General features: G+C 45.5%; 1 protein-coding gene across 5 annotated transcripts; it reads right to left on the bottom strand.

Annotated features, from left to right (window-relative positions):
* Positions 1-3,709: 3,709 nt before the first annotated feature.
* On the bottom strand, positions 3,710-40,511 carry MAT1A (methionine adenosyltransferase 1A). 5 transcript variants are annotated; one of them, XM_027129731.1, is made up of 11 exons: positions 21,317-24,616; positions 20,881-21,222; positions 20,581-20,702; positions 17,108-17,185; positions 16,146-16,268; positions 13,266-13,378; positions 12,767-12,910; positions 8,272-8,490; positions 6,941-7,123; positions 6,471-6,604; positions 3,710-5,802 (listed from the first exon to the last, which is right to left on the bottom strand). In XM_027129731.1, the coding sequence occupies exons 5-11, from the start codon at positions 16,246-16,248 to the stop codon at positions 5,700-5,702; spliced, it is 999 nt and encodes a 332-aa protein (XP_026985532.1). In that variant the 5' UTR covers positions 16,249-16,268; positions 17,108-17,185; positions 20,581-20,702; positions 20,881-21,222; positions 21,317-24,616; the 3' UTR covers positions 3,710-5,699. The 5 variants fall into 5 exon arrangements, with proteins under 5 accessions (XP_026985532.1, XP_026985533.1, XP_026985531.1 ...); XM_027129732.1 differs by lacking the exons at positions 20,581-20,702; positions 20,881-21,222; positions 21,317-24,616 and adding exons at positions 39,907-40,046; positions 40,378-40,511; XM_027129730.1 differs by lacking the exon at positions 20,581-20,702 and having other exon boundaries at positions 20,881-21,246; positions 21,317-24,618.
* Between the last annotated feature and the right edge of the window lie 20,437 nt (positions 40,512-60,948).

Below are 60,948 nucleotides of genomic sequence, written 5' to 3'. Positions count from 1 at the left end.
CAGATTTTGGGGGTTGTAATCTCCCCTGTTCCCCCTGGTTGGTTTCCTCTTCCAATGAATTATTTTCCTACCCACATTATTTTGCATCTAGGGCTGATACGAACTGAACTCAGAACACAGCCCCTCTTCCTTATTTCTCCAAAACCTCTTTCATGAAGATGCCAAGGCAGTAGACCTCAGAGCCCAGGAACCAGGTGTCTGTCTCAATTTTTTCCCCCACAGACTTATTGAGATATAATTGACATATAACATTGTGTAAGTTTAAGGTGTGCAAAGTGCTGATTTGATACACTTGATACACTGCACAATGATTACCACCAGCGCACTAGCTCACACCTCCAACATGTCACATAGTTACCATTTCTGTTTTGTGGTGGGAACATTTAAGATCTACTCTTAGATCTTTTTAAGTATATAATACAGTGCTATTAGCTATAATCACCATGCTATACATTAGATCCCCAGAACTTATCTTTAAACTGGAAGTGTGTACCCTTTAACCAACATTTCCCCACTCCCCCATCCACTCACCCTCCCACCCCCTTGAGCCCCTGGTAACCACCATTCTACTCACTTCTGTGAGTTCGGCTTTTGTAGATCCCACACGTAAGTGACGTCATACGGTGTGTGCCTTTCCCCGACTTACCTCACTCAGCACATTGCCCTCCAGGTTCATCCATGTTGTTGCAAACGGCAGGATTTCCTCCTTGCTCATGAGTGATATTCCACTGTACATCTACGACACATCTTCTCTATTTATTCTTCCATTGGTGGACACTTAGGTTGCTTCCATATCTTGGCTATCGTGTCACTGCTTCTTACACTGTGCCTGGGTCACATCTGCTCTGGGGAATTTGTCCCAGGCCAAAATTTCTCCTGAAGTTTCAATTTCCAAGCCTTTCACCCCAGCCACCCACTGCTGTTTCTCCCATTCGCCTCTCATTCCCCCACCCCTCCATCCACCACCACCTCTCAGACCAAACTCCCAACTCCCCTTCCTCGATACCCGCCTCCAAGTGCCTCCCTATCTGATGTCACCTTCCTCTGGACCCTCTGTGGGAAATGGGCTTTGTCATATCGTGTCATTCATTCCCTGTTCACTTCCAGTGTTGAAACATTAAGCTGCCAAGTGATGGCTGTATAACTACTCACGGTTACAGTGCTACTTCTCAACAAGTGCTAAAACACACACACACACATACAAAAAACCAAAACAACCCCCAAAAAACCCCCACACAACCCTGATGAAGGATGGTAATCTACATCTACATCTCTGGGCACCTGAGCCTGGCACAGAACCCACCGGAGGGCAAGCAGGATTCTCAGCGCCTGCAGAACCTCTTTGATGAGGGGAGCTCAGGGAGCAGGAGAGATGAGCACACCTAGGATTCATCCTGATATGACTACATCGAGCACCTTCTCTGTGCCAGGCCCTGCACTGGAGCCACGTATGAAATGGCAAACAAAGCAGCCAAGGCAAGACCTCAAGAATTCTGAGTCTGGGGCTTCCCTGATGGTGCAGTGGCTAAGAATCCGCCTGCCAATGCAGGGGACACGGGTTCGAGCCCTGGTCCGGGAAGATCCCACATGCTGCGGAGCAACTAAACCTGTGCGCCACAACTACTGAGCCTGCGCTCCAGAGCCTGCGAGCCACAACTCCTGAAGCCCATGTGCCTAAAGCCCGTGCTCTGCAACAAGCCACTGCCGCGCCCCGCAACGAATAGCCCCTGCTCACCAGAACTAGAGAAAGCCCGCACACAGCAACAAAGACCCAATGCAGCCATACATACATACATACATACATACATACATACATAAATGAATAAATGAATAAAAGAATTCTGAGTCCCATGGATGCGACAGGCATGAACAAGCAAGCACTGCCACCCACAAGGAGTTACAGCTTTTGATGGCTCAGGACCAGAGTAAGATGGCCATCATTTATGGAGGATGTTTGGGAGAGTCTTTCTGGAGGGTGATTAGTAAACGGAGACTGGAAGGGTTCGGAGGAACCACCTGTGAAGAGACGAGAGGGTGGGTGGGTAGAGAAGGAGACACGAGGGGTTTGGGCCCCAAGGTTAAACGAGGAAATCACATATTTACACATTATACACACTGAACAAGAAACAAAACATGGGAGTAGAAAGGGGAGGTGACCAAGGAAGGGGTTTTTCAGAAAGAGAAATTTCATCTGAAACCTACAGGATGAGACAGAGCATCCCTCCAAAGACAGAAGTGTATCACAGAAAGAACGGCATTTGCAAAGGTCCTGGGGCAGGAGTGAGTGGGGCCTGTTTGGTGAAGCCAGAGAAGCCAGGGAGTCTGGAGTGGGGTGGTGGGAGAGCCCAGAATGAGGGCAGACAGATGGGTAGTGGGCAGGCACATGGGACACTGACAGCTAATACCTGGTGTATTAGAGGTACTCAAGGATTACAACTGGGGTGCGAAACACGGCCACATTATTTTAAGGAGTCTCCTTTCCCCAGGTCACCGACAACCTCCATGTGGCTGAAGTCCCTGGGCACTCGGAGGCCTCATGTCACGTAAGCCACTGGTGTCATTCCACGTGGGCGACCCGCACTCATCTTCGCTTAGCTCCGAAGGACGCTCCCCACTCCCACAACTCTCCTGGCTTCCCCTCCCTCATCTCCCCGCCCCCCGCGGCTCCCTTCCTGTCTCCTTTGCTATTTCATTTCCCTGACACCTTGACACTTGGGAACTTCATGGCTCAGAAAGGGCTTCCCCTCCATGCTCTCACTAATTATTCGGCCTTTGATCCTACAGAGCCGTTCTTCTACCACCTTCCCTCCCGGGCACATATCCTAACACGGCTCACGTGCATCTTTTTACTTATGTGTTCTCATGTGTATTATTTTCTAGGAAATGTAGTCATTGCACAGCCCAGGCAATAGCCTCTAGAGCACAGGTCTCCTCTCTCTGCCGCACTCCCAGGTCTGTCCTTCCTGGCGCCCTGGTCAGCCTGTCTTGCGCCGGTGTGTCACCAGAAACCTCTTTCCGCAGTCTCCCCCTCCTCCGGACGTTTCCCCAGAGCTGACCCCCTCCCCACCGCCTGCTCTGACCATGCCCCAGGACGACCTCTCCGGGGGCTCCTGCGGGGACAATCTCTCATCCAAACGATGGTCTGTTAACTCTCCTCACGAGACGTGTGAAGGGAAACGTGCACCCACTGAAGGCCTGGCTCGTCTCTCTGCCAACCAACCCCCTTCATCACTCACCTCACTTCAGTCACTGAACCGGCTGACAAATACTGCATGAGCGCCCGCCTCGTGCCAGGCTTACTGCAGACAACACGCAGGGAGGGGCAGCAGAAGGAACCAGGTGAGGACAAGGGGCACAAATGTCAGATGATGGGGGGGCACACTCTGAAGCCACCTGCCAGCCTCGTGCCCTCGGCCACACTCCCATCCCACTTCGGGTCTCAGGGTCTCCACGTGTGACGTGGGTTTGCTAGGAATGCCTACCTCTGGGCGGCGTGCTGCAGAATGAATACGGTAATGCAGTGATGCCGCAGGAGGTGGCACGAAACGCCTTAACCTGTGCTGGCTGGACCCCGCACGCACGGGATCGGAGGGACCCTGGCTGGCAAACCCTGAGGGCAGGACACCTGCTTCGCTGCGGGACGGGGATCAGGTAATGTTACTTGGAGGGGAGGTTTCTAGGGGGTTGCAGACAAAAACTAAGCATAGAGTAGTTGCTCCTTGTGTTCTTTATTCACCGGTTTAGCAGGAACTATTAACAAATAGACTCTAGTTTCATATAAACAGTGTTGACCCAAAAAAACCTTGTTTCTCCAGCGGGTGGGAAAAGTATAAAATTCTGAATTTTCACTTCGAATATGGCCCAAGTTAGAGGAACTCAGCCACCTGCAAGGCTGAGCCTCCCTCTCCCGAAAGGAACTCAAGACTTCCTGGGTGACCTGGAGCCCTGAGAGAGACCTGAGCTTCCGTATCACACACACCAGCTCTAGGCTTTTATGGAGATCTGGGCTTCTTTCTCTGCCCTGAACAAGCTGCCTTTTCCCTGAGGGGAAGAGAAAGCCGAGGGTCTTCGTGCTTCAGGCCTAGAGCCCAGCTGCTGGCCGCCTGCCACCCAGATGAGGCTTCCCGGGCTGTGTCTCCCAGCCAGATCCAGCACCGTGTGCCCCAGAAAGAAGGCCAGTCCCCAGTGCTCTCCAGAAGCCCATGGAGGCCCCTACCTGAGCCTGTGGTCTGGGGAGCTGGGGAGAACGTAGAGGTGCAGCTGTCAGAGGCCCAGGCTGAGGAAGGGGGATGGGGGGAGTGGCTACCAGCCACAGATGGAAAGGCTGGGGAATGTGCAGCTTCCAAGACCCCGGTGCGCAAAGGAGCACCAGGACCTCAGGGGTAGAGCTGCCCCCAGAGGCTGCCTGGTAAAGGCAGAAGCCGCCTCTTGACATCCTGACTTATCTCCCATTAGGAGTCAAGCCCTGCCACTTTGAGTCACCATTTAACATTTGATATTCAGGCCTTAGGGCTGTCCTCTCTGGAAGTGGGGTCTGAGGGGCTCACCCACTGATCCTACAGCAGTCAGACTGCAGGGGTTACAGAGGGGCCAGAGAGAGAGCGAGCCGTGGAGGACACAGGGTTCCACCCCCTGTTTAAGGGCCAAGCAGGAGGAACACGGCTCCTGCTCTAGGAAGCCCGATGGGACAGGACTGGCCTTGGACCCTTTCCCCAGGGGTCCACAGGCCCAGCCCTGCATGTCCCTGAGTGGTCAGGGCTGGGATTATACCGCTGCCTCTTAATTCCCAACTCCAGCCCAGCCCCGTGGGCCAGGATAGCCAGCGCACCCCGAACTGTCTTCTGAAATGAAAGAGGCAAAGGAAACACCCCTCTGGGTCTGTCCTGACTCTGCCGATCATGGCCCAGGGCTCACCAAGGGCTTAATCCCCTAATTCCCAGAGACCTCAAGTCTTCAGGACAGAGGTCACAGCCTCATCTCAATGCACTTGGTCATCGCTCAGACCTGTCTCTGGCATGAGATGGGGGTGCTGGCAGGGGGAGACACGGTGTATGGGCTCCCACTCTCACATCTAGCCTTGTGAAAGCTACTTCGGCTTCCCCATCTATACATGCAGGTAACACAGGGGGTCACCTCACTGTGTTGCAGTGAAGAAGAAATGAGATCAGTGAGTAGTTCAGTCCCTTACACACTAGACGCTCTCACCCCTGCCACAAACCCAGCCTGGGAGGGCCTCTGGAAGGCCTGGGCTCAGGACGCTGACCGCATGGCCGCAGACGTGAGGGGCAGCCCCGGCACACCCAGGCCCACACGGAGCCCTGAGATCTGTGCCGTGTGCTGCCCTCGGCACACGCCAGGGAGGCAGGGGCTGGTCAGCGTCCAGGCCGTGGCGGAAGGTGAGCGAGGGGATTTACTGCCGACCATGGGTGGGATTTCCACTAAATTCGCATCGTCTTGGCCTGAGGGAGAGGCAGGGGAACCTCGTGACTGTCCTCACGAGGAGATCTGAGCCCGGTACCAGGAGGCCCCCTCCTCCTGCTAAATCAGAGGGGCCTGGCTTTGCCAAGGAGGCGGCAGTAGGTGGGCAAGGCCCAGCCCGGGGTCCGGGAGATCTGAGAGTTGGGGTCCTAGAAAAGAGGAACACGGCTCTGTTCCACCCAGATGCCTCCACGGTGCGGCCAGGCCTGGTCCCACCAGCACTAAAACACAAGCTTTTTCGGAACTTCCCAGGGGAACTCGCTTCTTCCGAAATGGCCGTAGCATGCCGTCTTCTGGTAGATGGGCTTCTTCAAATCCAAGTCCCTGTGTGTTCAGCAGAAAAAAGGTCATTTCTAATGGAAAAGGAGCAGAGTTTCTTCCTGTGAATTTGGGCACAGGAGCAATTAAGAGACGACGACAGTCTGTGTGGTGGTGTTACCCACCCGAGAACAACTAACTCCCTCTAAGTGTTCTGTCTCCGCCATGACACGTCTTACGAGGTGACTGCCACTGGTGCTTAGCAAACAGGCTCAGAGTTCAGGGACAGCCCGACTGACCACACAAATGCAGCAGGAACCAGGGATGTGAACTCTGGCCTACTCTCCACTCCACTCACTTGGCCCAGACCGACATCAACACCGCCAAGCTCCAGGCAGCAGGGGTGGCATCAGAAACGAGAGCAGGTGGGGCTGGACTTGCCGACTAAATTCCCAGCCAACGGCCTTGTGATTATTTTCCTAAGATCCCCCACCTGCTCAAAGATGGCCCCCCTGGGGTCAGGGTCTGCTGGGCCAGCAGGGACCCGACCCAGCCGCCTTCAACCTGAAAACCAGACATCCTGCATTTGGGGTTTGCACTGTGCTGGACCAAGAGCCAGAAGCCCCTCCTGCTTCTGGGAGGCTGAACATCCTCCCTTCTGCTGCCCTTTCCAGTGAGCTGAGCACCGGGTGAGGGAAGAGGGTCCTGCCCAACAGAGGGGGCGGTCCTTTTACCTGACGATGACGCCAGGCCGAAGGTCGAAGTTCTTGTTGACCACATCCAGCAGCTCTCTCTCTGTCTTCTGGGACGTTCCGTAGGTGAAGATGGAAATGGACAGTGGCTCGGCCACACCAATGGCATAGGACACCTTCCAGAAGAGTCCAGGGTCAAGGACGGGCCCCTTGCAGAGACCCTGACATCCTCAGGGAGGGGATGCTGAAACCACACACGCCCTGCCCAACACGTTCCCCCAGCCCCCCATCTGCCTAGAAATCCCTGCCATCTTCACGGTGGGCAGTTTCTGTACGTGCCCCGCTGCCTGAAGACTTGTTTTCCCGCTCCCAGGTTTGCAGGGCACCGGCCACAGAGCCCAACACGACACACACAGAGTCGTATCCTCCGGCAAAGTGTGGGCCTTCCCCTAGGCCAGGGTGCCCTTACTCAGGGTAGACCTGGGGGTCCGAGCCGGGGGGCTCCGACCCACCTGCACAAGCACTCTCCGGCAGAGCCCCGCCTTCACCAGGGACTTGGCCACCCAGCGGGCAGCATACGCGGCCGAGCGGTCCACCTTGGTGTAGTCCTTCCCGGAGAAGGCGCCCCCGCCGTGCGCCCCCCAGCCGCCATAGGTGTCCACAATGATCTTACGGCCAGTGACTCCTGCATCCCCCTGTGGAGGGAAAGGAAGACACAGAGGGAGGATGTGGGAGGAGGGGGCGGCCAAAGCACTGCAGTGGCCGCTGGACCACAACTTGGAGGTGGTCCCCGAAGCTTCTGGGGGCACACGTTCCAAAGACCCCTTGGCTGGAGTCAGCCAGAAACCCTGGGCTCTAATCCCAGTTCAATCACTGACTAGTCACAGAAGTCAGGTCACCTGTCAGAGCCTCGTCAGAAAGGGCAAAAGGTGGGCCAGCTGGGGTCACAGCCCGCTCGTAAAGCCTTTGTTTGTAGGAGTCGATCATAACGGAGAAATCTAAGTGCAGGAGGAAACCGCGCTGTGGCAAATACACCCCGGGCTGTGCCCCGGCTGGTGCCACCCGGCAAACGTTAAGTTGCCCGTTTCCTCAAGTGTCTGCTCTGTGCATCTCTGTCAACAAAGACGTTTGGGGGCGGGGGGGGTCTCTATGTTTCTCTGTTAAATGATGTGGGGGAAGTCTGCGTACTATACCATCCCCCCCTGCCCCGCTTAGAGATCCACAGTTCACAGCAGCATGCCGAGGCCCTGAGAAGTCCTGCAGGAAAACACAGTGAGCTGTGCCTTCCTTTCACCCTGGGTTTCTGCGCTACTTTGGCTAGAGCACCCAACCCAGGGACTCCGCTTTGCGGCAACACGTCCACAGGGAGGTGCCCCGGCGGTGGTCAGCAGCCTCTCGGAGGGTCTAGGGCACTCTCCGACTGCTCACGCCGGCTGCACAGGAGAAAGGGCCCCCCCCCCCACGTCCCCATCTAAAACACAGCCCCACCTTGGTGCCCACAAGAGCTGCAGGTCACGCGTGGCCGAGACCCAGGAAGCGCCACCCGGGCAAGCTCAGCGCCCATGATGGTGAGTTAGCCCCGGGCAGGGTCAGGCGGCAGCTGGACACGTGTGAGACGTCTCGAGAGGGAGGGCCAGGCAGCACTGAGGGGGAGCCTCCTGGGGACATGTCCCCATCCTCCTGTACTCAAGGGCGCACAGCAGGCTTCACAGAACAAGCTGACTTCACATTCCGTCAGGGCCAGACCCACCTGGCCGAGCCACACAAAGCCAGCACCCTCCCGTGGCCTTTGCACTCAGGGAGGTGAGCAACGGCAGGGCCTCACGCAGAGCCGAGGACGCACCTGGGGGCCTCCGATGACAAACCGCCCGCTGGGCTGCAGGTGGTAGATGGTGTCCTTGTCCAGGTACTGGGCCGGCACCACGGCCCTGATCACCTGCTCCTTCAGCGCCCTGCGCATGTCCTCCAGCGTGACGTCTTCGTTGTGCTGCACGGAGATGACGATGGTGTGGATGCGCACGGGGATGACCGCGCCGCGCTCCTGCGTGTACTGCACTGTCACCTGGCGGGGGGCAGGGAGGGAGGAAACGTCGTGAGGCCCTGCCCTGAGCTGAGGACACGCTGCTGCCAGGCGCAGGTGCCCAGGAGGCAGGCAGGGCTCCCAGGAGCCAGAGGGACCCCCTGTACCCAAAGGGCCTTCAGGCAAGTTCATCTGCCACATTCTTAAACTGGATAACTGCCTGGCGCTGTGAGATGACTGGGCACGAGGCACAAGCTATTCCCACCTGTGACCACAATCAGTGCCACCTGGAGACTCGGGTGTCACAGAGTTTCCGCTCTGTGACCCACTAGACTCCACTCCTCCTACCTCAGAGGGCTCTGGGTGCCAGAAAATGTCCCTCTGCCAAAGCCCTGTCTTGACCCTCCGTGGCCCAGGCCCAAGACACCCCGGCTCCCACCAAGGAACACAGGAGTCCACAGGCCACACGCCCACTGCCCCGGGCCCCTCGGTGGAGGAGCTCTGGAAGCATATGGGGCCAGAGGCCTTGCCTGCTGGGGGGACAGGGTGACAGGGACTCGAGCCAGGAGGACTGAAGTGGAGGGAGCAGCAAGCTCTGGGTCACCAGCCTCTGTGTGTCTGCACAAAAGGAAAAGCAGAGCACGTGGAGGGAAGGATCCTGCCTGCAGCTCCCGCGCAGGGCAGGCCACAGGGACAGAGCGGGGGTTCACTCCCTCCAGCGCGGGTCAGTTCTGTGCCCACTCTATGTATTACCGATGAACATTTAAACCATCCCAGCAAGATCGGCATTACTGTCTCCACTTTACAAATGAGGAAGACCAGGCTCTGAGAAGTGAAACAACTTCCCTGAAGTCACACACCAGTCGGTGAAAAGCCCAGGAGCCAACACTGCTCTGCCTGCCCCCAACGCTGTGTCCCGCCCAGAGCAGCACAGAGAAATTGCCTCCGCACTCTGTCCTCTACCGACACATCAGGAGGGCGCGAGAGCCCGACATCACAGCCTGATCTGTCCGGTGACGAAGGAGAGCAGCCTGGGCACCCTGGGCTTACAGAGTGAGAGGGAAAGGGATGGTGAGGATGGCAGATGAGGCTGGGAAAAGAAAAGAGAAGCCAGCAAAACACACTCAGCCAGACCGAGTGTGTACCGTACGCGACAAGCCATGCCACAAGCTGTGAGAAGCTGTCACCAGCCCCACTTTAAAGACAAGAAAGCTGAGCTTCCAGAACATAAACACTCTAGAGCTCAAGATCGCACAGCCAGCAGAGGTGGGCTGTGACCGTGCGCCGTGCGGCCTGGTGCCTGCAGCTCTGCCCAGCACAAGGTCGTCACCCGAGACCCTCAAGGCTGGAGCCACAGGCCCCGTCACTACCCGAGGCAGCATGGACCCACAAGGGCAGTGCCCAGAGGGGCTGTGCGCCTGCAGGAGTGCAGCTATGCTGCATGGTCTGGCAGGGACACTGGCCGGCAGGCACATGACTGCTCCCCACCCAAGGGCCTTGACAGGACCCCAGGGCAGCAAACAGTGGCCCCTGGGGCTATGCCTGAGGCGAGGTCCCGGCCTGCCCAAAGGCCCCTCAGATATCCATCAAACATGGGACGTGTATCAAACTCTACTCTATGTCCTGCCTGGTCCAAAGAGCCAAAGGGTGGGATCCAGAAGAAGGAAGGGAAAGAGCCCTGACCCCACGATGCCTGATCCTAGTGAGATGGGCAGACGCACACCGCCTGTGCTCTGAGAGCAGCCCTTTAATGCTGGGCCGCGTGCACACAGGGCCCTGTGAGAGGGAGCTGGAGGTGGGGGCTTGGCGGGCTCCAGAGGGGAGGCCCTGTGGCGGCTCTGGGACCAGACCTGCTGCACCTGGCCTCAGGAGAAGGCTCCTATCCTGCGCAGCTGCTGAGGCCCATCTCCACTGCTACTGACTCCCCTGCCCTGCCACAAACCCCAAGCAGAGCTGTGGCAGAGCAAAGGGCCCCAAGCATCGCTCTTATCTCATCACGTCAGCAAGATGTGGGGAAAAGTACACCGTGGAAAACACAACTCTGGCCAGGTACAAAAACAGCCATCCGTGCTGCCACTCAATTCTCAGTATCAGCAGCAAGAATTTGCTCAGGTGGAAAGGCTCCTCCTGTTCACAGTCGACACTCTGGGTAGATGATGAAAATCCTTTACCAGTAAGGTATAGAGGAGAAGGCCCAGACACTGTTCCTGGCAGGGTGCCCGTCCCAGCGCAGCAGCCGCGTGGAGGCCGGCCGAGGGCCTCAGGGAGAGGCTCCGTCAGCAGACCCCCGCACCCTCTCTGATGCCCGCTGGCTCAGGGCCTGCCTGCGGCAGGGGAGTGAGGCCGACTGGTATCCAAAGTAGCATTTGTAAGAGAATTCAGTGTCTCCTTGCAAGAAGGGAATGCCTGGAAGAGCCCATCCTCCCCTCCCTCCCTCACTGCCTTCTGAACTCAGAAACGTTCTATTACTAAGCAAATACAGGAGGCCTTTCCTATTTCAGCGGGTCCAGTAGGTGGACCCTCTAGTCCTTACCCTCAGGCGGGGAGAAGGAAACCCGAGTCACCCCACTTACTTCCTCCCATCCCTGTTCTAGGATTTCCTTTTCTGTGAATCTCCAACCTGCTTCCCATCACAGCACAGCTCTGCCACAGGACGGGGAGGGCTCTTTTCTTTCGGTACCATCACAGTCTACATGTTTTAGCTCTCCTGCCCACAACCTCAAAGAACACCTGAGGGATGCTCATGGTTCCACTTCTCACCTTGGGGGTCATGTGGATAACACCAGAAGTCCCAAGGGTGGGTTTCTTTTAGGCCACAGAGGTACTCCCTTGCCCCAGGTACGGCCGATATGCAACTTCTGCCTTGTGTGGCCTTACACTTGCGGTGAGAAGGATGTACCTCTGTGAAGCTGGAGGAACGGGACAGAGTTGCGTGCACCGCACTGAGCTATAAAACCACGTGAGCCAAATTCCAAGTGCGGGGTCAAGAGGAGGTCCCACCTGAGGGCGGCCAGAGAAGACCATGAGGAGGTGGGAACCACGCTGGCCACTGACGGACAGGTGGAGGCCAGAGAAAGCTTCCAAGGAAGACGAAGTGTGGGAGCGCAGGTGCAAAGCACCGAGAAAAAAGGGGAGCGTGAGTGAAACGATATGGTTTAAGCAAAGACTGGGGGTGGGGACAGAAGAAGGTAAAGCTGGAAGACCATACAAGGTGTTAAATACCAGAATAACGAGTAGGAGGGAAGCAGAAAGTTGTAGACAATTCTGAGCAGATACAAGGAAATTAAAAGTGAAGCCCAAAGCGAATTAACTGAAGTTTCCAGGCAGGGAGAACCTCTGGGAGGACACAGCACTGTTCCTGGGCCTGGCCTGGGAAATGGGGCCGGAGCGGAAGGGATGCACTAGAGGGAAAACGGGAGCCCAGGTAGAGTGGAGACAGACAGGGCCGGGAAGGGTGGGCTCCATCACACTCCTTCAGCTGAGGAGAGCTCCCGGGGCCCGGGTGTTTGCTGGGTGAATGAGAAATGGGGCTGGTGATTCAGTTAGACCTGCAGGGGGAAGATCTGGAAGCGGAGCGTGCAGAGGTGAAGGCTGGATTCACAAGCGTGGGCAGGAGGAAAGAGCGTGGAAGAGGAAGTGCCAGGACCCCGCTGGAGTGTGGAAGAGGAGCTGGGGAAGGAAGCCTTGAGGAGAGGGGCCATCGAGGCCGTCAGGGTGCGGGGAGAGGAGGCGGACAGGAGGCCTCTGCGTGTGCCAACACATGCATCACCACCGGCCTTCAAACAATACAGACGTCGGTGCGGATTTCTTCACTGCAGGGAGCACAGGGGTCAGGGCGGCTTTGCCACAGAGAGTCAGAATCGGCAAAGCCTTTTTATGAGAAACAAAGCGAAAGGGCCACAGCGAGCTGCAGACAGTACTTGTTCACGGCGTGTTCAAGGTTTGCTCAAGACGTGGAGACCTGATAGGCAGCGACCGAAAGTCTGAAACCTGTTACAGAGGAGGTTTGTGGCAGGAATTGGGGAATCATATTACTAGAGTCAACTTATGCTAAGAAAGCCCCCGCACTAAAAACCTAGAACTGCTCTTTTCATTTTTCTGTGTCTTCTGAAATTTTTCATAATAAAGTGTTGGGGTCAGGGGAGAAAAGATCTGGAGCTGAAGATTTTTGAAACAAATAGTTCTTTTCAGAATCAACAATTCTTTGAATGCCCAGATGGAACATTTGGATCTAACAACGATCAGTATCAAGAGGAAGGGGGGTGGTGTTTGAGGCACGCGTCTGGAGCCCCACAGGGGGCGGAGGGCAGGGGCTCACCTGCGTCTTGGAGTCAGGCCGCAGCCAGGGGAGCTGCCCCGAGCGCCGCAGTTCCGCCATGCGGGCGTTGAGTCTGTGCGCCAGGATGATGGTGAGGGGCATGCACTCCTCCGTCTCGTCTGTGGCGTAGCCGAACATCAGGCCCTGCAGCAGACACCTGCTTCAGACCACAGGCAACAACCCTCCTCAAATCTAAAGCCCCAATGGCCCTCCATCCTCGCGGGTATGTAACTTTAGCACTGGGCACTTGTGGAGGGGAAGACGTGGTCCCCGAACTCAACACTCTAGAAGGGGAGACAAGCCCACACCGGGTGTCCCCAACCCTCCCTGCCCTCAAGTCACTACCCTGAAGAAGGGGTGACTCACTCCAGGCATGGGGACGGGGGTCTACCCCATAGTGCATTCAGTCCATTACGCATGAACTTCCCCGGCTAGCCCCTCACACAGAGCACACTGCACTACCGTCCTGACGCAGGGCCAACGCTCAGCGTTTAGTGACCTGATCTCCGGCACCGACATCCTCTTCGTTTCTGTCCAGATGGACACACTGGGCAATATCCGGGGACTGCTGCTCCAAAGCCACCAGCACGTTGCAGGTCTTGAAGTCAAAGCCTAGGCACAAGGAGAGCAGGCCTGAGCAGAGGGAGGCTGGAGCTCCTGGGGGACTGCTTGGCACACGACAGGGCATTTAGCGGCGTGGGTGGTCTCTCTACCATCCGTCTGGGCCCAGAGCTGAGGCCCAGGACGGGGAACATCAGTATCCTTCCCATCCTATCACGTGCAACTCTTCAGTCAAAAAAAATCCTCCACAGAGTATTAAATTACACCTCGATTAAAAATATATATCCTACACAGAGCGGCAGTATGAAGACCAAATAGCAGCTACAGCTGCCCTGGCTGAAGGGCAGGTGGGTGACTCACAGCCCTGCCCCCTTTGCCTCTCCCAGAGGCACCTCCCAGGACCCAGGTGGAAAATCACTGCACTGAATGAACATCAAGGGCCCTTTCAAAAGCCCAGGCACACGCCAAACCCAAGCATCAAATACACTGAACAATACGGTGCATGTGAACCATCCAGAGACACTCCCAGAGCCAGAGTCCCCTGAGCCCAAGACGGGCCCGCGGCCTGGAGCAAAATGGAAAAACCACACCTCTGGAGGCCGAGGCCCCTTCAGGCCATCCCCAAAGCTCAAGCACAGAGATGGAGGCCAGTCCCCCGCAGGTGGGCACAGCGGGCTGGGGCCTGGGACGTGGAGTCCTGGGTAGCAGCAGCCCAGGCCAAGGAGCCCTGCGAGGGAGCCGCCGGGCAGACAGCACAACCTCTCCGACACTGGTCCTCACTGGGCTCAGCTACAGGACGGACACAAATGAGGAGCTAAAACGCACAGAGGCCTCACCACAGGGACACGTATCAGTGACGAGATGACTGTCACCCTCTTTCCAGTCTGTCCTACCCATGTGGCCAGAATGGGCTTATTAAAACAAACAAAACCACAAAAAAGCCTAGGTTCGAGCTATCGTTTATGCTCATGCTTCAAGCGGGGACCTGCCGCCAAAGGAAGTAAACCGGAAACCGTTCAGCTGCAGCCAGGCCTTCCAGGCTGAGAGCTCTCAGCCCACGGGATCTCGGGCTTAGCCTTAAACACAACCTCCTCTGCCACCTCCACTAGGGCTCTCTGCCTAGAATGCTCCTCCTCTGCCTCCCATCCCCCTCCACAAGTCCATCTAGCTCTCTGAAAATGTCCTTGGACGGTCCCCCCCGCAGCTCTTCACTGCACACTCTGCCTCCGACTGTCCGCCGGGCACCCTGTACTGTATCACTAATGCTAGGCAGTGCTCCCGCTCAGGAGCCATCAGGCCACCTCTGTCCTCTGCAGCCCCTGTTCGCAGTGCACGTTTCTGAATGTACAAACCAAGGAACAACCTTCACGGAACAATCTTTAGCTGCCGAGGACTCACCTCCTCGCTCCGGGTCTAAATAATAAATCTTCTTAGCGCTGAAAATTAAAGGCTCCAAGTGACTCAGGAGAACAGAGTTCAGGGGACTAAGGGGAGAGGAGGAGGGCTTGGAAGGGGCAGGGGGAGCCACTAGCCTAGGGCCTTGTGGCTGCAGGCCAGCCCGCAGCCTGCTGGCCGCTTGGTGCAGGCGCACTGACAGGCACAGGTGGGCGCGCTCCCACGCCTCCCTTTCCGGGGGACGTTGTACCTCCGGGAAACGTTCCTGCTGCCTAACGCAGAGCAAGGTTCGCTCTTGAACAAGGTCTAAGTGTACATAAACAAGTCGGCTCTTCCTGGTAGAACAGGGCGAAGGCTCTGCGTGGTAACGCGTCAGGAGGCTGCTGCTCTGGGACGACGCGTCTCCTCCGCGGACACCCCACGTGCTGGCTGGGAGAACCGACCTGTACTCACGGGCTTCCTCCCAGCGATTCTTGATATACTTTCGTGTGCTCAAGCGAGTCCTCGGAGCGAGCCAGAAGGTGGCTGCACCGAGCTTCTGTGTGTCTGCGCCCTCACGCAGAGAGCGCCTCTCTCACTTATGGAGATGCGTGCACGTCACCCCAGCCTGCCCTGACCCACAAAGATGCCACACGTCAGCCCAAACAACCCATAAGTACAACGTAGTGTACACTGGCCCTAGCATCTGGCCCTCGCACCCTGTCTTTTCACGCCCTCCAGGCTGGGCCCCTTCCCAGCCTGCCCGGTCCCCGGTGTGGGAGTCTGCTTCAGGGCCCTCAGTTCTCTCCAGCTCTCACCCCCACCCCATCACAGAGCTCTTCCTCAGCTCCCGCCAGGGCCTGGGCCCCTTTGCTGGGTCGTAGGCTCCCACACTGCCTGGCACCGGAGCTACCCTGGGCCAGCCTGTCTCCTCTGCCTGCTTTCGGCACCCGTTCTGGACTGAGTCACCTTCTTCTTTGTCTATGTGGGGAAGCAGCATAACTTAGTAGAAAGTGCAGGAGTCCCAACCGGGGCGGGGGGGCAGCCACTTACTGATCGTGTCACCTTACACAAGTTACCGACATATGGAAGCTTCAACTTCCTCATCTGCATAAGGAGCAGAGCAGCTCCTTGAACAGTTAGGTAGGAAGATGCACACAGAGACCAGCCCCAGAGCCCGGCAGAGAACACGGCCCCAGCAGAGGGCAGCTCCTTGTACTGGGAGCTTCCTCCTCTTCCAAGATGGCAGGACCATAAACAAGCCCAGAGGCAGCCATGGCTGGACAGGGGCTGATCCCCCTGGGCTGCCACACTGTCGTGCCAGAGGCTGGGAGCCCTGGACCCTGGCAGGCAGGCCTAGGAGCGTTCTTCCCCTGGGAGGTATCTGCTCCTCCAGGAGACGGAGAGCCTCAGGTGGGACTCAGCCCTGGGGCCCTGGCCTCACCCTTGGCCGAGTCGTCGTAGCCGATGTGCTTGATGGTGTCCCGTACCACCCGCTGGTAGTCCACCATGGCCATGGAGGTGATCTCCCCGCACAGCAGCACCATGCCCGTCTTACACACCGTCTCTGAAGGGAAGGAGACATGTTAGTGGCCATGTGCTGGCGAAGGGGGCTCCACACCTGGACCTCTCACAGTGCTGAGACAGAGACACGCAAGGAGCCGCACAAGGAATGGACTCCAGAAGGAAAACTCATGACGCTAATAAGGAGAGTAAATCCCGGCACAAGTGCTGACCATCTTCACAGGCCACCCGGAGAACTGCGACTCGCAGAGAATTGGTCACACCCGAGTTTTCATACCTCACACTTACTGTTGCACACTTGCCTGACCCTGAACTACTTATTCAGCCTCAGCTGTTGGGTGAAGATAATCATAAGACTGCTTTGGGGATTAGAATGAGACGCTGGCTGTATGCGGTCATAGAGAATGCAGAATGCAGCCAACATACGTGAGGCCTCTCCCGCCCCCTTATTGCTAAAACTCCACTGCAGGCTTTAGGCATGGGGTCCTGAGCAGAGAATCAAGGCACGTTATTTGTAAAGATGTCAGGGTGAAGTCCACCCTCAGAGGGGCACGGGTCCCTACAGTGCTCATTCTGGGGGCTAGGGTGGCCCTGGAGAGGGAAGGGCGGGTCTGTACAGCAAAAAGGACAGGGTGCTGACCGTGAGGAGATCGGGGCTCTGATCTCCACGCCGGGACCCCTACCCCATGACCTTGGCCAAGGCCCTGATTAAGCTGCACCCAAGATCTCCTCAGTAAAGTGAGGGGGCTAGACCTACCACCCCTGGAGCCCTCCAGGCTCTGAAGCCCCCGGCTCTCTGCTGTGCTGAAGACTTCAACACAGGCAAAGGTTTCAAGCTCAGCCCACTCAGGTCTCCAGCAGGAGGGATTAGGCGTTTCTTACCGCAGGCCACCTTGGCACTGGGGTCCTGCTTGAGGTGCGCATCCAGCACTGCATCGCTGATCTGGTCACAGATCTTATCTGGAAGAGAATGAACATGTGTAAGAATCACAGGAATATTAAGCCTAGCAAACTGAAATGTTAAAATAATTAGATACTTCGTCAGTTTACATATCGAATCTACCTAAGAGGACACTTTTTAAATATAAGAAATTATAAATTTTTTGGAATTTTAATTTCTTCCCATTTCTGCCTTAATATTGGATGATGTATATTATATAAAGTCATAAAATTCCCTAAAAAGAGAAATATATTCCAAAACCAGTTACAAGAGCCTAAAGCAATTCACACACACACACGCATATTCTTCTAACTAAAAAGTATCTCATCCCTCAGCATATTCCCTTTAATTCTAACATCTAGAAAAGTCCTAGAAACAGAAGTTAAAATACTAACTGATGACATCAGTAAGATTAGGTGCCAAGAGGCGGACTAGGATGGGACAGACACATGGTACCGCTGGTCCCGCAAGATGCAGTGCGCTGTGTAGAAAATACCACACCCGGTTCTGGGACTACACCTGTAAGAATCGCGTAAGAGAACCTCTGCACATTACTGCCACTGCTGTTTTGCAGAATACTTCCACAAGCAGCTCTCAGATCCTTCCCGCCGTCACTCAGCCTCCTGAAAGCCGGATATCCTAACAGCTGGGTTTGACCTCCTCAATCAAGGTGGGATTGACAAAGAGTCCAACATGAACTGGCATTTCATCTTATTCTACGATTTGCCTTAAAGACTCCCCATGGCCTGGGGCTTCCCTGGTGGCGCAGTGGTTAAGAATCCGCCTGCCAATGCAGGGGACACGGGTTCGAGCCCTGGCCCGGGAAGATCCCACATGCCGCGGAGCAACTAAGCCCGTGCGTCACAACCACTAAGCCTGCGCTCTAGACCCCGCGAGCCACAACGACTGAAGACCATGTGCCTAGAGCCCGTGCTCTGCAACAAGAGAAGCCACAACAATGAGAAGCCCGCGCAACGCAACAAAGAGTAGCCCCCGCTCGCCGCAGCTAGAGAAAGCCTGCATGTAGCAACAAACACCCAACACAGCCAAAAATAAAACAAGTAAATCAATAAATTTTTTAAAAAAGACTCCCCATGGTCGAGTATGTAGACACTGTGGAAAAATCCACTCTTGCTTTGGCGTTATGTTCACAAATTCAGAAAAAAAAGTGACATCTATTTACACATATTACATCTCGTTTAGTGTTCAAAAATACCCATAGAGTCTGCTCTTAGTAAATTAATAAGTTTTTTTCCAGCTTTATTTGGGTATAATTGGTATATAAAAATCTGCATATAATTAATGTATGTAATTTGCTAAGCTTGGTCACATGTACATACTTGTATTACCATCACCACCATCAGGGTTTAATAAACATCCGTCACCTCCAAAATCTCCTTGTGTCCCTCCTGTCGTTTTTTAAGTTTTTAAATTAAGAACGCAGGTCCAGAATCAAGCATTTCTGCTTTTGAAAGTGCCTATTAAGTTCTGTAGTTAAAATGTTAGTTAATCTGAAGGTGAATTCTCTAATCTTTCCTTCAGAAACTGCTACTAAACATATATTTGAGTTTTTCTGTCTTCCTGCAGATCCTGGTCATAAATCTAGGTTTGCCTGAGTCCATGCCTCTGCAACCCCCTACCAATCATGGCCTCCTGCTGCCCAAATGTCCACTTTAGACCCAGCCATCAGGCCTCCTAGGAGCCACTCACACAACGACCACGGATGACTCTGCTCGTTTAGACGACACAGGTCACATGTTTCCAGTGCACACAGGGAAATAGGATAAGGGATATTAGGGATAAAGCTGGAGTTGAGCAAGGGTATTAAGACAGCTTCACAGACTAAGATAATGCCTTAGGAGGTCCTTTCTGAACTCTTTCTTGAGGCTTTCGAAATTTCTATCAATATCACTTAGTAGTCTTAAGACAGCCAATAGTTGGTTTTCTTGGAAGTTGAAAAAGAAGCATTAATTTTATCTTTCTGATGGAGAGGAATTCAGCACTGGAATGACAAGCAGAAAGCCACCAAGGAAACTGTCTTAACATGAATGGCTAATTTATAGTGGCAAGCGCAAGGAGAATCAGACAAATTGAAGGGCTGCCATTAAGTAGACAGAACAGCCAACTGATTGGCTGGAATTTTCATTCTCTGTCCATTGAGCACATTGTTGTGTGTACAATGGGACCACTGGCCACTGCGTGACAAAGCACCCACTTCCGCCGCACGGAGCAAATCCTATCTATGGCCATCTCCTAACCTGTATATGGCTTTCATACGTACGTCATGGAGCTGTCCAGAATATGTTAGACATAGCAATGGATCTGAGATTATGAGTACAGTAAACCTAGAAACTTCATAAAGTCATGCAGAATTAAAGATGCTATTTACATTGAACTGAGCTAAGTCACATACAACTGAGCTAAGTCACATGTAAATTAAAGATGCTATTTACATTGAACTGAGCTAAGTCACTCAGTTTAAGCCAAGATTTCTCAATGGCAATACTGACCTTTGGGGCTGGAAAATTTCTTCTTTGTGGGGGATGGTCTTGTGCACGCAGGGTGTTTAGAAGCACACCTGGCCTCTCTCCACTAAATGCCAGTCTCACCCCACGCCCACCCCGCCCCCCGACAGCTGTGACAGCCAAAACGTTCCAGACACCACAAAATGCCCTTGCGGGAAAAGGGCACACCCTCCCCAGCTGAGAACCAGCGGCTGAAGCATCTGGAAGGAGCAGCGCGCTGAGGTATCTCAAGCTGGGCTACGAGGTATGAAAGTTAAAGCTCTTTGAGAAAGAACAAGGATGAGGAAGATGAAAAGAAGTTAGACTTGGTGATGATTAGTGACCAAGAACTTCAAATACTCCAGCGAATTGTGAAGAGGTGCTTAAATACATAAATCAGTGTGTCTGGCCCCCAAGGTTCTCCTAGACCAGTGGTTCTGAAAGTGCGGCTCCCTCATCAGCAGCAGCATCATCGCCTGGGAACTTCTTAAGAATGCAAATTCTTGAGCCTCACCCAAGATCTACTAAATCAGAAACTCTGGGGGTGGAGCCCAGTACGTTGTGTTCTAACAAGCCCGTGGGGTGACGCTGATGCGCCCTGAAGCCTGGGAACCACTGTCCCAGAAAGTTGAGGCTCCCACTGTGGTCTTCACGGAAGCCTCTCTCGTTTCCCCACATCACAGTCCTCCTACCTTTCAGAGACCCAATAAAATGCTGGAATTTTCTTCCAGAGATCTGTCTCAGCCCCTGTTTAGAACGCACCGCTGTTCACTTCTAAACCGCACATGCTTTACATGCAAAACTTAGTGACCCGTGGTCTTGCTTGCGGGAACTTTCTCTGTTGACTTAAGCTGCTCATTGATAATAAAGCTTTACTCAAAAAAAAGAATCTCTCTATATAGCGTTAATACCTGATGATACATTTTACACACATGTTTATCCAACCATCCGTGTGTTCTCCGTCGCAGTCCCACTGTGAGGAGATGCTGGTGGTGGGCTGCGGCACAGATCCTCGGCTTCGTTAACTTACAACCTATTATTTGCAATAACAAGTGACTGTTTTACAAGACTGCAAACTAACAGAATAAAAAATTACTGCATATTGTTCTTGCCAAGATCCCTTACAGTTACTGACCCACACCGTTTTCCAGGCCTTCAGTAACAGCGACCCCCCGGTGCAGGTCACCATCCAACCAGGACCACCTACTCACCCGGGTGCCCCTCTCCTACAGATTCCGAGGTGAACATGAAGGCCCCTTCCTCGCTTAGAGAATGGTCACACAAGCCATCCACCGGTCCATTCATCTCTTCAAACTGTCCACTCGGCTTCTTCAAGGTAACAATTTTAATGCTGGGACTTGGCCTGAGGGTTCTGTTTGTTTGTTTCCTTCTTTAAACCCAACAGGCTCGTCTCCGCAGAGCCACAGGGCTCACTTCTGCCTAAGTGCCTGCAAGCGCACGTGAGAGTAAAGGTGCGGAGGGATGAGAAGGGAGGGACTGGAGAAGGATGTGTCACTCCCTCCAACTGGCCAGAGCTTGCTCCTGAGTGACTCCTATATATGGAAAAGTGAAAGTGCCTGAATAATCATGTGAGAAAATTGGAGGAGTCCACTTCCGGGGTGTGTGTGTGTGTGTGTGTCTTCTCACCTTGAGGAATTTCAGCCCTTAGCTCTCATCTCCCAAGTCCTAAGCATGTGGCCAATGTATGGCAAAGAAGGTTGTACAGATTCTGCATAAGTGAAGCTCCTCTCGGACTCTGCTTTAGCTCTGCAGCTCATCTCCTCAGTGCACCAAGGTTAACATCCCACGTTGGAGGCGAGGGTCTGTGGTTACTCAGGGATACAAATAAATAGGAAGCAAAAAACTCCTGCCCAGAGATATGGTTTAGGCTGAGATTACAGCACAGGACGCCTTTGCTCTGGGGTGCCCTGCCTCCTCGCCCACACCTTGTCTGAATTGGGCTCTTCCCCTTCTTCTACCTTCTCAGAGCAAGAGTATGCACCTATATTCTGAGTCAGCTTGGATGTTACACAACAGATTCATTTAGAGGAAAAGCTTTTGAGCCCACATTTTTCTGCTCATAGAAATCACAGAAACTGTCAACTTCTCTAGGACGCTGGCAATCACATTGACAAGCAAGATGTTAAAAAAGTATCCACACGGGCTACAGAGAACAATGATTTTTGGAAAAGGATTCCTGAGAGGCAGATTCATTATGGGGAAATCATCAGAGTCCAGTTTCCCAAAGCTTCTTATGATAAATTGGTCCTACACACTTGAGAAACATCCTGCTCACGTGACTCCTGCATTATTTTTGCTTTGACCAAGAAAAGAAGTGGACAGGATTATATCCTGAACCAATTCCTACACTAAATGACAGCATCTTTCACTTCACTCCCTCCCACTCTCAGATCTAGCTGCATCCTCAGGCCCAAGGAACAATAGGGAATTGAGATCACAGAGAGTGAGAATGGGTGGAGAAACTGGTTCCCACTAGAATGCAATACAAAGTAATCAACCAAAACCTTGTGCATCAAGCACCGGACTGTGGGAAGCAAAAGGGAGGACACAATTGCCCCAACGAACAGTTCTGGCAACCAAATCCCCTCTGTACTTATGAGCATTTAAAATTTTTTTTTTCCAAATCTTGAGTTTTCCAACTGGTCAACAGTGGGAGTACTATCCCTCCAGGGAATTAAAACCATATTAAAGCAATGTCTTCTGGGATAAAGTAAGAGATTTTACATATACACATTTAATCAGAGGCATTTTACAAAGAGGGAGCTAGAATGCTCAGTCACAAGACTGCAGAAGGTCCAAAGAGGAAGAGGCCACTGGGAAGGGATGGAAAATGAGGAATCAAACAGGGACTTTAGACAACATAGCCTTGTCCCTGTCAACACACAGGAATCCTGCTGTTTGCACTTAAAATATTTCAACATCACTGTCCTTTTGTAAATTTCTTCTGGGTACACTGGTTTCAAACCTGGAGGCAATGTGAGCTAATGTTTAATGTGAACTGTAGACCTAGGTTACCCGAGCATTTACGACGACAGCCATTATGTTCTAAATGTGCTTTAAGAGAAAGATGAAGTTTCAAGTACTCGTGCAGATTCCTAGAGCTTGCAAGAAGCCAGAAAACAAAGCAGCCTAACTGCCCTCTGAAGTCCAAAATGAATAACAGCATCATGGGGCGAAGAGGCATGGGGCGGGGGTGGGGGAGTGGGTGGGATGGAGGGGACAATGTCGGGTCCGGAGAAGCGGCACTTTCAGAAACGTATGCAGGAGGCTTCTGCAGCCTGGACATAAATGCAGAGTGAGGGAAGGATCTGGAAGGCACCTAGTTGAGTATCCATCTTATGAGTCTCATATGACATCCCTACTAACTACTAGGCCACCGTACGCTCTTTCAGCAGATAAATGTTAACAAGAAGTGCACAAAACACGGTGGCTGGGAGTGCAGGCTTCAGGGCTGGAGTCCTGTTTTGCCTCTAACCCACTATGCACCCTGGGGTAGGCTTCCTACACTCTCTAGGCTGCTGTTTCCTCATCTTTAAAGCAGGTTAAATAATTATCTACCTCAGAGCATTGCTGTCAGATCTACAAGAGATCACACGGGTATGCTGAGTGTTGAGCATAGTGCTAGCACACAATAAGGGTTTAATAAAATATTACCTAAGCACCTTCTATGTACATATACATGATTTTCTTCTGAAAAAAAAAATAGCTCACCATATACATGTTTTTGCATCTTGCTTTTCACAATATACTGTGGTTCTCTTTTTACATCTCAACATATAAGCAGACCTCATTTTTAGCACTTGACTAACATCCCACAATGAGGATATACCGTAAATTATTTAACCACTCATTCCCCAATGGCTGGATATTTTCAACTTCTAATTATTTAGTGTTACCATAATGCTGCAGAGAAGATACTAATCATTGGCATCCTTTTATAAAAAGACAAAATGCAAGGGCCTGGCAATGCTGAACTAGACCAAAGATTTCCCTTTTGTAATAAATTTTACCCAGTTAGTGAAAAGAAACAGCACTTCAACAATGAGTTAAAACAGCAGCATCAATCTGCCCCCTTCAGATATAACTGGCAGACCTTGGCAATGACATAATTACTTAGAGAGCTGAACCTACGAGAACTACATAGCCCTAATCTGCTATCATAAACTCAAATTAAAGCCTCCCTTACGCAAAGACTGTCCCGTTCTCCCTTACGCATGAATTGTCCTAATGTCCCCCGACCCAGCCCCACTGATTACCTAAGTCCAATACGTGTCAAAGGCCCAGAGTTGATCTCACTTCCATGTAGCAACCTTCAACTCTAAACCTCTGCTGACTAATCTCTGAAGAAACCTGCCTTTGAAAATATCACTTTCAATTAGATTTACCCCTGAGGAATCTCTAAATGTAAAATATCAAGTGGAAAACCATGTTTCCGATGAACAGTATATGTAAGCCACACTGACCAGTTTCAGGAATAAGCTTAAGGGCACCTTATCCCACATAACACCATGAGGCAGCAGAACTAGTGGAAAGCAGCTGGCCAATGGTGCCCTTTGCTTGCCCCTGCACTGCCATGTATGATGGCTATGCCACAGGCAGAAGAAAGGTCAGTTTGATGACCTAAAACTCTGATGCAGAAGTGGAGTTTGCATCCACCTCTTAAATGCTGTTTAAGTGCAAACATTTCTAAACTTTGGTGAGAAACTCCCCTAACTTAAATGGCATAATAACCACATGGAATATTTGCTTCTTTTGCCCTCATTAAACACAAACTTTTATCACATATGTCATCCTGGAACACAAATAACTTATTCATGAAAAAAGGTAAAACTGACTCAACACCACTTATTGAAGAGGCTGTCTTTTCCACATTGTATATTTTTGCCTCCTTTGTCATAGCTTAATTGACCATATGTGTGTGGGTTTATTTCTGAGCTCTCTATTCTGTTCCACTGATCTATGTGTCTATTTTTGTGCCATAACCATACTGTTTTGATTACTATAGCTTTGTAGTATAGTCTGAAGTCAGGGAGCATGACACCTCTAGCTTTGTTCTTTTTTCTCAAGATTGCCTTTGTTATTTGGGGTCTTTTGTGGTTCCATACAAATTTTAGGATTATTTGTTCTAGTTGTGTGAAAAACATCATAGGTATTTTGATAGGGATTGCATAACACAGCTACATGTAAAAGAATGAAATCAGAACATTTTCTCACATCATATACAAAAATAAACTCAAAATGAACTAAAGACCTAAATGTAAGACTGAAAACCATAAAAATCCTAGAAGAAAACATAGGCAGTACACTCTCTGACATAAGTCTTAACAATATATTTTTGGATCTGTCTCCTCAGGCAAGGGAAACAAAAGCAAAAATAAACAAATGGAACCTAATTAAATTCAAAAGTTTTTGCACATCAAAGGAAGCCATCAACAAAACGAAAGGACAAGCTACTGAATGGGAGAAGATATTTGCAAATGATATGCTTGATAAAGGGTTAATATCCAAACTATATAAAGAGCTCTTATAACTCAATATCCAAAAAACAAACAACCTGATTTAAAAATGGGCAGAAGACCTGAATAGACATTCTTCCAAAGAAGACATACAGATGTCCAACAGGCACTTGAGAAGATGATTAACATTTCTGATTATTAGAAAAGTGCAAATCAAAACTACAATGAGGTACCACCTCACACCAGTCAGAAAGGTCATCATTAAAAAGTCTACAAATAAGAAATGCTGGAGAGGGTGTGGAGAAAAGGGAGCCCTCCTACACTGTTGGTGGGAATGTAAATTGGTACAGCCACTAGGGAAAACAGTATGGAGGCTCCTCAAAAAAAAGAAAGAAAGAAAGAAAGAAAGAAAGGAAGAAAAAAAGAAAGAAAACAGAACTACCATATGATCCAGCAATTCTACTCCTGGGTATGTATCCAAAGAAAACAAAAACACTAATGCAAAAAGATATATGCACCTTAATGTTTATAGCAGCATTATTTACAATAGCCAAGATGTGGAAGCAACCTACGTGTCCATCAACAGATGAATAGAAAAGATGTGGGGACTTCCCTGGTGGCGCAGTGGTTAAGAATCTGCCTGCCAATGCAGGGGACACAGGTTCGAGTGCTGGTCTAGGAAGATCCCGGAGCAACTAAGGCCGTGCGCTACAACTACTGAGCCTGTGCTCTAGAGCCCACAAGCCACAACTGTTGAGCCCACGAGCCACAACTACTGAAGCCCACATGCCTAGAGCCTGTGCTCCACAACAAGAGAAGCCACCACAAGGAGAAGCCTGCACACCGCAATGAAGAGTAGCCCCCGATCTCCACAACTAGAAAAAGCCTGTGCGCAGCAACAAAGACCCAAAGCAGCCAAAAATAAATAAATAAATAAATAAATTAATTAATTTAAAAAAGATAAAAAGATGTGGGGGGTGTGTGTGTGTATATATACTATACACACACACACACACACATATATATATAAACATACACATGCACAATGGAATATTATTCAGCCATAAAGAAGAATGAAACTGCCACTTTCAACCACGTGGAAGGATCTGGAGGGTATTATGCTTAGTGAAGTAAGTCACACAGAGAAAGACAAACACTGTATGTTTTCACATATATGTGGAATCTAAAACATAAAACAAATGAATATAACAAAACAGAAACAGACTCATAGATACAGAGAACAAACGAGTCACTACCAGTGGGGAGAAGCAGGGAGGGGCAAGATAGAAGAAGGAGATTAAGAGGTACAAACTACTAGGTATAAAATAAATAAGATACAAAGATATAATGTATAACACAGGGAATATAGTCAATATTTTATAGTAATTTTAAATGGAGCATAATCTATAAAAATATTGAATCACTATGTTGTACAGCTAAAACGAATAAAATTGTAAATAAGCTATACTTCAATTAAAAAAATAACTGACTCAGACTGTACATTTAAAAAGTTTTAGGTAATTTCAGCATTATGTGAGCTTCATCCAGTAAAAAGTCCAAATAAGCACCCCATATATAACAGCTATTCTGAAAAGGAAGAAAGAAATGTGGAAAGACTTCGTGGAAAAAGCAGAACCTGAGCTAGATCCCAAAGGAATTACAGGATTTTAAAAGGCAGCAGAGAGGCTCTGGGGGCGGGGGCAGGTGGGGAGACCTCACAGCCAAGAAGCCACAGCATTAATTAGAGTTTGTACACTGCTCTGACTCCAACTGAAGGGTGGGGATAACTGGGCAGGGAGGTAGAGGGCTGGGAAGCCAGGGAGGTCAGGAGCTGGGATTCAGAGCAGTAAGTAGCCCTGTAGAGAGGCAAGAAAATGGGAGGTTCCATCTGACAGGAAAAGGCAGCTTCCCAGATGGCATTTGCAGAAGGCATTTCAAGGCAAAGGTGTTGGCCACAGCAGACTGAGGCAAAGGGTGACACTTGGGACAAGCAAGAATAGACCAAAAGCCTGGAAAGGAAGAGGTTGGGGGAAAAGATATATGGGGAATAAGAGATTTTTAAAGCTACCATGTATACCAGGGAATCAAGAAGGCCAAGAACACGACCAGAGCCAGACAGATCCTCAGAACAGGCCTGAGAAGACCCTAAGTTCTCACCTGTGGCTGAACTTCAGGGTCCCCAAAACAGGAAGTCAAGGGTAAGGCAGAGTTGTAGATGGCCTAGCTAAGCACTGAAGAATTCCCTAACATGGAGGCACTCTGCAAAGACTGGGAGAGTATTTTCTTCTTTTCTAGGATCCAGGTATATAAGGAAACTTTGTCAAAACACTAGCTAACCACTAAGCTAATGGAACACAGACTTCATTGGCCACACACAACAAAAGAATATAAAATAGTTCAGAAAAGTATTAAACAACAGTGACCCACAACAAATGGCAACAGCACATGCCAGGGAGAAAAGAATCTTATTCCAGAGTTGCCATGTTATAATATTCAAAATGTCCATTTTTCAACAAAAAATTACCAGGCATGCAAAGAAACAAAAAAGTATAGCCCATATGCAAGGAGAAAAAAAAAAGAAACTAATAGAAACTGTCCCTGAGGAAGCCCATGCATTGCACTTACTAGACAAAGATTTAAAATCAACTGTCATATATTCTCAAAGGTATAAAGGAACCACAGACAAAAAAATTAAAGGAAGCCAGCATGGTGTCTCACCAAACAGAATATCAATAAAGTAATAAAAATGATAAAAATGAACCAACTAGGAATTTTGAAGCTGAAAAGTATAATAATAGAAATCAAGAATTCATTAAAGGGGTTCAACAGCGGATTCAGGCAGACAAAGGAGTCAGTGAATATGAAGATAGGCCAACTGAGATTGTTCAGTTTCAGAAGCAGAAATAGGAAAGAATAAAGAAAAATGAACAGAGTCAGAGAAGCACGTAGGATACCATCAAGTTTAACAACATGTGCATATGGGAATCTCACAGGGATAGGAGAGAGAGAAAGGGGCAGAAAGAATACTTGAAGAAACAATGCTTAAAAACTTCCCAAATTTGGTGAAAGACACAAACTTACAGATTCAAGATTCTCAACAAAATCTAAGCAGGATAAAATCAAAGAGATCCACACTGACACACATTATAGTCAAACTTCTGAAGGACAGACAGAGAGAGATTCTTGAAAGCAGCAAGAGAGGCATCTCATGACATACAAGGAACCTTCTATAGTATTTTTTTTTTTTGCAGTATGCAGGCCTCTCACTGTTGTGGCCTCTCCCATTGCGGAGCACAGGCTCCAGATGCGCAGGCTCAGCGGCCATGGCTCACGGGCCCAGCCGCTCCGCGGCATGTGGGATCCTCCCAGACCGGGGCACAAACCCGCGTCCCCTGCATTGGCAGGCGGACTCTCAACCACTGCACCACCAGGGAAGCCCCTCTTCTATAGTATTAACAGACAATTTCTCTTCAGAAACTGTGGAAGCCAGAAGGCAATGAGATAACATATTTAAAGTACTGAAAGGAAAAAAAGAAAACCTGTCAACCAAGAATTCTACATCCAACAAAATTATACTTCAAAAATGAAGGGGAAATTAAGACATTCAGATAAATAAAAACTGAGGGAGTTTGTCACGGTAGACATGCCCTATATGGAATGCTAAAGGGAGGCTATGGGGCTGAAATTAAACGACAGCAGACAGTAACTCAAAGCCACACGAAGAAAGAAAGAACAATGGTACATACACAGGTACATAGATAAACATAAAAGGTAGTATTATTGGAGTTTTCTTTCATAACTCTTTTTGTATTTAAAAGACAAATGTATAAAACAATTATAAACCTTTGTTAATGGACACAGTATGTATAAAGTTGCAATTAGGGCCAATAAACATGACAGAGGAGACCGACTGAGCAGTGTCTCTGTATACTACTGAAACTGTGTTGGTATTAATTCAAACTTGATTGCTATGAATTTAAGATGTTAACTGTAATCCACTAAGGAAAAAATCCAGTAAGGTAAGCACTAAGGAAAAAAAAAAACCCTAAAGTATATACAGAAAAAGAAACAGCAAAATGGCTGAAGTCCTTTCTCATCCACAATTATTTTAAATACAAATGAATTAAACTCTCCAATTAAAAGGCAGAATGTATTAAAAACAAAACATGATCCAACTATATACTGTTATAAGAGACTCACTTTAGATCCAAATACACAAATAGATTGAAAGTGAAAGGAAGGAAAAAGATATTCTACACAAATAATAACCTAGAGAGCTAGGATGGCTAACCTAATATCAGAGAAAATAGAATTTAAGTTAAAAATTGTTACAAAATAATTACTTTATATATTGATAAAAGGATAAATCCATTGAGAAGATATAACCAATATAAACATATACACACCTAACAACAGAGCACCAAAATACATAGAGCAAAAACTGACAGAACTGAAGGTAGAAATAGTTGGAGATTTCAATATTCCATTTTCAATAATGGACAGAATTATACAGAAGATCAATAAGGAAACAGAGGACTTGAACAACACTATAGACCAACTAGACCTAACTGATGCATATAGAAAAGTCCCCCCGAAAACAGAATATAGATTCTTCTCAACTACACATGGAACATTCTCCAGAATAGACCATATATTAGGTGACAAAACTCTCAATAAATTTGAAAAGACTGAAATCATACAAAGTATCTTCTTTGACCACAATGGAATGAAGATAGACATCAGTAACAAGAGGAAAACTAGAAAATTCACAAAAACATGAAAATTAACCTGCACAGTCTTGATTCAAAAATGAGTCAAAAAGAAATTATAAATGAAATTAGAAAATACATTGATATGAAGGAAAATAAACATTACCAAATTTATGTTATGTAGCAAAAGCAGTGCTCAGAGTGAAATTTATAGCTGTAAATGCTTATATATTTTTTAAAAGATCCCAAACCAATAACTTAATTTTACACCTTAAAAACCTAGGAAGAACATGTTAAACCCAAAGCTAGCAGAGGGATAACATAATAGAAATTAGAACAGAGATAAATGAAATAGAGACTAGGAAAAAATAGAATCAACAAAATGAAAAGTTACTTCTTTGAAAAACCAACACAATTGATAAACATTGAGCTCAATGGACCAAAAGACATCAAAGAGAAGACTGAAATTATTAAAAGCAGAAATAAAGTTGGTGACATTAGTACAGACCTTAAAATAAAAGGGACTATAAGAGTATACATGAACAACTGTAAGCCAATTAGATAACCTAGAAGAAATGAACAAATTTCTAGAAACATACAAACTACAAAAACTGACCCAAAAATAAACAGAAAATCTGAAAAGAACTACAGCAAGTCAAGAGATTGGATCACCAATCAAAAACCTTCCAATAATGAAAAGCCCAGATCCAGATGATTTCACTGGTAAAGTCCCCCAAATCCTTAATTAAAGAATAATTAATACCAATCCTTCTCAAACTCTTCCAAAAAATAAAAGGAGGCAACACTTCCTAACTCATTCTATTTGGCCAGCATTACACTGAAACCAAAGCCAGACAAAGACATCAGAAAAGAACTATAGACCAATACTGTATTTCCTTATGAATACAGATGAAAGAGTCCTCAACAAAATAATAGCAAACAAGTTCCAGCAACATATTAAGAGAATTACACATCATGAACAAAGATGATTTATCCCAGGAATGCAAGGGTGACTAAAATATGAAAATCAGTGTAATACACTATAGTGATAGAATGAAGGGGAAAAAACACACGATCATCTCATTTGATACAAGAAAAGCATCTGGAAAATCCAACTGTCTTACATGATAAAAACACTAAACAAACTTGGACTAGAAGGAACTTCCTCAACGTGATAAACGGCATTTATGGAAAAACTACAGCTCACGTTACACTCAAAGGTGAATAACTGAAAGCTTCCCCCCCAACCCCCAAGATCAGGAACAAGAGAAGGATGCCCATTTCACCACTTCTATTCAACACTGTACTGGAAGTTCCAGCCAGAGCAAATGGGCAAGAAAAAGAAATAAAAGGCACTGAAATTGGAGAGAAAGAACTAAAACTATCTCTATTTGCAGATAACATAATCTTGCATATAGAAAATCCTAAGGAATCCACACAAAAGTAAACTATTAGAGCTTATAAACTAATTCAGCAAAGCTTTGGGGTACATGATCAACACACAAAAATCAGTTGTATTTCTATACATGATCAATGAACAATGTGAAAAGGAAATTAAGAAAACAATTTCAGGGCTTCCCTGGTAGTGCAGTGGTTGAGAATCTGCCTGCCAATGTAGGGGACATGGGTTCAAGCCATGGTCTGGGAAGATCCCACATGCCGTGGAGCAACTAAGCCTGTGCACCACGACTACTGAGCCTGTGCTCTAGAGCCCACAAGCCACAACTTCTGAAGCCCGTGTGCCACAACTACGAAGCCCATGAGCCTAGAGCCCGTGCTCCACAACAAGAGAAGCCACCCCACAGAGAGGTGGGATAGGGAGGGTGGGAGGGAGACGCAAGAGGGAGGGGATATGGGGATATATGTATACGTATAGCTGATTCACTTTTTTATACAGCAGAAACGAATACACCATTGTAAAGCAATTATACTCCAATAAAGATGTTAAAAAAAAAGAGAAGCCACCCCAATGAGAAGCCCACACACAGTAACGAAGACCCAAGACAGCCCAAAATAAATTAATTAAAAAAAAGAAAACAATTCCATTTATAATAGCATCAGAAAGAATAAAATAATTAGAAAAATTTAAGGAGGTTCAAGATTTTTACACTGGAAAACTAAAAATTGCTGAAATAAATTTTAAAAATCCTAAGTAAATGGAAAGACATCTCATATTCATGGGTTGGAAAACAAACAGTTACGATGGCAATGCTACCCAAAGCAATCTACAGATTCAATGCAATCTCTATCAAAATCCCAGAGGCCTCTTTTGCACAAATGTAAAAGCTTATCTTAAAATTAATATGGAATTGAAAAGGATCTCAAATAGCCAAAACAATCTTGAAAAAGAAAAATGAGGTCGGAGGACTCACATTTCCCAAATTTCAAATCTTACTACAAAGCTACAGCAATCAAAACAGTATCTGATACTGGCATAAGCAAAATGTTTCCAAAACTAGAAAGCAATACAACATCCCCAAACCTCTGGGTTTTCTTAGGCTGGTTTCTCATACTGAAATAAAAGCAAAACGTTTCATATTAAATGGTGCTGTGAGGTTCTAATTACAAGGTTCAATTGTATTAGGCTTCTTTAAAAAAAAAAGTTGAGTTTTATTCTGGTGTAATTTATGGTAACTGTGGGAAATTTTTAGAAAATACAGAAAAGAAAAATAATATAGTACATCCTTCCACTCATAGGTTGATGAGCATAGTTCACACACTGGTATATTTTCTCTTGAAGGAAATATATCCATATATCTATATAGGTATAGTCCCTTGTATGTGTTACTTAGATAAAAATTTGAGAGTTGGGGCTTCCCTGGTGGTGCAGCGGTTGAGAGTCTGCCTGCCGATGCAGGGGACGCGGGTTCGTGCCCCGGTCCGGGAAGATCCCACATGCCACGGAGCGGCTGGGCCTGTGAGCCATGGCCGCTGAGCCTGCGCGTCCAGAGCCTGTACTCCGCAACGGAAGAGGCCACAACAGTGAGAGGCCTGCGTACCGCAAAAAAAAAAAAATTGAGAGTTAATTAAACCTGTCGAGTTCTAGTTCCAAACAAGATGGAATAAGCACGATAAGCACACTCCACCCTGTCTCTCCCACTGAATGCAGCTATAACATCTGGACAGAATGCATGGAGTAGCTGTTTGAGGATTCTGAAAAGTAAACAGTAGTAGGCAAATAGGGGAAGAGACCAAAAAGGCAGTGAGGTTCCCTTTTTTCCCCCCCCTCCTGTATCCTGGACCCAAGCAGGGCCCACACAGAGAAAGCTCTGGGAGAGGCCCTTTTATTGACTTGATCAAGAGCAGGAAAGGGGATTCCCTAAGTTTGCAAGAGTGGAGGGAAATCCTTTGGGTTTCTTTTTCTTTTTTCCATTCTCTTGAGCCCCAGCCCCCAGACAATTCCATGGTGACAAAATTGGCAGTGGAGGCCCGTGGGCACCTAAAATTCTAAGGGAGGGGAAACTTCCTCTCTGAATGGAGGAGCTGTGATCCCAAGAAAGTGGAACCAATCCCTGTTGTTTTTTCTGTGTGTATCTTCTGCCACTTGGCTTCAGATACAGGCTTGGCCATACGAAGTGTACAGCAGAATGGGGTAACTGAAACCCAGCTTTCTGGACAAAAGACCAAAAAGGGGAGGCCCAGAGTGGGGAAAAAACTGGAAAGATCACCGAGGAAAGAGCTCAGAAAGAGATCCAATAACACTGTAAGATGCTAATAATAGGGGAAACTGGGTTCAGAATACACAGAAACTCTGTACTAACTTTGCAATAATTCCGTAAATCCAGCAGTGTTCTAGGGACTTTCCTGGTGGCGCAGTGGTTTAGAATCCGCCTGCCAATGCAGGGGACACGGGTTCAATCCCTGGTCTGGGAAGATCCCACATGCCACAGAGCAACTAAGCCTGTGTGCCACAACTACTGAGCCTGCACTCTAGAGCCCGTGAGCCACAACTACTGAACCCCATGCGCCTAGACCCCGTGCTCCACAACAAGAGAAGCCACCGCAACGAGAAGCCTGTGCATGGCAACAGAGTAGCCCCCGCTCGCCACAACTAGAGAAAGCCCATGTGCAGCAAAGGAGACCCAACACAGCTAAAAATAAAATAAACAAATTTACTTTTTAAAAAAAGTGTTCTAAAAATTTTTTTAAACTAAATATTTACCTTGGCTCCTTCACTCTTATGTTCATTCACGTTACTCACTGAATTATTTACTGAGCACCTACTATGTCGTGTCCCAGGCACTAGTCTATTCTCTGGAGATACAAACAGCAAAACAAAACCCAGCATGATTCCTGCCATCAAGGAGTTTGCAGCAGAAAATGAAAAATAATAATAAGTGCTTGCCAAGCCATAGAAATAAAGTTACCACTTCAAAATTAAAAATTATCTTCTTGAGTCTTCATTGTAGAAGAAACATCTATGAGAAGTTAAAAGCCCAGGCTGAAGACCGTACAATCTGTCAACTGACAATCAACGAGCAGGATTTCCAAAGAGGACTCATAGGCAGTTCTGGAGCCAAACAAGGCAAATCCCTAGCAGGCGGCCCAGCCCCTGGCCTTAGCAGGAACAATTACTTTGAATCTAGGCTTACACCAGAAGGCCAGGCTAGCTGTTGGCTCTCTGCAAGCCAGACTGTGCTGGGGACAAGACATGGATAGGAAGCCACATGCCCTACTGGGGTGCAGTCTCAGTAGTGGCAGGAAGGCAGCTGGGCAGCATGACCAGGACAGGCTCCACCTCAGCTACACAGGGATCCACGCATCCACCCTCCTCCCATGCTCACACGCCACACATTCTTTCTTTGAACATGAACTAAACACCTACTGTATACCAGGAATAGGGTAGGCCCTCCACAGTAAGGACAAACATAGGTATTCCAGGAGACACTGGGAGAAAATGTTCTAGGCAACGGGAAGAACATTTACCGAGACCCACAAGCTAGAGAGAGCGTGAAGCCTTCATGATTTTTCAAGCGGTTCAGTGAGGCTGGGGCGTGGGCTGGGGCACTGTCAGAGAGAAGACTAGAGGTGGTGGCAGAGGCCAGATCGTGAAGGGCTCTGTGGGTCCTATAAGGAGTTCAGACTTTTTCTTGATGACAAAGGGAAGCTGGTGAAGGGTTTCAAGCAAAAGGCGTGCATGGATGGGGCATATGATCAGATGCAGACTTTTACAGAAACCATTTTGCCAGCTGCTGCTATTGTTCTATGGTGACCAGACTAGAGAGGGCTGCCCTGGAGGCAGAGAGATTACATGGCATAGGCGGAAAGCAGAAGTGGGATTTGATACCTCACTGGATGTAGGAAGCAAAAAGGTGGGAGGATTCAGGGATGACTTCCACGTGTCTGACCTGGGTGAATTCATGGGATGCCAGAGTAGAGTAATAATGACAATAAACACAAACACTGTGTGCTCCCAGGATAAGTCAGACCCTGCCAGGAGGTGAGTGAGTGCTGGCGCTCTGGGTGCTCTCAGGGACCTGTGTCAGTCTCCTACCCTGCAAATGCTGGTGTATTTGCCTTTACGTCATTCCCCAGGTCTTACTCAACAGGACAGGATGTATTAAATGAGCCTCCAGAAAGTTGAAGCAGTATTTACAGATATAAAATTTGAAAATAACCCCACACCCTGAACAAGCCATTTCTGTAAGGATTTCTACAAATATGTGATTCTATATTTTAAAAAAAGCAATATTCTGAAGGTTCTTGTTATCACGAAGTAAACACTACTCTTTTTTTATGTAAGCAAACACACTCGCCAAGGTAAATATCCAACTGAAGTAAAAATGGAGGCGACATGGGTGTGTTTAAATTAGCCAGTAATTTTGGAGGAAAAAGCAGAAAGTTGGGTGGGATGGAAGAGCAGCCTATGATTGGCCAGCTGATCTCCCAACTCAGCGTAAACTTGGTGGAGGGAAGGAAGGGGTGGCCTACACAAGCCCAACGTTGTTAGGGAATCACTAATTCAGAGTGCTTCTATGGAATCCTCCGCTGGGCTAAAAATAGCTTTGCTGTAGAATGACTTCGTATTTTTAAAGTAGAAAAACACTGAGTCAAGTCTATGAGTCAATTCACAGCAATCAATATGAATGTTAAATATACTATACATGGTTTCAAGGAATTAGCCATCACCTCTCAACTCTAAACTTAGAAGATAGCTAGGATGTGTCTAGACATCTGTCAGCTTACCCCTGAAGACTATACATATGCACATAACTTCCATTTTGAAATAGAATCATCATGGCCGTAGCCAGTCATTATAAATCAGTTTTATTTTAAAAACTGAAGGTTATATATATACACTATTGATACTATGTAGAAAATAGATAACTAATGAGAACCTACTGTATAGCACAAGGAATTCTACTCAGTGCTCTGTGGTGACCTAAATGGGAAGGAAATCCAGAAAAGAGGGGATATATGTATACGTATAGCTGATTCACTTTGCTATACAGTAGAAGCTAACACAACATTGTAAAGCAACTACACTCTGATAAAAATTTTAAAAAATAAATTAAAATTGAAGGTTATCCCAACTGACCTTATTACATTTATAGAAATTTAAAATATCACATCCTTCCCTCTAAGTCAACTCACCATAAACTCATCAACACTGGTGGGAAATCTGGGAAGTGTATGGATTGACAGTGAACTATATGACCTCAGTCCACGATTTACTAAATGGAGTTAAATCGTTGACCTACGGTTTCACAATACAGCCAAAGGGTATGGCAGAGACAGAAGTCGTCACCTTTTTCCCAGAATAGTTTCTTCACTAAACAAATCCCCATCTCAAACACCTAAACAGGGAGGGTGAACATTTTAGAGGCAAAAACTGTAGAGAAAGAAAATTACAGTCATGAAGTCATCTGGCTTTAGTCTTCTCTTGATATTTTGCCTTTCTCTTGTTTACTCTAGACAATATTTTTATATAAATGAATAGTGTTGTTGAGGTCTAAATATTTTAAATGACATAAGAAACTAAAATCATTATTTAGGTAATTTAGGCCAAACTGACCCTCCAATACAAAAATAAATAAAATTTGGTCAGAAGTATTTCATGTTTTGAAATGTCTATAAAATTGTCTCATTTGGGGGGTTGAAAACAGATTTTAAAAACCTTTGTGAATGCAAACTATTACATTTAGAATGGATAAACAAAAACGTCCTACTGTATAGCACAGGGAACTACATCCAATCTCCCGGGATAAACCATAATGGAAAAGAATATAAAAAAGAATGTAAAGATGTGTGTAACTGAGTCACCCTGCTATACAGCAGAGACTGGCACAACATTAAATCAACTATACTTCGATAAAGAAAAAAAAAAACTGTGAAAAAAACCCCACAAACCTATGTGGAAGCAGCCTCCCATTCCTACTCTGTTTCTGATGCCAATTTTCCATATTAATAAATACATATAGAAAGTCTTGCGGTTTACAAAGCACCCCTGCAAGTGTCAGCTCAGTCAGCTCTCAGGATGACTCAGCAGGGTACTGTCCCCATTTAACAGAGGAGGAAGCCCAGGCCCAGAGAGATTCGGTGATTTATTTTGGGTTACACAACTGGTAAGTGACACCATCCTCAAACTCAGTCCTTCCAACTCCAAATATTCTCTCCTTTTCCCACTGTGCTGCCAGTTAAAAGAGCTTCATTTTTTTCCTAATTCAAGATAATAAAAAAGTAATTACCCACAAAGTGTGGTTACTTATTTAGCTGCTGCCAGCTACTCTAATACTTTCTGCTACCACAGCTCAGGAAAAAAGCCTTTCTCAGCCTCAAATGCAGAAAGCTTGCTATTGAATACTCCAGAATTACACCAAAGGGTCCTTGGACAATGAGGCAAACACATCTCTACTTCCACCGCTCAGCGTGATCTGCTTTTGCTGGCTTCTGAGCCATGAGGATCACTTGTACTGCAGCACCGTATCTAGTGAATCACCAGACACCATAATGGAGCAAGTGACACTGTGCTCAGCCTGGGCTCTGAACCTACAGCATGAACTAAAGGCACTGCAGGCACAGTGCCCACCACCCACCTCCCCCATCACCCCCACCCAGGCAGCAGCCTCCTCACCTTCCTTAAAACTGCTGCACTGCTGCTCGGCCCTCAAACTCCTCCAGTGACCCATGTGCCTACCAAACACATTTTCTTTCTTCTCCAGTCCGTTCTCCTCCACACACACCTTCTGAGTATAACTTTGGCCTTTGTTATTCAGTGTGGTTCCCTAATGAACAGCCTCAGCATCACCTGCCCACTTGTTAGAAATGCAGAATGTGGGGCTCCACCCTAGACTCGGAAATTAGAATCAACACTTTAACAGAATCCCCTCTCCCCCATTAATTTATAAGAAATTAAAATTTGAGAAGCACTACCCTAGGAAAAAGGACAAAGCAAGTGAACCTCCTCCTGTCTGGTTGTCACCCCGTGCTGCCCTTGGGTACCAGTATATCAGGCTCTAAGAAGGTGTTATGGCCAAGTTCAAACCCTCCAGCGACAGCTCATCTATTCCCACAGTATATCCAATTCAGCTAGGTTTCACGGTTCCGCAAAATAACCTGCTTAATATTTAGCAAAGTAGTCACACTAAAGTATGAATAGCTAATAATGCCTACAAACAGTGGGCTCTGATAGAATGTTACTGAGAGAACACAGTGATAGCAAGAAAGTTGTAAAGTCAGAGAAATCTGGGTTTGCATCTCAGCTCTCCCAATGATTAGCTGTGAGAGTCTCAGAAGCTTTAAAAACTCTCTGAACTTCCATTGCTGCCTCTGTAAAATAAGGACAATCCCTGCCTTACAAAGGGAGTAGACATACTGCAAAGCATCTTGCATACCTTGCCTGGCACATAGTAAGTGCTCCCTTCCTTTTGAATGAATGAGCCAGTAACATCAGAGAAAACTGAATTTCAAAATCATGTTGATGCAAATAAATATCTAGTTGGTGCTGCTCCGGCCAGTGTAGCCACACAGGGGACATTCTGGAGTAGGCAAGCATTTCTTGTGACATGGAAAATCGTATCAGCCAACCGCCACGAGCCTGGAAGTCACACACCACACCTCTCCTACCTGGTAACTTCTCCTACACAAACTTATACTTTGGAGTCCTCTGATTCAAAAGCTCTTCTCCCTTTCTCCTTGGAAAAACTGTTTAATCATCAAATAAAACGGCCAAAAGTATTAGTAGTGGTGGAAGTAATAAGTTTAAACGGCAATAAGCTCATTTTTAGCACTTAAAATATCATTTCAGCAATATCATCAATGGACAAGTTACAAACTAGAATTGTTTTTATTATTCAGTATAACTGGTAAAATCATGCTTTAACCTGATTTTTTTTTTTTTTTTTTTTTTTTGCCACACCGTGCAGCCTGTGGGATCCCAGTTCCCCAACCAGGGATCAAATCCATGTCCCTGCATTGGAAGCACAGAGTCTTAACCACTGGACCTCCAGGGAAGTCCCTAGTCTGATTTTTACACTGTCGGTTTGATTACTGATTATACTTGAAGGAAATTAATTTGAAAAAATCTAAGTTAAAATACATGGAAATAATTTTTAAAGATAACCCTTAAATCAGACTGGGCATCTTATAAGTTTTTCAGAATTAATAATGCTTCATTAATTTGTTAAACAAAAGACCAAAAAAAGCACAAAACATGAATGGAAAAAAAGGTACAGTTAACTAAAATAAAACAACATTTCTGCCTAACAATAAACACCATAAACCAAGTTAAAAGGCAACCCATCAACTGAGAGATTTCCTAACACATACAACCAACAAAGAAAATCAATAAGAAAAAGACAAACAAATTAATAACAAATATAAGCAAACAATATGAACGAGCAACTCCCACAAGAGCAAACCCATTGTGCAATAAACATGAAAAGGTCTGTAACCTCATTAACATCAGGGAAAATGCAAATTAACAAAGAAGCTACCATATTACACTCGGTTATGCGCAAAAATGTTGAAGTGTGACATTACCAAGTACTGGAAAGGAAATGGCACAAAAGGAACCCCATATCCTGCCAGTAGGATTGTCTAGTAAACTCACATGACCGCTTTGGGAAGCAATTTCACCCTCGTCCAGAAGCTCGAGAATGGGCACCGGCACCACACATGGGGGCCTCATCTCCCCTAGAGCAGCGTTTTCCAAAGTGTGATCGCTGAGCTGGAGCAGCACCACCCAGGAGCCTGGTAGAAACGCAAATTCTCCAGCCCCAGCCCAGACTTACTGCCTTACTGGGGGTGCATTCTAAAAAGCCCTCCAGGGACAGGGAGGGTGGGAGGGAGGGAGACGCAAGAGGGAATAGATATGGGAACATATGTATATATATAACTGATTCATTTTGTTGTAAAGCAGAAACTAACACACCATTGTAAAGCAATTATACTTCAATAAAGCTGTTAAAAAATTTTTTTAAAAAAAGATGATATGTAAGATTTTAAAAAATAAATAAATAAATAAAAAGCCCTCCAGAAGGTTCTGGTGCATGCTCGAGTTTCTCACACATTTCGTCCTTACCTGTTTCATCAGGACATTGTGTCAGAATACCAGGGACGTGGTCCTTGATACATTCTCTGGGAAGGTGGTCTGACAGACAGACCTTGGTTTACCAGGACAGCATGTCACTGAGAGTCAAAGGACAGTGTGCAGACAATCAGATTTCCTCAAAGGCACACAGCTGCACAAAGAGGTACATACAAAGACGTATGTATACAAATAAAGCATTTAAAATAGTCTAAACAGCTGCCTGTAGAAGAACAGGTACGACAGTACACTATACAGCAGTTAAAACAGACGAAGTAGATATTCATGAACCGGCAGGGATAAATCTTGAAAATATAACATGAATGAAAAAAAGCAAGCTGCAGAACAACACCTATAGGATGATACCATTTAACACTTAAAATCTCACCCCAAAATACTGATGCTATCTTTGAATAAATAAATTAGCATTTGTGTGAAAACATCAGGGGTGTATCTGGGAAGTACATCTACTGATCTCAAGGTAATGGTTATCTGTGGGCAAGAAATGAGAGGAATGGGATGGAGGAGGACAAAAAGAACATCAACTGTAAGATTTGTCTTTTTTTGACTGTCAAATATATGATAAAAAGTTAGTATTTGTTAGATCTGGGTTGGGGTAAAAGATACTGCTTGCATTATTCTGTGTATTCTTGTGCATATTTGGGGTATTTCATAATAATTTAAAAAATTTAAAATAGCATTTCATTATACTTGTTAATACTAGAAAACCGCATTTCTGTACAAAAAGAAATGTTTCAAAGCCACAGCCTCAAGAGGTGTAGGGCCTTTAAAAACTGAATCTTTGTGACACCTAGTGGTAGTAGTAATAGTTACAATTTAACACACAATTAAAAACAAACTTGATTCAATGTATTAATACCTGATTTCTTGGTTTAATTAAATTTCACAAAAAATTTAATACTTGTTCTTTTTGTTTCTATTTTTGTTTTCAGTGGTCTGTACTTGAATATTTTTAATGGGTATGACACTTTAGAATACGGTTATCATCTCATATTCATTAATTATATGGTTCAGCCACTGGTCTCCTGAAAAATGTGTCAATTACATCAGTTCTAGTGTCCCCCAAACAAGGGCGTCCCTGCCATCCCATTCTCTGGGTCAGTGACAGCAGCAGCAGCAGCTCTGAGCTTCTCTCTTATACCCTGCTACATACCCAGCTGCCAGGCATCCTTTCTGCCCCAGACCTACACCTCCTGCATGATCCCTCTAAGCCCTCAATTGCTCCACCATTACTCCAGGCCCCAGGCTCTTCCTACATCCTTCATATCCACACAATCAGCTTCCAAGTTGGCTTACAGAATGTGCCATGTCTGCACTTGTTTGCTTTACATCCCCCACTAAACTGTGAGTGACTTGAGAGTAGGAACCACGTCTAGCACAGATGTTCCCCACGAGAACCTAGAACAGCTCCTAGCACATAGTAGGTACACAATACATGTTACTGATGAATTTCCACTACGACAACCCAGGTCCCGACCTTCATTACCTGAAGCCTAGACTAAGACAACAGCATCCTTAGCCAAAACCATCCTAAACACCACCAATTAAGCATCTTAAAACGTCTCTCTGCAAAAGAACACCACTTTCTCACACCCTGTTCCTAATAAAGTTTTTCAACGTACACTTCTCATTTCCGTTCTCTCTCTCAGCCTAGACTTCTTAGCTTGGACTTTAATATGCTTCATAATCTGATCCAGATCAACTTTTCTGAACTTCCCTCCTACTTCACCCCTGCACGGATCTGCTACTCCTCAGGCAGCCTGCAGGCATTCCTGCCTTCATTTCTCTGCTCAATTTCTCCTCCTACCCACCCACAATCAATTCTGAACCTTTCTTCTTTGTTTTTTATGTGTTTTGTATGTTTTGATCTCTCACTTCCATGAAGCTCTAAGTGACTTCTGTCCATGTAAAAAGTTCACAGCACTAACTACCAACTGGTCCTTTGCCACTTCCATCATGATTTACCTTCTCGCCCGTGCCCTTGCTCACCGTGCGGGGGAGAGCTTTGCAGTGGCACTGAGCACCTCTCACACCAGTCTGTGCACTCAGAGACCAGCTAAGAGGGGAGCCTCAGAGGGGAGCCAACCTAGAGAGACTTGTTGAAATGAGGTAAGTCAGGTAGAGTGGGGGGGAGGCCACTGACTGCAATTAGGATAAGCCCTTATCATCTTTAAGCTGGAGGAACCTGGCACATGATTCTGAATAATGTGTTAAACAAGCGGGTCTCTTATAATTTGAGGAGGGACTGATGACAGTGACACTAAGGTGATGAGCTAAAAAACCTATCACCGGTGGCTTCGGAACATGAGAGAAAAGAGGAGCGAGTATCAGGCTCCTTGTATTGGACAAGAAGTATGAGAACCACAAGAGGGTTGAGGAAGGCTCCCACCTTATAAACTGGGCACCTGTACAGTAATGAAGCCGCCTGTGATACTGCAGAGGTGAGGAGGGGAGAGAGTGTCTAGGAAAATAAAGTCAACTATGTTTCAGACACAGCTGTTTCTGTAACATTCTTAGCACACACAAATACATTCAGTAGTTTAAATATTTCACACAGAACTGGGCAATGAGGCCAGCTCCAGCACATTAGCTGGACAGCTCGGAACAGTGACTTTCTGAAACTTCCTTTCTCTAATACATTCAAATCCAGGCTCCTATCAACAATCCCATGAACCCTCAGTAGAGCCTTCAGCATTAAGAAGGGCTCAGTGTTAGCCCCCTTCTCTCTCCTTCACTAACTTCACACCTGACCCGTTTTTACCCACTCACAAGCCCACTTCTATCTTGCCCCAATCCTGACAGTGTGTGTTTAGGCTGGACAATGGGCATTGGTCCTGCTCCTGATTTATAGTCAAGCTCCTTCGTAAACACTGACTCCTTGGCTGGGCCAAATCTTTGCAAAATACTCTACCACGAGCTGTGCTGTTTGCTCTCTCCTCTCCTACCTTGCCCCCTTGCCCCCATCTCCCTCCCACTATTGCTCTGTTCCTGGCTGGGAATTTGCTTTGAACAAGGCCACTCACCTCTTGCCCTAGAGCTGCCGTGCGGTCATCCAGCTGACAGAGGGCCTGGGAGCCGCACACTCCAGTGCTGCTCTTGCTGGACTCCAGACCCCACGGTCTTGTGACAGTCTACCAACCCTCAGCTCTAGGGCATCGCAATTAGACACTGACTGCTCTACCTTTGAGTTTGTTACGGGCTACTGGAGAACATGATTTAAGAGCTCTGATGAGGTCTCTACTTACCTAGCCCCGTACCCAGCATGTAATAACGTGGTAGTAGTAACAATTTCACTACTTGAGTGCCTACTAAATTCTAGTCACTGCTACAAAAGCTCTACGTGAATTAAGTCATTTAATTCATTTAAGTTTAGGGCCCACAGAGCTGTCCAACAATTATTTTATTCATCCATTCCGCCAGCAGATGTTTTAAAATTCATTCTCACTCAAGTACCTGACCAACCTCTGCCCTTCTCTCCTTCTTTACCAAGAGGATCAGAGGTATATGTTGCAAATTCTGCAACGCACCACTGTCCCAAATTTCATCCCCTTCCCTCAAAATCTCTCTCTCTATATATTTCCCACTCCTGGATGAGAGAAAAGAGTAATTCCCAAAGTGCTTTCCTCCCTCTGTGACTTTGTTCCACACCCAGTTCTTCTGGAACCCTGCTCTAACCCTCCTGAACCACAGTTTTAGCCTCTCTCTCTCAACTCCCCAACATTCCTATTGCCAAAACCACAAACAAAACCTCATTTCTCCCCACAAAAAGAATTCCTTTTCAACCCTGCAAAATTCTCTAGCCACTTCTCTTCATCACCAAATTTCTCCAAAGAATAGCTTTACAATCTTTCCCTTCTTTACCAAAATTCATGCCTTAACCACATGATCTGAATTTCACCTCCACAGCCTTAATGAAGACTGTAAAAAGTCCTCAAAAGCCATCACAAGTCTTCCTACACATCACTGCCGCGTCGCAAGCCCAGACCTTTGAGGCTGGCGCCCAGGCCTCCAGGATCTGGCCCCTAACCGTCCCTCTAGCCCTCTCTTCGGCTAGTTTTCTTCACATCCCCATGGGTTTCACGTGTTCAAAACTTACCTCTCCTTTAAGGTTTTTTCCAAGGTTCTCCCTTTCATAAACCTTGCTCAAATCATACTCTCCTCTAAATCCTTAGCTCCTATTTGTGACAATTAACAGTTCTTCATGCACACTGCCTCAAATTATATGTGCACACAAGTTATGCTTTTCAACCACACAAAAGCACTGTAAGGGCAAACGTCATGCCTTATTCTTATTTCCCACAGTAACTAGCAGGGATAGGACTGGGACAAGGCAAACGGAGTGCCTACGGCACAAAATTCGAGGCAGTCACTCAGGTTCCTGTAATTACAGAGTCAGCACTTAAACTTTTACCGCATTTGCCTCATCCTGGCCAAGCCCTGTAACTAGTGACGTCTCTTTGACACAGATTGAGAATAAATGAATCTAAACCAATGAATCAATAAGGTGATAGTGTAAGTACTTTGGGTGATGACTACCCATCTTTGTTGGGAATGAGATTGGAGATGATAGGCATATAGTGCAATCACAAGCAGTGAGACAGGAAAAGTCTGCTGAGGAGTCTCTAGGAATATAAATACTACCACCCAGGAAGACTCTCCCCACTTCTCACACAAGATGCTGTTGTGTCTGAATATAACACCTGGATTTATTTACTGCAGCCATGCAAGGAGCAACCCGAGGATGAAACCAATAGAAGAGAAAGACGGAGCCAAGAGGGGGCAGCTAGAGCCCTGATCTGTCATGTTTATGACCTGCCCATTCTCTGCACTTCTCCTAGGAGACATTAAGTCATTTGATCTATAAAGCCAGTTGAGTCTGGATTTTTTAGTTATTTCAGCCAAAATAAGACTAATACAGTATAATTTCCCAGAAGAGAATGGTGTGGCAGACGAGGAGGCCAGGCTATTTCTGCACCCTCCTCTCTTGCTCCTCCCAAGAGAAGGATGAGTTGGTCTGGGGTAAAGGTCCTGGGCTCAACCGGGCCTTTGAGCTCTTGCCCCTGAATGTCTCAGCAAGCAGAACTGACCACGGACCCTCCATGCTTCCATCTCCCCTCTGAGAAGCAGAGCAGACCGGGCTCTCCACCTGACACAGAGAGAACTGCAGCTCCCCGAATGCTTTTCCTGAGACTAGCCAGCAGCAATAAAATACTCAATTTGGGCCCAGTGTCCAAAGTGCACTCTCTGTGGAAGTTTTAACGTTTGTAAAGTTGATTCTTTGACTCGCATTTGGCCCTTTATGCCTGGTTCCAAACAGGATAAGAGATATAAGTCATTAGGTACCTCCAGGACCCCCGAAGTTCTTCTCAGAAAATAATCACATTAAACTTCATGAAATTAGGAAAGTTGAGTATAGCAAAGGAATAGTTTTCCATGAGAAAAAGTCTATAGGGTTTGATCTTTGGCTTTAAGCCAGGATGGCCTAAAAGGGATAGGACTTACACGTGAAACAATTAAAACCAGGACAAATACATGAAACAATACTTGTCAAGACAGTGAACATAAGGCAACAAGGGACAATAACCCCTGGGAAATGAGAAACAATTAAAGTGTTCCCTACAATTGCCCCAATGTACTTCCTTCAGAGTGATGCCCAGCTACAGTGCCGGGAGGCGGAATGTATACAAAGCCCGGTGGTCTCCCCGACTTAAGGAGAAGGAGCTGAGAGCACAGAGGTACCTACAGAGGGTCCTCCTCGAGTCTTCAGCTGAGTGATAAATGCATGTGTATGAGGAAATGACACAAAGCTAAGGAAAGAACCCCCTGAAGTGATTAGAGGGCATTACCATGGCTCAAAGAGAGCCAGGAAAAATATCTCTTCCTGTCAATCACACATCAATAAAGTGGTTTTACTATATGAGAAAAGAATCTGAAAAAGAATGAATACATGTATATGTAAAACTGAATCATTTTGCTGTATACCTGCAGCTAACACATTATAAATCAACTTTACTCCTATAAAATTAAATAAAGAAAATAATTTTTTAAAAATAATAGATTTCCACTGGAAAAATAAAGTGGTTTTAAAAATACAATAAAATAGGGCTTCCCTGGTGACGCAGTGGTTAAGAATCTGCCTGCCAATGCAGGGGACAGGGGTTCAAGCCCTGGTCCGGGAAGATCCCGCATGCCACAGAGCAACTAACCCCGTGGGCCACAACTACTGAGCCTGCACTCTAGAGCCCGTGAGCCACAACTACTGAAGCTCACGTGCCACAACTACTGAAGCCTGCATGCCTAGAACCCGTGCTCCGCAATAAGAGAAGCTACCTCAACGAGAAGCCCGCACACCGCAAGGAAGAGTGGCCCCCTGCTCACCGCTACTAGAGAAAGCCTGCGTGCAGCAACAAAGACCCAACTCAGCCAAAAATAAATAAATAAATTTATTTAAAAAATAAAAATACAATAAAATAATTTATCTCCCCACAGCCAAAGTGGAAATTCTCATAATTCACTCAGCATTGGATAGCATACACCCAGAGATGGTTGCCTTAATTGTAGGGCAAAATTAGCCCTAGACTGAATGCTCCCTTAGTCCCACCTAACAAAGCTTCTTAAAACTAAGATCAGAAAAGAAATCAAACTATTTCCAAGTAACTTAATTGCACCTAGGAACAAAACTCGAAAATATTTATTATAGGAATAAAAATACCCAACATTTAAGAAGATAAAATTCGTATCTAATCAAAAATTACCAGGCATAGAAAAAAGTAGAGAAAAACAAATGACCTAGAATGAGAAAAAAACTCTGCCTCAGAAATAATACAATGACAGAATTAGTAACCAAAGACATTAAAGCAGTCATTCTAATCGTCTTCTATGTTTTAGAAGCTAGAGGAAAGAATGAACATATTAAGTAGAGGATGGATGACATTTTAAAAAAATAATAAATATAAATGTTAAATATACCAGACAAGATTAACAGCAGATTTGACATTGCAGAAAAAAAAAAAGTTAAGTTTACTTGAAGATACAGCAACAGAAATTTTCAAAAATGAAACACAGAGAGAAAAAAAATAAAAAGAAAGGAATTAAAGCATCAGTGAGAGCTCAGTTCACCCAATGGGGAGAAGACAGTGAAAAAATATTTGAAGAAATTAATGATTAAATTTTTTTTTTAATTTGATAAAAACCTATAAGCCAAGGAACTCAACAAACCTAAGGCATATAAAACATGAAGGAAACCACACCAAGGCACACTATAATCAAATTGTTCAAAACCAGTGATAAAGATATTAAAATCAGAGGAAACAGACATATTACATAGGAACAGTTAAGGATGATATTTCTTATCAAAAACAATGCAAATGAGAAGACAGCAAGGAATCATCTTTAAAATACTGAAAGAGAAAAAACTGTCAACCTACAATTCTATAAGCAGTGGAAAACTCCTTCAAAAACAAAGGTAAAAATCCAGAAAATATATTTATATACAAAATTCAAAAACTACACAAAATTCAAAGACTTGTGTCTTATATCATTACATGATAGATGATTACAGATTTCATTTAATGTTAGCAAGAAATGTACCATTTGGCCTTGTCTCACTAGGATGCAGAAGAATGAAAATAAATAATTAAAAAATGAAGGTAAAATAATGTCAGCAGAAATGGTAGAATAAGGATCTCCAAAAATCCTCTCCTCCATAAAAGCAATGATAGTAATGGTGCAAACTGTCAATATCGACTTTTTCAGAACTCTTAAAATTAACCAAAGGCTTGCAACAATCCAGGGAATATTTATTCAAGAAAAACAGCTGAATCTCAAGAACAGCATTAGCTTTGTGGCTACTTACTTTTCTCTATTCCCATTCCCTTACTCCCATGTCTATGGTAGCCTTGAAAACCAACAGGGCTTTCATGTTGAAACCATGATGAAAATCAGTGACCTGCAAGCCAATAAAAAAGTCAGAATCAGGATGGAACTCTTCTAAAGCCCAATTCCCAGAAAACAGTCATTATTTGACTTGTCTGGAAGTTCCATGGAAACTCCCACTTGAAAAACTATATTTGACATGACTCAGAGTTCACCCATTGCAACCAGCCTTTTTCCCGGGGGTGTTGTCAACAAAAATCAGCATCAACATTTTGTTTTTGTTTTTTTGCGGTACGCGGGCCTCTCACTGTTGTGGCCTCTCCCGTTGCGGAGCACAGGCTCCAGACACGCAGGCTCAGTGGCCATGGCTCACGGGCCCAGTCGCTCCGCGGCATGTGGGATCTTCCCGGACCAGGGCACGGACCCGTGTTCCCTGCATCGGCAGGTGGACTCTCAACCACTGCGCCACCAGGGAAGCCCAGCATCAACTTTTTAACATCATGTTGCCTGAGACAGTGATAACAGCTGGGACAAAGAACAAGATGACCAAAAACTTAAGTGGAAAAGCTTGAGAATAAGATTCCATAAGGGGATTTCAAAATCTCTGGCATATTGCTAGGAATTGAGAAGGCCACACATATTTGCAGGGTTGTACACGTGCCTAAGGCTATGTGCACAGTTGAGAAAGACCGAAGAAGACCCTAGGCTCCATGTCTGGCTGAACTGGAGGCGTCAACACAATCAGAAAGTGAAGGTTAAAGCAGAGTTGTAAACTGTTGGGTTGGCCAAAAAGTTCATTTGGGTTTCTCTGTAACATCTTATGGAAAACCCAAATGAACTTTTTGCTCAACCCAATACATGCCTAAGCATTGAATGTATGCCACCAACCAAGTCTGGAAGACTTATTGGTTCCAGACATCTAAGGAAATCTCTGTCAAATCACTGGCTGACCACTAAGCAATCCAAGCAGACTTCAATGACCACATATGATAAAACATGCAGACATTACAAAGTTCAGAAAAGGTACTAAACAAACAAATAGGAACAAGAAGAACAAATAGCAATAATAAGAAATCCTGGGAAGGGGGACAGAATCTGTTTTCCAGGATTGCCAATATATATATTTTAAAATATCCAGTTTTCAGAAACTTACAAGGCATGCAAAGATACAAGAAAGGATGGCCCATATTCAGGAAAAGAAGGGACTATTAGAAATTGTCCCTGAGGTAATGTAAATTGATACAGCCACTATGGAAAACTTAAAAAACTGAAATAGAACTACCATATGACCTAGCAATCCCACTACTGGGCATATACCCAGAGAAAACAATAATTCAAAGAAAACACATGCATCTCAATGTTCATTGAAGCACTGTTTACAACAGCCAGGACGTGGAAACAACCTAAATGTCCACCGACAGAGGAATGGATAAAGAAGATGTGGTACATATATACAATGGAATATGACTCAGCCATAAAAAGGAATGAAATTGGGTGATTTTGTAGAGACATGGATGGACCTAGAGAGTGTCATACAGAGTGAAGTAAGTCAGAAAGAGAAAAGCAAATATTGTAATAATAACGCATATATGTGGAATCTAGAAAAATGGTATAGGTGACCTTAGTTGCAAAGCAGAAATAGAGACACCAATGTAGAGAACAAATGTATGGATACCAAGAGGGAAAGGGGTGGGGTAGGAGGAATTGGGAGACTGGGATTGACACATATACATTATTGATACTATGCATAAAATGGACAACTGATGGGAACATGCTGTGTAGCACAAAGAACTCGTCTAGTGCACTGTGGTAACCTAAATGGGAGGGAAGTCCAAAAGGGAGGGGATATCTGTATGTGTATGGCCGATTCATCATGTTGTGCAGTGGAGGCTAATGCAACATTGTGAAGCAACCATACTCCAATAAAAATTAATTTAAAAAAAAAGGAAGAAATTGTTCCCGAGGAAGGCCAAGCATGGGGCTTATTAGACAAAGACCTTAAATCAACTATTTTAAATATGTGCAAAGAGTTAAAATAAACCATTCATAAAACTAAAGAGAACAAATAGAAATTCTGGATTTGAAAAATACAATGACTAGAATGAAAAATTCAAGAAAGGAACTCAACAGCAGATTTGAGCTGGCAGAAGAATAAATCAATGATTATGAAGATATGTCAATTGACATTATTCACTGAAACACAGAAAGAAAAAATATAGATAACAAAGCCTAAGAGGCAAATAGGACACCATCAAGTATACCAACATGTGCATAATGGAGGTGCAGAAGGAAAGAGAGACAGAAGCTAAAAAAGTATTTGAGGAAATAATGGCCCCAAACTTCCCAAATTTTATGGAAAACATTAATCTACATATCCAAGAAGTTCAATGAACTCCAGGTAAGATAAATTCAAAGAGATGCACACTGAGAGAAATCACAGTCAATCTATCCAAAGACCAAGAGTGAATCCTGGGAGCAGCAATAGAGAAGCAACTCATCACATACAAGGGATCCTCAATGAGATTAACAGCTAATTCCTCATCAGAAACCTTGGAGGCTAGAAGGCAGTGGGGATGACATAGTCAAAGTGCTGAAAGAAAATGCTGATAATCAATAATTCTATGTTCAGCAAAACCATCCTTCAGAAATGAATAAGAGGGAAGGGTAAGCTGGGACGAAGTGAGAGAGTGGCATGGACATATATACACTACCAAATGTAAAACAGATAGCTAGTGGGAAGCAGCCGCATAGCACAGGGAGATCAGCTCGGGGCTTTGTGACCACCTAGAGGGGTGGGATAGGGAGGGTGGGAGGGAGACACAGGAAGGAGGAGATATGGGGATATAGTATATGTATAGCTGATTCACTTTGTTATAAAGCAGAAACTAACACACCATTGTAAAGCAATTATACTTCAATAAAGATGTTAATAAATAAATAAATGTTAGGCAGACCAAAAAAAAAAAAGAGAAATTAAGACATTCCCAGGTAAACAAAGCTGACAGAATTCATTGCTAGCAGACTTGCTCTGCAAGAAATGCTAAAGAGAATTCTTCAGGCAGAAATGAAAGGATACTAGACAGTTATTTGAATTCCGTGAAGAAATAAAGAGCACTGATCAACATAATTATGTAGGTAAATATAAAAGACAATATAAATGTATTTTTGTTTGTAACATTTTTCTCCTATATTATTTAAAAGCAACAATTATAAATCTGTGTTAATGGGTATACAAATTATAAGATGTTATTTCTATGACAATAATAGCACAAAAGAGGAGTGAGGGAACAGAGCTATCTAGCAGCAAAGTTTCTGTAAATAAATAAAATTAAGTAGGTATTATTTTAAAGCAGAGTGTTATATATTAACATATTTCTTGGAAAGAACAGTCTCTTCAATAAATGGTGCTGGGAAAATTGGATAGCCGCATGCAAAAGAATGAAACTGGACCACTATCTTATACCACTCACAAAAATTAACTCAAAATTGATTAAAGAACATAAGACCTGAAGCCATAAAACTCCTAGAACAAGGTGGTAAGCTCCTTGACATCTGTCTTGGCGATTATTTTTCTAATTTGACACCAAAGCAAAGGCAACAAGAGCAAAAATAAACGAGTGGGACTACATCAAACTAAAAAGCTTCTGCACAGCAAAAGAAACCGTCAACAAAATGAAAAGGCAACCTACCAAATGGGAGAAAATATCTGAAAGTCATATATCTGATAAGAACTCATACAACTCAATGGCAAAAAACAGTAATTAAAAAATGGGCAGGGGCTCCAAATAGACATTTTTTCAAAGAAGACATAGAGATGGCCAACATGACAAGGTGCTCAACATGACTGATCATCAGGGAATGCAAATAAAAACCACAATGAGGTATCATTTCACACCCATTAGAATGGCTTTTATCAAAAACACAAGAAATAACAAATACGGGTGAGGATGTGGAGAAAAGTGGTCCTCAGTGCACTATTTTTGAGAATGTAAATTGGTGCAGCCGCTATGGAAAACAGTATGAGGTTCCTCAAAAAATAAAATAAAACTATATGATCCACTTTTGGGTATTTTTCAAAGAAAATGAAAACATAACTCAAGAAGATATACACACCCCATAAAGGATTATAAGGGAATACTATAAATAATTGTATATAAACTGTATGCCAATTAGATAACCTGGATGAAATGGACAGACTCCTAGAAAGACGAACTATAAAAACTGTCTCAAGAAGAAATAGAAATAGAAATCCTGGAAAAGTACAGGCCTAGATGGCTTCATGGGTGAATTATACCAATTTTTAAAAATTCTACCAATTAAAGAATAATAAATAATAAATATCAATCCTTCATAAACTCTTTCAAAAACAAAAGAGACAGGAACACTTCCCAACCTATTCTATGAAACTAGTATTAACCTGATACCAAAGCCAGACAAAGACATCACAAAAAAACTACAGACCAGAATCTGTTTTGAATATGGATGCAAATATCCTCAACAAGTTACTAGTGAATTGACTCTAGAACCACACAAAAAAGATCATACCATGATAAGAACATTTAACAAATCATGAATACAGAGGAACTTTCTCAACTGGATAAAAAAAATGTATGAAATACCCCAGTAACATCATACTTAATGGTGAAAGATGGAAAGCTTTTTCCCTAAGATCAGGAACAAGACAAGGATTCCTGCTTTCAACACTTATATTCAACATTATACTGAAAGTTCTGGCCAGGGCAATTAGAGGGGACAAAAAAGAGTAAAAACGTTCCCAAATTGGAAGAAGTAAAATTATCTCTCTTTGCAAATCACATGATCTTGTGTTTAGAAAATTCTAAGGAATCACAAAAAGAAAAAACTACTAAAGCTAATAAATGAATTCAACAATAGACCAACAACAAAACCAGTTATATTTCAATACACAAGCAATGAACAATGTAAAAGGGAAATTAAGAAAATGATTCCATTTATAATAGCATTAAAAAATAATTAGGAATAAATTTAACTAAGGAGGGGCAAGACTTGTACACTGAAAACTACAAAACATTGTTGACAGAAATGAAGAAAACTTAAATAAACAGAAAAACATTTCACATTCATGAATTAGAAGACTTAACATTGTTAAGATGGCAATACACCGCAAACCTATCTAAGGAGTCAGTGAAATCCCCATCAAAATCCCAATGTCCTCTCTTGCAGAAATGAAAAAGCCAATCCTAAAATTCATATGTAATTGCAAGGGGGCCTAACAGCCAAAACAATGTTGAAAAAGAATAAAGTTGGAGGAAGCACATTTCCCAATTTCAAAACTTACAAAAATTACACAGCTACAGTAGCCAAAAGAGGGTAGTACTGGCATAAAAACAGTAATATAGATCAATTGAATGGAACGGACATTCCAGAGGTAAACCCATACATTATGGTGAACTGATTTCAACAGAGTGCCAAGACCATTCAATGGAGAAAGAACAGTCTCTTCAACAAAAGATGCTGGGATAACTGAATAGGCAAATGCAAAAGAAGAAAGTCAGACCCTTACCTCATATCATATATAAAAATTAACTCAAAACAGATCAAAGACCCAAATAAAAGCTAAAATTAAAAGAAACTATAGAAGTAAATCTTTATAGCCTTGGATTTGGCAATGACTTCTTACATATGACACCAAAAGCACAAGTAACAAAAGAAAAACATAGATGAACTGGACTTCGTGAAAATGAAAATCATTTGGGCATCAAAGGACACTATCAAGAGAGTGAAATGACAAATCACAGAATGGGAGAAAATATTTGCAAATCATATAAACGGTAAGGGTCTAGAATCCAGAATATATATTAAAAAAACCCAAAACCTTAAAACTCAACAACAAAAAGACAAACAACCAAATTTAAAAATAGGCAAAGGACCTGAATGAACATTTCTCCAAAGAAGATGTACATATGACCAACAAGCACATGTAAACATGCTTAAACTCGTTAGTCATTAGGGAAATGTAAACCAAACCACAATGACATACTACTTCACACCCATTAGGATGGCCACAAAAAAAGAAAAAGAAATGGAAAGGACTTCCCTGGTGGTGCAATGGTTAAGAATCCGCCTGCCAGTGCACGGGACATGGGTTCAATCCCCGGTCCGGGAAGATCCCACATGCCATGAAGCAACTAAGCCCGTGTGCCAAAACTACTGAGCCTGCGCTCTAGAGCCCATGCGCCACAACACCTGAGCCCACGTGCCACAACTACTGAAGCCCACGCACCCTAGAGCCCATGCACTGCAACTACTGAGCCCACACACCTCAACTACTGAAGCCTGCGTGCCACAACTACTGAGCCTGCATGCTGCAACTACTGAAGCCTGCATGCCTAGAGCTCATGCTCCATGACAAGAAGCCACCGCAATGAGAAGCCCACGCACCGCAACGAAGAGTAGCCACAACTAGAGAAAGCCCGTGCGCAGCAGTGAAGACCCAACGCAGCCAAAAAAAGAAAAAAAAAGAAAATGGAAAACATCAAGTGTGGGTGGGGGTGATACGTTGTTGGTACGAATGTAAAATGGTGAGCTACTGTGGAAAATAGTTTGGCGGTTCCTCAAAAACTTCAATATAGAATTTACTGTACGACTTACTCCCAGGTATATACTCAAAAGAACTGAAAACATATGTCCACATAAAAGTTTGTGTACACATGTTCACAGCAGCATTATTCACAACAGCCAAAAGGTAGAAACCACCCAAGTGTCCATGAATTGATGAATGGATAAGTGTGGTGTATCAATACAATAAATGATTATTCAGCAACAAAAAAAGTACTGATACATGCTACAACTTAGATGAACTTTGAAATCATTATGGAAGTGACAGAACCCAGGCCATATATTATGATTCCATTTATTTGAAATTTCCAGAACAGGTAAATTCATAGACAGAAATCTGATTAGTGGTTGCCAGGGGCTGGGGAGGAGGGGGAAATGGGGAGTAACTGCTTAATGTGTGTGGAGTCTGCATCTGGGATGATAAAGAAGTCCTGGAACTAGATAGTGGTGATGGCTGACTGTACTTAATACCACTAAATTGTACACTTTAAAATGGTTAAAATAGTAAATTTTATGTTATGCATGTTTTACCACAGTAAGAAATAAAACATATACCTAAAAAGTCTAATTCTCTATGAACATTGATCTATACAAATATAATTGCTTCAGGTCTTTTTTTAAATTATTGCTTTCAATTTTCTTGCCCCTACCCAGAAGCCATATAGTGAAGTGACAAAATACTGCCACTGTGACTTTGGGGCCCAACAAAGGCTAAGTCCAGGTCAGCCCTGTCACTTACCAACTGTATAAAATGAGACAAAACTCCTCTCTTTGTGCCTCAGTTTCTTCATCTGTAGAATAGGGAATAATATCAATTATTCAGGGTCCTGAATAATGACAATACTGTAAATAAGGAATAAAGGAGCTCCCACTTACCAAGGTTATGACAATAAAAAATATTTGTAATGGAATGAAAAACACTAAATGAATGAAATACCATGAGTCCATAATGACAATCAATTAAAAGAAAGCCAGAAAAGAAAAACTGTCACTATTCATAACTACTTCATAACTCCTTACTTTTAACATTAGTAATTAAGGGAAAAGAAACATTTGTTTTTCAGGAGGAATTACATTTTAGAGTAACCCAGTAATTCCCAATGATTAAGAAAAGCTTTTCAGAAGAATGCTAGACATAAAAGTAAAATGAATACAGAATTAACAAAATGCATTTCACAAATTCCGATGCAAATTTTGATGCGGGTAAAAATTAGCAACTGGTATTAAAACAATTAGAATTGGACGGTCATATTGTAGCACCACACAAATTACTCTGGAGTTGCAAGGGGAGCCACAAAAGCTTGGAGAGCACAGACTGTCATCACCCTAACCCAGTGGTTAATCTTAGCTTTACTCATAGTGGGTCAGATACTGTGTCTTCTGATGTACAATAATGCAGAAAAACTAGATTAGTGGTTGCCTAGAGTTTAGAGGGAAGGACGGGGGGTGGTGACCACTTAAGAGTATGGAGTTTCTTCTTGGGGTGACAAAAATGTTCTAAAACTGATGTGGTGATGGTTGCACAAATCTGTGAATGTACTAAAAACCAATGAATAGTAAACTTTAAATGGGTGGTGTGTGTGTGTGAACTTTATCTCAATAAAGCTGTTACCACCCCCAAAAAATCATATACAGCTATATCCAGGATAAAGTATTTTCAATCCAAACAAAATTAAACATATAGCATCTACAGAGAAGAAAATGGGATTGGAGAAAAATTAGGTACCCAAAAGTATCAAACACAAAGAACAGAGAGTCTAAAGAAAAAACACACTAGAGAAAAAAAGTACTGAAAAGTATCTCCTCCATTTGAGCTGAGAATAAACATTTACATAGTATCACAAACGTGTGGCACAGTGACCACAAAAGTTCCACAGCAGTTAAAAATGTTGAGAAATTACTGCTCTAGCACCATAATATTAAACTACCAAAATTTTAATAAAAGTGTAGTTTTCAAATTGTTGTATCTCAGAAGTTAACATATAACTTCAGCCTTGACTCTGGCTGAACAGTGAGATTAATACTCCGTCATTCAGGCTTCCCTGATGACGCAGTGGTTGAGAATCTGCCTGCTAATGCAGGGGACAAGGGTTCGAGCCCTGGTCTGGGAGGATCCCACATGCCGCGGAGCAACTAGGCCCGTGAGCCACAACTACTGAGCCTGTGCGTCTGGAGCCTGTGCCCCGCAACAAGAGAGGCCACGATAGTGAGGGGCCCGCGCACCGCGATGAAGAGTGGCCCCCGCTTGCCACAACTAGAGAAAGCCCTTGCACGGAAACGAAGACCCAACACAGCAAAACTAATTAATTAATAAACGTGTCCCCTGCATTGGCAGGCAAAAAAAAAAAAAAAATACTCCGTCATGCAAGATTCAACCAAAACATCTACTTAACTGTATGTTACCACTTACATGTGGAATCTAAAAAAATACAACAAACTAGTGAATAAAACAAAAAAGAAGCAGCCTCACAGATACAGAGAACCAACTAGTTCTACCAGTGGGGAGAGGCAATACAGGGGTAGGGGATTTTTTTAAGAAGGGTTATTATGGGATTATACAAAATAATTTGTGTGAAACTTTTGAAAATTGTAAAGCACTACAGAATTTAAAGACTCTTTCATTCAATAACAAAAAATACATTAAAAACTGTCTATTCGGTACACCTGTATTTTGATGGTTTGTTGTGTCTCACCTTTTGCAGTGAGAAATGTAGTTTAACTACCTATGTTTAGATCCTTTAGGTCTCTCCATTCTTTCATCCATTTCTTCCTCCCCTTCTGTTATCCTTGCCTTCCACAAGAACCAGATCCACAGGGAAATCCAGAATACCTCAGCCAAGACCAGGCTGCCACCCAGCTACAGAAAGGCCTGCCAGAGCAGGAGCCATCCCACCCCGTCATTTGGGTGGGTCTAAAATAAGTCTTGCTGCCAATGGCCAAAAACGCTAAGGCCTAGATCCAGACTCAGCATAGGTGTCTGCCCGAAAACAACAGGCTTGCCCCAGTCCCAGCAGGCAGTGGGCATCTGCTCTATCTGTGAGTCATCTCCTTGGGGGCATAGGAGCCTCTTCCCAGGCACCCTGACCACCAGCTAAATCCTCATGAGCGCTCTCTCTCCACACAGAGGTTGAACATGTTTCATCTCCTTTCTTACCCCATTCCACCTCCTCACTCTTATGCCCAGTTCTGGCTGGGAGCTCTTCATACAAGACTACCCTCTGCCCAGAATCACAATGCTTCAAGAGTGACTAACACTCTGAGTGCTGGCTAACACTCAGAGACTCTTGCTGTCAAATCCCAGAGCCAGACTGCATCCTTCGCAGACCAGCATGGGCTGTGCTGAGCCCAAGATGCCCTCGGAGCCTTCCCTTCCACACCTAGCCCTCCACAATGGTACCACATGGGTTGAGACTGAGGCCTTGAAGGACACGCTCTTGCTGCCTTTGACACTCCTACCTGGGTGAAGTGAATGCAGGGCATCCATGTGGGGGGCACAGTGCCTGGTAGACTGACTGACACATAAGTCATCTCTCCAGGGCACCTGAGACTTTTTTCTCAAAAATGTACAGAACTGGAGAGGAGTCAAGATGGCGGTATGGGAAGACACGGAGTTAGCCTCTCTCCTCAACTAGGGTGCCTGCCGGCTGCTGGTGGGGAACTCTGAATCCCAAGGAGACAGGAGGAAGCCCAGAGTGAACCGGTAGGACGCAGGGGGACCCAGAGGGGAGGAGAAGTGGACGCCAGACAAGATCAGCACCCCTGAGGCTGGGGAGATCAGGAGAGGCAGGTGGGAGGGACTCTCCGGGAAGAGCAGGAAAGGAGCAGAGGGCGATTGCCTGGCCACTCAGGTCGAGGAGTCTGCTGAGCTCCCAAGCTGCTTCCCCCACCTCCAAAGCCCCCTCCAGGCCGCATGGGTCCTGGGGGCATAGGAGGGAGGCCAGGGAGATCAGGAGAGGCAGGCAGGACGGGCCCTCGGGAGGAGTGGGAAAGGAGCAGAGGGCCACTGCCCTGCCCACTTGGGCCCAGGGAGCCTGCTGAGCTCCCAGGCCAATCCCCCGCCCTCCAAACACCCCTCCAGGCTACATGGGTCCTTGGGGGCATAGGACGGAGGTGGGGAGACCAGGAGCGGCAGGCAGGAGGGGCCCTCTGGGAGGAGCAGGAGAGGAGCGATTGCCCCACCCACTCAGGCATGGAGAGCCTAAGGAGATCCCAGGCCAGTCCCCTGCCCTCCAAGGCCTCCCTCTCCCCCCAACCCCGCCCCAGCCGCACTGGTCCTGGGGGCATAGGAGGGAAGTGGGGGGGGGGGGGCGGTGATCAGGAGAGGAAGGCGGGAGGGGCCCTCCCAGACCCCAGACCAGAGGAGAAGGAGAGGAGAGGAGGGCATTTGCCCCACCCATTCGAGCCCAGGAAGCCTGCTGGGCTCCCAGGTGAGGTCCCCTGCCCTCGAGACCAGGCACGCCTGGGTCCCTTCTGTCCCTTGAGCCTAAGCCCCACCATCCACAGCCCCCAGGGCCTTTTCCAGCCCTGTGGGTGCTGAGCACTGGCCCCACCCACTGCACAAACCTTGCCCTTGCTTAGGCCCCACCCTCCACAGCCAAGGCCTTCCCCCACCACCCTGCCCTTGGTTTTTGTGTTTTTTTTTCTTTTCCTTCCTGCTCTTTTTTACTGTTGTGGTACTGATGCACCTTCCAGTTGCTGATTCATCTGTATTTTTATTTTTACATTTTTTCTCACATATCTGTTAGTTTCCTAGTCTAATTTTATTTTTTACTTTGTCATTGCTCTTTTTTTTTTTTTTGGCTGCCCCACATGGCTTGCGGGATCTTGATTCACGAGCCCACGGTCAGGCGAAAGCTCCTGAAGCGGGAGCTCCAAGTCTGAACCACTGGACTAACAGAGAATCTCAGACCCCAGGGAATATTCATAGGACTGAGGTCTCACAGAGTTCCTCGTCTCAGCACCAAGACCCAGCTCTACCCAAAAGCCTACAAACTCCAGTGTTGGAAGCCTCAGGCCAAACAACCAGTAAGACAGGAACACAACCCCACTCATAAAAAAAAAAAAAAAAAATGAGATGGCAAAACAAAATGTCACAGAGGAAGGAGCAAGGGAAAAACCTACAAGACTAAGTAAATGAAGAGGAAATAGACAGTCTACCTGAAAAAGAATGCAGAGTAATGACAGTAAAGATGATCCAGAATCTCAGAAACAGAATGGAAGCACAGATTGAGAAAATACAAGAAATCTAGACAATAAATACAAGAAATCTTAACAAAGATCTAGAAGAACTAAAGAACAAACAGAGATGAACAATACAATAACTGAAATGAAAAATACACTAGAAGGAATCAATAACAGAATAACTGAGGCAGGAGAACAAATAAATGAGCTGGAAGACAGAATGGTGGAAATAACTGCCAAGGAGCAGAAGAAAGAATGAAAAGAATTGAGGACAATCTCAGAGACCTCTGGGACAACACTAAATGCAGCAACATTCGAATTATGGGGTCCCAGAAGAAGAAGAGAAAAAGAAAGGGTCTGAGAAAATATTTGAAGAGATTATATTCGAAAACGTCCCTAATATGGGAAAGGAAATAGTCACCTAAGTCCAGGAAGCACAGAGTCCCATACAGCATAAACCCTAGGAAAAACACACCAAGACACATATTAATCAAACTAATAAAAATTAAATTCAAAGAAAAAAATATTAAAAGCAGCAAGGGAAAAACAAAAAATAACATACAAAGGAATCCCCATAAGGTTATCAGCTGATTTTTCAGTGGAAACTCTGCAGGCCAGAAGAGAGTGGCAGGATATACTTAAAGTGATGAAAGAGAAAAACCTACAACCAAGATTACTCTACCGAGCAAGGATCTTATTCAGATTCCATGGAGAAGTCAAAAGCTTTTCAGACTAACAAAAGTTAAGAGAATTCAGCACCACCAAACCAGCTTTACAACAAATGCTAAAGAAACTTCTCTAAGCAGGAAACACAAGAGAAGAAAAAGACCCACAATAAAAACCCCAAAACAATTAAGAAAATGGTAAAAAAAAAAAAAACCATACATATTG

The sequence above is a fragment of the Aethalodelphis obliquidens genome, unplaced genomic scaffold (assembly GCF_003676395.1).
Source record: "Aethalodelphis obliquidens isolate GAN/ISIS:26980383/991018 unplaced genomic scaffold, ASM367639v1 scaffold37, whole genome shotgun sequence".
Lineage (NCBI taxonomy): Eukaryota > Metazoa > Chordata > Mammalia > Artiodactyla > Delphinidae > Aethalodelphis > Aethalodelphis obliquidens.
This window is presented reverse-complemented; position numbering and strand designations above follow the sequence as displayed.

What these genes read in the sequence shown, in the direction of transcription:
- MAT1A (XM_027129730.1), bottom strand. Translation starts at nt 20,974, where the DNA reads ATGAATGGACCGGTGGATGGCTTGTGTGACCATTCTCTAAGCGAGGAA. An exon ending in TTGTCATCGGAGGCCCCCAG is followed by an intron (nt 7,124 to 8,271) that starts GTGCGTCCTCGG and finishes TTCCCTCCACAG; the next exon opens with GGGGATGCAGGAGTCACTGG. An exon ending in GCCGGAGAGTGCTTGTGCAG is followed by an intron (nt 6,605 to 6,940) that starts GTGGGTCGGAGC and finishes CTCTTCTGGAAG; the next exon opens with GTGTCCTATGCCATTGGTGT.